The following is a 71,376-nucleotide window of genomic DNA, read 5'->3' on the forward strand; positions in this document are numbered from 1 at the left end:
TAATGGAAAAGTCTAATCTTTTTTCAGTATTGGTATGTGTTTGATCTAATAGTGACACATGAAATCTCATTAGAATTTAAATATATATCTTAACTTTCATTGAATTGTAAGCTCTGTAAATTTATAATGCGTAGCACTGCAATTACTGATACTATATGTGGGAACTCTCCCACACTATATCAGATTCTCTCATGTCTTCTGAAAGGAATGAAAGATATCAAACTCTTATTACTCATAATTTATATAGGCATTTGGATATAACATTGCTAAATGTCGCAACACTGTGAATTAAATGATTAGCAAGAAATCTTTGCACTGTATTTGCTATTATTTTTTATTATTAAAAAAATATACTTAAATGTCAGGTCCATGAGGTGCCTGTGTAAGTAAACACTTCTCTGATTCAAAAGCCTGACAGAGAAATGGAATGACCAAGCTCTGAGCCACACAAGCACAGGACAGCTCTGAGCCTGCCTTGTAGAGCACTACATGATCCCTCCCACTGAACATTCATCCCAGGGTTCCAAGAACAGTAAATGTTTAACTTCCCTGGAAACAGAAAGTCACCTGCTGTCCTTCCCATTAGCTCTATGACCCTGTCAGCTCCACAGTTAATAGCAATAGATGTTGATCAACCAACAAATCCTGAAGTCAGGCTCCTGGGCTCCCCAGAAGGGCTTTTTACATACAGAGGGTCCAGTGACCAGAATCATGGAACTATAGAATAAACTCAGTTGGAAGACATCCATCAAGGATCATCAAGTCGAACTCCTGGCCCAGGACAGGACACCCCAAGAGTCACACAATGTGCCTGAGAATATTGTCCAAACACTTCTTGAGCTCTTTCAGGTTTAGTGCTGTGACCACTGCCCTGGGAAGCCTGTTACAGCGCCCAGCTGTAGCAGAGTTTCTCAGAGAGCGAGGGCATGATTTGTATTTGGATTGAGGTTTGGGACTGTGAAGCCTGTGGCACAGTTAGAAATTATGTTAAGGTATTAGCATAGGACAGTGATTTTTCTAGGTATTAATAGGTATAGTTGGTAGTGTGAACACTTTAGCCACCTTAAGAATGAAATAAACAATGTCTGTTTGCATTTTTCCTTATGCTGTATACCAATGAGAATACGTTTGTAATTGTAAACTATATTGAAGTGTATATAACCTGCCATTTTAGACAGAATAAACAGAGAATGTATGTTAAATATATTGGTTGGATCTGTGTTGCTCTGTCCAGCTTCCCATGTTTTTAAGGGGTTCCCTGCTTTGCCTAATCACTCTCTGGGGGAAGAACCTTTTTCTAACACCCAGCCTTAACCTCCTCTGACACAACTTCAGGCAATTTCCTTAAGTCCTGTCATTGGTCTTGGGAGAGAAGAGATCTGTACCTCCATTTCCTCTTCCCCTCACAGAGAAGTTCTAACTGCAGTGAGGCCATCCTTCAATCTCCTCCAGGCTGGACAGACCAAATGCCCTCAGCTTCCCCTCAAGGCCCTTCTCCATCCTCACATCACACAGTGGGGCACACACTGCACACAGCAGGAGCTGGTCAAGCTGATCCAGACACTGGCTGCAATGCTGGGCCATCACCCCCATCCCCTGTGTCCCTACCACATCCTCTTCCAGGGAATCCCCTGCTTCTGCTAAGGCTCTAAGGCCCTGTCCATGCTCCATGACAAGATGAGCCAGGTAGAGCTGGTCATCAAGACAGATGCTTTACTGCGAGGGTGTGAAGCCCTGGCATAGGATGACCAGAGAAGCTGTGGATGCTCCATGCCTGGAAGCCTTCAAAACCAGGCTGGATGGAGTTCTGAGCAACCTGCTCTAGTGAAAACTGTCCCTGCCCATGGTAGGGGCATTGGAACAAGATGATCTTTAAGGTCCCTTCCAACCCAAGCCATTCTATGATTGTGTGTATGGCCAGCCCAGCCTGCACATCAGGTCCCTCGGCTGGACAGAGCCCCAGTGTCACACTGAGTGTCTGTGTGAGGGACTGCCTGTCTGCAGGAAAGCTTCAGGTCAGAGCCAATGCTTGCCTGAGACTTACCAGGCCTCTTCTCTTCCCATTGCTATGAGAAAATTTGTCACCAGGTTTAAATGGCAGGAGTTGAAACCTGTTGAATGAAGAGTATAAACACAAATTAAAATGCAGTAGCCTTTGCAAGGAGCCCTCTCTACCCTAGAAGAGGTAGAGAGGTACCTCATTCCAGCAACCCCCTGGCCCACCTTTCTCCCTCATGTACTTTTGCTTTTGCCACCCCAACAGATTTCTGGAACCTACTTCCAGTTCCTTCAAGCTGAGGTTTTGAATTTAGGCACAATGCTCATCCTTCCTAGAAGTACTTATGTCAAATAGCACTGCCAACCTCAGGAAGGCAAAAGGAAGCAGGAAATTTAACATTTAAACTTAAACATTTCTTTTTCACGACTATTATGTAGGCCAGTCAATTGGTTCTAAACTCCTAAAGCTCTTCTCCATCAGGTAAAACAACTGATCTTGCCAAGTGTCCTGACAACACCATTGCTGTGGGTGCAAAACCATAAGCTTTGAGCTCCTGAAATTTCTCTGTAGCTGCTCCTCCTTTATTTGAAAACAGTATCAAGAGCCATGTGAGAGGAGAGCTCAGTACAACCTGTGCCAGAGCACTGATCAACTTCTCTCCAAGAGGAGAGGAGCTGTAGGAACATTCGTGGACGGCAGGGAGAAGGAACTCTGCAGAGCTGAGATATTCTAGAAACATGTGGTTTTATTACAAGGGTTGTCAGTAAAAGGGCTTTGCCTTCAGCCACCAGCCTGGGAAGCCCCAAAGAGAGAGGGAGAGAGAGAGTATGAGGTAAGGGAGGTAGCAGGGATAAGGGAGGTAAGGGAGCTAAGAGAGCTGGGGCAGGTAAGAGGGCAGGGGTCAGAGAGGTAAGAGAGAGAGCGAGGACCTTGTTACAATACATTATATCTCCTTTTGTGATGAATATTCTAATTTACAGTGACCAACTGGTGCAAGATACAAAACCTACAAACTTTGCATGCAGCCTATGAGAACTACTATATTACCATATCATCCTATATTCTAAAGACTACTTTTCTTATCTACCTTTTCCCTGATGCTTTGGCAGGGTGGAGAGGGGCTACACCCTTGGGTCCTTTTGTTTTCTGTCCTTCAACCCATCTCCAGCTAATCACCGTCTTCCTGCCTGCCATGATCACATCTCAAAGCTAGCCTTCATTTCTATTTCACTTACAGGTTTTACATCTCCAGTATTTCTTACCAGGCAATCATATCCATAAGCCCTTCCTGTCCCATCTTTCCCAACAAGGAGCAAGGTAGACAAGGCTGAGGATATCCAGCCCTCCAACCAATGCTGAAAAATTCACCAAGACCAGAGCTTTTCTGAGGAAGAATTTTAACAGTGATGAAGTTAAACTGCATCAGAATTTCCTACCTGCTTTTTCATCAACAAAGTCTGAGCTTGTGTCTGAAATCAATGGGAACTTTATTGGAGACTAAATTGAAAGAGATGGGAAGAAGGGGAAAAACCAATTAAAATCCTGTATTTCTAAGTTATAGTTCTTATAAAATGCCTAATCAGATTCCTGTGCATGTAACTCAGTATTTTCTTCATTAGTGCAGCTAGTTGGCCATAAAATGATACATTGCATTTATTCATGCATCTAGAGTGAAAAAAAAATAATCATACATTTAGAAAAAAAGTCTTTGAAATGGGCAGACAAGAATTTAAAATACTTTAAGCCAATAACTTATATCACAATACGATCCAGAGGTATTTATCATTCTATCCTTTATAGATCCTTTACAGATTAATTTATGTAAACAGAACAAATAGATCTTCCATCTGTATTGAAAACAACCCTCTCAACTAATCTAAAAAAAAAACAAAAAAAAAAAAAAAAAAAAAAAAAAAAAAAACAAAAAAAAAAAAACCACCAAAAGTTGGGTATAAACACATTTTAGTGATTTTAGGAGTAAAAAATTCCCAGCCAACAATCATCATCCACCCCCAGCTCAAAGGTTCATTTTTCTGTGACTGAAGCAGCCCACAAACCTGGCATGGCTCACAGCTGCAGCAATACTGCCCTTCCTACCTGTGTGGGTTATTGTATTGTTATTATTATTAAACTGATTACACACTTCTCAGGTTGAAAAATGTTTCCTTTAATATTTAACTTTCCTGGAAAGATATGTGTAAGAGGAGAGGCTTTTTTAAAGTCTGCACTTCATACAAAACAAATGGGACCTCTCCTTCTTTTTATTAAACTTGGAGGAGTTGGGGTATTTATTGTGTTTATTTCAGGGATTTCTTTGTAATCATAAGGCAAGAATTTATGATTTAACACTCGACTGAATCATGACACAAACCACGCAGGATTTATAGTTGCCTTACACAGCCTCCTTTGGTAACCAGTACACAACACATCAATCTTCAGCTGTTTACAGACCTCCCCTCTCCCTCCCTTCAGAAGTGCCACTTGATCTGTAAGACAGAAATATGAAAAAATTCCCAATGTTTTGTGTATAGTTTTGAATGCTGCTGGATGCTCTGCTGCTCATGACTCCCTTTTCTCTATTTAACAATGACCTCAAAGGATGATGTCCCACTAGTGCTTCTCATCTGGATACCCCTCACAAATGTCCTGCATTTCCTGAGTCATTAGGAAGGGACTGGACAGCCTGGTGTCCAACAGAGCCCCCGTTCCTTGACAAGAGCTGCATCAAAGGTACATTTGAGGCGCCCAGTCCATAATGTGGTTCTCCATCACCCCGGATTTCAGTAACACGAGCAGATATGGAGACAGGGAGGGGATCCTGCCCCTCTGCTCAGCCCTGGTGAGGATCACCTGCAGTGCTGTGTCCAGTTCTGGGCTCCTCAGGACAGGAGAGACATGGAGCTCCTGGAGCAGGTCCAGTGGAGGGTGACCAAGATGATGGAGGGGCTGGAGCATCTCCGTGAGGAAAGGCTGAGGGAGCTGGGCCTGTTCAGCCTGGAGAAGATGAGGCTGAGAGGGGCCTCATCCCTGTGTGTCAGTGTCTGCAGGGAGGGCTCAGGGCATGGACCGGGCTCTGCTCTATGGGACAATGGGACAAGAGGCAACACATAGATTGAACACAGAAGTTCCACCTGAACATGAGGGAAAATTTATTTTCTGTGCAGTGACCGAGCACTGGGACAGACTGCCCAGAGAGGGTGTGGAGTCTCCCTCACTGGAGATATTCCAGAACTGTCTGGACACAATCCTTTTGCCATGTGCTTTGGGATGACCCCGCTTGAGCAGGGAGGTGGGACCAGATGGTGCACCGTGGTCCCATCCCGAGATCCAGCGGTCGCGTGGCACAATGGCAGCGCCATCCCCTTGTCTCGTGTGTGTCCCTATGCCCCGCTTGTCCCGGTGTCCCGTGTGTGTCCATGTCCCGCGTGTGTCCCTGTGTTCCGTATGTGTCCCTGTGTCCCGTGTGTGTCCCTGTGTCCCGCCTGGGCCCCGGCGTGTCCCCGTGTCCGGCCTGTTCCCATGTCCCCGTGTCCCGCCCGTGTCCCCAGCCCCGCCGCCCCCGCCCCGCCCGCGCTTCCCGGAAGGTTCCCCGTTCGCTTCCGGTTCCGTGCCCCATCATGGCGGCGGCCCCTGCGCCCGGCGGGCTCTGAGCGCTGCGGAGCCGCCCCGCTCCCGCCGCCCCTTCCCCGCTCCGTCCGTGCGGGGCGAGCCGGGCGCGGTGCCGGCGCCGCCGGGAGCCGTTCCCGGGCTGCCGCGCGGCTCCTGCCCGGGGCCGAGGCGCCGCCGCCGCCATGGCGCCGGTGCAGCTGGAGAGCGCCCAGCTGGTGCCGGCCGGCCCCGCGTCAGCCCCGGCCCCGCCGGCCCCCGGCGCCGTGACAGCCGCCGCCAGCCCCGGCTACCGCCTCAGCACCCTCATCGAGTTCCTCCTGCACCGCACCTACGCCGAGCTCACCGTGCTGGCCGACCTGTGAGTGCTGCGGGTCTCCCCGTGCCCGGCCGGCGGTGCCGCCTCGCAGCATCCCCGGGGGGGATGCGGAGGCCTCGCCGGGGATCTGTCCCGGAGCTCCCCCGGGGATGGAGTGGGGGGAGGTGGTCGCGCTTTCCCATTCATAAAATGGTTCGGGTTGGAAGGGATCATAAGGATCTCCCATTTCCAACCCCCTGCCGTGGGCAGGGACGCCTTCCCCTAGACCAGGTTGCTCAGAGTCCCATCCAACCTGGCCTTAAACACTTCCAGGGATGGGGCATCCACAAATTCCCTGGGCAGCCTGTGCCAGGGCCTCACCAGCCGTGCGGGGAAGAATTTTTTATGTTGATATCTAACCTAAACTTAGTCATTTTTCATTTGAACCCATTCCCTCTTGTCCTGATCTTGTAAATAGCCTTGTCCATCCTCCCACCCGGGGAGATGTTATGCAGGCGGGTTGGTCTCTGCATCAGGCTGTGTCCAGGGGCACAGCGAAAGATGGTGACTGCTCTGTCATAAACAGAGAAAATTACTGTGAGAACTTGAGAGCAGCTGCAGATTGGCTGCTTAAATGCTTAAGTTTGCCCCCAAGTTACTGCCGAACAACCCCAACTGTAGTGCTGGTTACTGATACCAAAATACGTGAAACTCAGATGTCTGAAACGGAGATATTCTCAGATGCTACAACTCCTTGACTTACCTCTGTAGTTTTTAAAATACCATTTGATTATTTTTGGTATATAAGTTATTTACATTTACTTAATGAACTGGTGTGCTGATGTTCTTGGCGTTTGAAGTGGCAAAACAAAGGGATGCTTTTGGGCCAAGAAAAACTTTCCTGAAAGCATTTGGACTCTGAATAAACCTGTTTCCCTCTTTGTTTAACCGTAGAGGTTCTTGTGGGGAAGCTGTGTGTTTCACAAAGTGACACACAGAACAAATGAGAAGAGATAGGTACAGCTCTTGTACAGCCCCATGTCTGGTAAAGGTGCAAACACAAGTTTGCCTGACGTGAGTTAAAGAATGCTCAAACTCTGGAAAGGACAAGGAATTTTAGAGTTTTAGTTTGCTTTGAAAAAACTCCCAAAATGTCACTCAAGAAGTCCTTCCTGTATGTTTACAGCATGTGTAGAGTAATTGATCTCAGCAGCCTTCATCAAACTTTTCAGTTAATTTGACCAGTTCAGTTTGTCTGGTACAGAGTAGTGACAGGTGACCCGTGGTACTATTTTTTATATACTTTGTAGTTGTGTAAGAAGTTCCTGTAACTGAAGGTGGCTAACAAAGTTTCTAGTTGTCTGCAATGTAATAGAATGATATATAATACACCTTTTTTCCCCCTCTCTTTTTTCGTATAGATTACCGAGAAAGACTGATATGGAAAGGTGAGTTATGATAAGAGAATCTGCAATACATGTTAAAATACAGAACTTGTTTGGGATGTTAATATTAATACACTGTTGTTTAAATAAATTCTTTTTCATGTGATTTTGATTTTATGCAAGAAAATAAGCTTTGTCTGTCTTGCTGTCCCTACATAGTTTAAAGATTTTTCTCAGCATTAGGGACAATATTGGGTTTTGTTGGTGTTTGGGTTTATAGTTTTTGGGGCTTTTTTTTGTTGCTGTTGTAGTAGATGACCTCTGTTAAGGGGTTTTTTCTCTTCATGAATCCTAAAGCAATGAATTGACAGTAAAGGTGACGTGAAAGGGAACTGGAGAATTTAAATAGATTCTAGTTAGTGTGACAAAAAATGTTTTGTTCAGAAGAAACAGTTCAATAAGGTAAAAACCTCATTTCTGCATTTTTCCATGTTACCACGTTATCTTTCTTATCATGAACAGTTTTCTGCTCCTGCTCTATGTGGTTTTGAAATGTGAAAATTATTAGGGAGCAAATGTAAGAGATCAGAACAGCACTCTGCTGAGATGAAAAAAAATCCATTTACTTTTCTGTTTCTCTTAATAAATGTTATGAAACTTATCAGAATATTGTTCCCTTTATTTGCGTTGACATATTAATTGACTTAAATTTCTTTGAGAGATGTAGAAGCTATGATATTCCTAAGAATCTTAATAAAGAATTCTATATACCAGGGTGATCATTAATTGTTATCTCAAACCTTCCAAAACTCATAGCATGTGGAATTAATCCCATTTTCATGGAATGATAACCTGGAATGATTACTTGTACCCCTTTTCCTTCTGCATACTGTTTTATTAAGAGAAACAATGTGGGTTTTGATTTGGTTTACTTTGGGTTTTTGATTATCACGGTATTTACTGAAGAAATTACTTCTGACTTGGGTGCAGAGCTCCATTGTACTCGTGGGCAGGCTTTTCCCATCCAGATATTTAGCATTTCTAAATAAAGTTGGATTCTACTTTGTTGGGCACATTGGTGTTGGGCAACAATTTAAATCCTAATGGATTAGAGACAAGAAAATAAGACAGCCTTCAATGTACAAAGAATGTCCTACAACTGAAATTGTCTTGAAATTAAGTGTTCACATCCTTGTTAGCTTTCACTTAAAACTCCTGTTGATGAAATGGATTTCCAGCTCTTGGAGGAGCTCATCTGTAGGAATGAGGCTTAATTATGCCCATTTTCTCTAGCATTGATTTTAATGGATTCAGCAGTTGAACTTCAAGCTCTCAGAGCCTGGTGACATGGCACATATACTTTGTGAAGATGTGATAGTGTTATCCTGTAATAAAGTTCACATAAAATATACGTTCTGTACTACAATGCTTATTTGAAAGATGCTGAGATAAGAAAAACTGATGAAAAATTATGCATCATAGTATAATATAGCACTTTTTTTCAGGGTCATTTATTAGTTATCAACTATAAGAATAAATAACTCTTACAACAAAGTGGTTGGATTAAAAAAAAAAATTGTACTATGGTGGAAGATTAATAGTGCTGAGTTGCAGGGGAAATCTAGAGGCTTTCTTCTTGGTGATGGAGACTCCATTTTGCACAGTACAATTATCTTTTTCTGGGTGACCTGCTTGAGTCTTTGACCCCATCACTGTGTTTCTTTGTTTTCCTCATGTCTAACTAGTTTTTCACTGGTTTAGTTTGTAGTTGTAGTACCTTGGCCTCCTGTACTTCTGAAAAGTGTCTGGTTCCATCTTCCCTACAATACCCATTTAGATCCTTGAAGATGTCAGTGGGCTCTTGCCACAGCCTTTTCTTCTTAAGTGGGAGCAAATTCAGCTTCCTCAGCCCATCCTTGTATTTCACATGTTTCCTGCAAATTTAAATCCATCTTCTGATCTCCCCTTGATCACAGAGCAGTTAATCCTGCAGAAGGATATTTGTTGATTGGGGTGGTTTGCCCTTGGCAAATTTCTGATGGTTGTTTCCAGGCTAATTTCATGCTCAGTATTTATCAGGACAAAGCTTAGAGAAAGATTTGTCCTATGGATTTTTTTTTTTAACTGAACTTAATGGGATCTATAGATCCCAAGATCCTTCTTTTGCTTACTTGAAGAAGGACATGGTGTTTGCCTTTTTGCTGTCATCAAGACTTTAGATCACTGTGGGTTTTGAAAATGATAGAGAGCAACTTTACAGTGGCATGGATCAGCTCCCTCACAATCCTTGGATGCAACCCATCTACTCCAATGGACTTTTGTATGTTAAGCTTGCTTAAATGGTCCTTAACTTGATTTAATTCTACTGTAGCTAATGCTTTACTCCCCAGACTCAGACTAATGTCTGAAGGATCTTAAACCTGAGATCCAAACTTAGCAGTGAAGACCAAGGGTCGAAAACTCACTGATCAACATGGCTGTTAGAAAGGTCTTTAAAATTTGTTTCTTGTTTTGTATAAATAAACTCTTTCCTGAAGTTTCATCTTCCTTGAATATATATTTTTGTGTAGTCCGGTATGAGGTCATGTTCCTATAATGAGAGACAATGCAGCAAATTTGAAGGTTTTTATGTTTAGAGAAGTAGATTCCCAGTGCAGTTGTCATTCAAGGGTGATGGTGGTAGTTCTTGAAGCAAGGTTCTGTCAAATCAAAGTAACAACTCTTCTCTAACTTCATTTAAGTGGTATTAATGGAACAGTTACCAGAATACTCTGTCTAGATTTGTCAATCATTTTCATTATTAAATTGTTGTGCTTTTTGAGGGCTGGTTTTTTAAATTTATTTTCAGTCACAGAACATCAATTTGAATTTTTCCTGCTATCATGCTGCTTTCACCATAGATGTTTGAAATAACTACTGGGTTTTAGCAACTCCTGTGTGGAGTTTGCCTGAGAGATTGCTGGCTTTCTAAAGTCTCACTGTAGTCATCTTTCAAATCTCATAAAGTTTTCCTGAATCTTTCAAGATTCTCAACATCTTGTTTTCATAGTGTGGCTACTCTTAGAGTAGTGTGTACATATTGCAGCTTAAAATCTTAATATCAGGCTAAATGCCATTCCAAAACATGCTCTAGAACACAGAGAAATTACTGGCTTAATGCCCAAGTTCTTGGATGAGGTTCACGGTATGTAATGGAAGAAACAGGACCAGATGGTATTAGTTGTGCTTCTGGCCTTACATGTTCATCTGCTACAAGCAGATTATGCTTTACTTGCACAAAAGAGTGAACCTCATTACACCAGCGCTCTCAGCAGAATCAGGTTCTTTTTGTGTTATGGGTTTGTGTTTTATAGATAGGGATCAGAAGGAGATGCAGCTTCCGTTTGGTAGAGGCCAATATCTTATGCACTAATTAATGTTATTTTTGTCCAAATGCTTCTGTTACTTTAGAAAACTGTATCAGGAAAACAGCTTAAGTTTGGGTTTTTTTCCAAACTAAGTAGAAAGCCATGGTGAAATTAGTAAATTGAACACATAGAAAGGGAGGAAAACCTCTATAAACTGTCGATGAAGTGTATTTCAGAATGTATGGTATTACAGATCTACACTGTAGATCTTTGTGTCTCATCTGATACATCTGCAGTGTAGATCTGTAATAACGCATGAAAATCGGCCTGTGCCCTTTATGCATCCTCTTTTACAAAAACTAGCTATGAAGACATGCAGACATGCACTCCTTCATTTTGACTATCTTGTACAAAAATGGTGGAAGGGATATTGAGAGTAAGTTCTTACCTCAATTTCTTTGCAAGGGCATGAAAGCAAAGTTAAAGGATCGGGGTTTTTTTGTCTTCCCCACCATTCCACTATTTCTATATTGTAACATACTGTGTAAAGATATTTTAAAATATTGTAAAAATACTATGATATTTTGTTTAGTATTTTATTATTTATTTATTTATTTATTTAGAGTGACTATAAGTGTAATGTTACTGTCAGGTTCTGTAATCCTTGGGTATGTTGCCTACTTTAAACTTAATCTTAAGCCTTGGAGAAATCCTATAAAAGGTATAAAGATAATTTAGTTAATCTCAGTATGGAATTGTTTCTCTTACAGTCAGTGATTAATTCCTATGAGTATGCTTTTTGTTTCCCCAGACAGTCATGATTTGTTAGAATCCATGTATGTTGTTAGGTATCCACACCCTTTTTCTCCCCATGCTCTTAATCAAGCAAACCGCATATTACTGACACCTGCATTAACACAAGTAGAAGTTATCATTACAGCTCTTTTTTTTTTTTTTTTTTTTTTTTTTTTTTTTTTTTTTTTTTTTTATTTGACACACGGTTAAATTACAGCTTTATTCTATATCTGAGCACTGGCTTAATGTACTTTTTTTTTTTTTTTTTTTTTTTTTTTTTTTTTTTTTTTTTTTTCAGAAAAATTGAGATAGTGCAGTTTGCAAGTCGCACTCGTCAGCTGTTTGTTCGTTTGTTAGCCTTGGTCAAGTGGGCAAATAATGCGGGGAAGGTGGAAAAGTGTGCGGTAAGTTAGAGACAGAGTCTGGCATGAAACAGTCTCTGAGGGATGGGGGATATTGCTACACCCTGACTTCTTTTTATTACAGAAATAATTTTTAAAAATCCTGTTTAGAAATTGTATAATCTTGGTTTTATAACAGTTCATGCTCCCAAAAACTCATCAGTGGCATAAAATGAAAGGCTTGTCTGCACATAGTTTCAGGAACGATTTGGGGTAAGATAACAGGACAGGGAAGACGGTGATCTGAGTGTGTTAGTTCTTATTATCACTTTCATCCTGATCTTGGATAAATAAGAATACAGTCCAGAATGTTGCAGAAAAACAAGCCTCTACTGATTGCAAACAAGTATGGTTGCATTCCAGTATCAATCAGCAGATAATGAGCTGTGAGGCTGTACAGATCCCCCACAGCAGCAGGAGTGGCATGTGGATTTTAAGTGTCCTTGCATGTGAACGTGAGAAGTGGCCAGAATATTCATTCTTTGTTTTGTAAATGCAGTTACTTGAACTGGAAGCAGATAAACTGAATATAAAGGACCATTGATTTGTGCGGGGTTTTTTTGATTTGTCTTTTGTTTTTAACTCCTTGTCCTCTACAGATGATATCGAGTTTCTTAGATCAGCAAGCCATCCTGTTTGTGGACACTGCTGATCGTCTGGCATCGCTGGCTCGAGATGCTTTGGTTCATGCTCGGCTGCCCAGCTTTGCCATCCCTTATGCAATCGATGTTCTGACAACTGGATCCTACCCTCGGCTGCCCACCTGCATCAGGGTAAACAACTCTGCTGTGTTTGGGGGGGTGGGAATCCCCTGTACAGGCATCAGATACACGGTAATCAAACTAATTGTCTGTGTGCAGATGGAACTGTAGCTCAATACAGGCCCGGTGCCAAGTCTCTGCAGTGTCAGTTTCTCGTGCAGAACACTTCTGTTTGAACAAGTTACACTTTCCCAGTAAAGCATTCTCTCCGTTTGTTTAGTTCCGCCAAATTTAGTGATTTTATTCAGTGGTCAGTCTCGGGTGAAATGTAATCAGCTAGAAAGCAAATCTGAGTCTAAGATAGAAAACTTCACTGGACAATGGCCTGTAGAATTTATATTTTCAGACTTCTGGTCTGGTTGGTTTTCACAATTGCTGCTATCAATCCATTATATGTGTTTGAGATATGCAGACTTGCTTGTGTTTATTGTAACAGGATAAAATAATCCCTCCTGACCCAATAACAAAGAGTGAGAAGCAAACCACACTTCATCAGCTAAACCAGATCCTTCGCCATCGACTCGTGACTACAGATCTCCCCCCACAGCTGGCAAATCTTACAGTTGGTAAGAACTGGAATTACTTTTTGAAGGATACATTATTGCAGGCTGATATAAAATAGTTGTTTTAAAGCTAAAGCAAAGATAGCTTAATTGAGACCATTAAGGATGCTTCATCTATTAAGACTGGGATCCTGTAACTGTATAACATCAAAATATATGTTTTTTTCTCTGTTTGAAAAATGAGAGCACTGATAAAATTGCTGAAATACTATTTATTTTCAATAAGAAATCCTGTGCAGTTAATGCCAAAAAGTTTTAGACGTTGCCTTACTCTTTCAGCAAATGTTTTGTGAAACAGCCTTTGGACTACTTCATCTTAATTTAATTTTAAAATTAGTGAAACTGTTAGGTCTTCCTGCAGAAACTCTTTGAACTTGAGTTTAACCAAGTCACTCAGTGTTGACTTTTTAAGCTGTTTTGATATTCATGTTCAGGCACAGAATTTATGCATGCCTTTTGTTCAGTGGCTCACCACAGTGCCACATCTCTTAAACTGTTTTGAGATCTCTGTTTTCATTTAGCCCAAGTAGTGGTAAACATTAAGACAACCTTTTATACAGGAAGGATGGCTATAAACTGGACTAGGTTATTGCAGATTCACGGAGAATAGGATGGGAATGGACCTAGTCCATGCCTTTAAGTAAGACAAGGTTAGCCATCTGTAAACCATTGCCCACAGACCTAGGTCAAAGATATTTTTGAAAAATCTTAGTGCTAGTTTTCTCTAGTCCCTGTGTGGGTGCTTGCAGTATCAATATTAGAGATATTTTTGTCTAACAGGAGCATATATGAATGATATATGAATAATATGTCAGAGCTCTTAAGAGTTTTCAGTTACCTAACTTTTCAATGACTATTATTTTCTGGTTTGGAGTGAGGTTTGTTTTAAGAGCTTGTCTGGGGTGCTCTTGAAAATGAAACTTCCTGAGTTAAATGGTTAAAATTTTCGCAGGAATATTTCCAAATGTCTTTAATTGTAAATGTATATGACATAGTCTGTTAAATGATTGAGAAGGTTGACCTGCATGTCAGAGTAAGGACTTGTACTTACTTGTTTGCTCTGCCTCTCATTCTTTTTATGACCTTGCTTGCATAGTTTTAAAGTTCTTGCTCCCAATTCTTTAAACAGATAGCAGTGTTCACAGAGGTGTGAGGATGTACGTGTCAATTAGATAAATAATGTGCCTAAGCTTTGCTTGTTGTGTGTATATAAATTCTGCAAAGATTATCTTCCTCACATGAAAATGGCTTTCTAACATTCTAATATTAAATAAATGCTTTGTAGTGAGATGTGTTTTCAGGGCTAGATTTCAGCCTGGGCTCAGGTCCATGTTCTGAATGTCATTTGAATATTGCTGAAAGCATTCATTGTTGATAGTAGCAAAGAATAGGAATATTTCAGCCAGATGTTTTGCTTGTCAGGCTGGTAGTCAGCTCAGTGTTACTCTGTATTACAGAAGCACAAATGTTAACAAGTTATCAGATTTCACAAGTTAACTTCAGGACAGTTTGCACATCTTTCTATGCTGCTTATTGACATTGGGTCTGTTGGAAACTGTAAAATGTTCACAGTTGCATGGAAACATAAGCAACAGAGCAGAAGTGATAGGGAAGTAATCCATTACAAGTGCCAGGAGCTACCTCACTGTTATTTTTTAGGCATCTTAGGAGAGTGAGTGAAATAAAACATTCTTGTCTTCCTTAGCCAATGGCCGTGTGAAGTTCCGAGTTGAGGGTGAGTTTGAGGCCACCTTGACAGTGATGGGTGATGACCCTGACATCCCCTGGCGCCTTCTCAAGCTGGAAATTTTGGTTGAAGACAAGGAAACTGGTGGTAAATAAAAAATCAAACCTTTACACTTGTTTTTTAGCATGATATTCGTCTCTGACACTGTATAAGTCTTGTTTATGCTGGGTTTTCTGCATATCACCACTTAAGAGAATGAAGTTATATGTACTTGTCCTGTTTTGACCTTGCTTTATAGGCTTTTAATACCTTAACAAAGCTATACAGTGACAGAGTAGTAAAATGACTGACATTTCCAGAGTAAACCAAGAATTTTGTTGTTTTGTTATAAAACCCGGTATGGAAATTGCTCGGTACAGTTGTGTCTTTTTTATTTTTAATTTATCAATTTACTGAATTACTTTAAATACCTACTTTCCTGATGGCTAATGTGACTTTTTAATTTTTCATTTTTCATTTGCTAAAGATGGTCGAGCCTTGGTTCACAGCATGCAGATCAACTTCATCCATCAGTTGGTCCAGTCCCGGCTATTTGCTGATGAAAAGCCCCTTCAGGACATGTACAACTGCTTGCGTATCCTTCTGGAAGGGGCTTCTCAATTAGGTGTTTAATGTAGCCTTGCTCTTGGTAGCTGGAAGTCAGGAGAGATGCATTCCCTGCTAAGCTTGGGGGAAATGTCTCAATGTGAAGTTATGGTGGCCTTGAAGTAAATTATGGCCTTGGAAGCAGTAATTCTCAGGTGTCTGCATGTCAAATTTAATTCTACACACTAAATCAGCAAAGGTGAAGGTGAGGTATTCAAGGCAGCAGGTTGTGTGGTAAGTCAGTGCAGCAGCAGCAGCCAATTTTGGAGATGAAATACAGAGCTGACTTGGAAGTTCTGGGAGCTGGCAGTTCTTACTACCAAGAACTGCAGTAAAGTGCAGTTGATGAGGGTGTGTTAACTCTGTTGTATCTGTGTGAATAATGAGGGGAGATACAGGGTGTGCAATGATTTTCCACTTGCAAAGGGCAGATTGCTTGACAATGTGAAGTGGATTTCAGTGAAACTCTTTCTGCAAAAAGAGTCATGTTTTTTTTAGGGTGACCATGAGAGATGGGGTTAGTGGTAACTATAGGGTGAGTAGAATTTCTTTCTTAGTAATCATCTTTTCAGTAAAAGATGATGACAACTAGAAATTTGTAAAACAGGGCTCTGACTCTCTTGTCTAACAACCTGTCCTAGTTTAGAGTTTAGAAAGCTACAAAAAAAAATTTTTTTGAGAACAAAAAAACTTTGAGAAATATTTGGTGCTGTTTATATGTCTTTATCTCTGGATTAGTACATTAGTGTGTTTTCAGACAGCATCTTGTGTGACTTAGATGACAAAAAGATTGATGTAGTATACAGAAACAGGTTTTATGTAGTGTACAGACTTCCTGGACACCTTATACTTCCTTAGCTCCATGGATTAGACTCCTTCTGCCTGGCTCTTCAGCTGGAAGTCTTGCATTCACAAACACTAATGCTGATCCGAGAGCGCTGGGGCGACCTCGTGCAAGTGGAGCGGTACCATGCAGGGAAATGTCTCTCACTCTCTGTTTGGAAGTAAGTTCATTTCAAAAGAACTGTTAACAAACAATAAATGAAATAACAGGAGGGATTATATTTACCAAGTTTGAGCCATAATTTTCAGACTTTTACTTTCTTTTTTATATGAGACTCCAAAATTCTTGTAATTAAGTACGTATATGTGTTGTGTAATTTGCAAAGAAGTAAGGAGTGCACATTAATGTACAGAAGAGCTGTGGGTGCAGTTATAAATGAGTTTGTATTTACACAGATGTCTAAAAATTGATTAGATCTCTGTCAGACTTCTATTGTATTTATTGCTTGACTTGCACTAGACAAAATTTTAAAAAGCAATCCGAGTACAATTCTGATTGTGTTAAATTTGCAGTCATCTAAAATTCTTCATGTAGTTACAGTTTACCAATGATTCCACTTTAAAAATGTCATCCAAAACAAATGCCTTTTTCAGTTTAGCTGACACAATGTTGTTTTCAACCAGAACACACAGAATCGAAGTTTAGCTACTGAAAAACATATTTTCTGATCTTCCAGGTTTAATTATTCTATTCTATTTATTTTAAGTCAACAGGTACTTGGCAGGAAAACAGGGACTGCCTCTGTCCATAAGGTCACTATAAAAATTGATGAAACTGATGTCTCAAAACCCTTACAAATATCTCATGAGCCTCCACTGCCAGCCTGTGATTCCAAACTGATGGAAAGAGCCATGAAGGTAAATGTTTGCTTTGCAGGAGGCATCTAATTTAGTGAATCAAACACTCAACTGCTTTACACTGTCAGTTTGTTCCACTTTGATTCTATTTAAAGAGCTGTTTCTAAGATTTCTAGTAATTAGTTACTGTAGGTTGTGTAGTGTTTATGTGAGGACCTCAAATTGTTGTTACAAATGATTGTCCTTGACTTAATCTTAAAAATTGCACCTAGTTCACAGTGCATTATGCCAGTTGTGAGAGAGAATGCTGAGGCTGGGGGGAAACAACAGCAACATACCAGTCATTATTAGGGTTTGGCTTGAAATGCTTTATAGAGAGACAGTTCTTCCCTTTCCTGTTTCGGAGCTCCTCTGAAAATCAGCTTTCCCTTGTCACTGGAGCTGGCTACCCAGCAGTGCTATCCACTTTAGAAAATCTTACATTATGATTTGGAAATCTTGTGCTGAACAGCTGATGTGGTTTGTTTGTTGCAAGCGTTAAGTGAAACTTAGTTTTACATTACCACTAACTAGATTTTATCATGTGTTCTATTTGAATGTTCAAATTCCCGTATTTTAAAGGTAGGATTGTTGCAATGATCCAAAATGAATAAGTGCAGTCAACTGCCTCCTTGGATTGTGCTTCACTAGGGATAATTCTAAATCTTGGTTAAAGATATTTAAGAAAAACTGCATTCTGAGTATTGTAATAAATCCTCTAAGTCCCTCAGCAAATGTGGCTGTGATATATCAGGATGTCTGTCTGTCATTATCTCTTTCAGTGTTTGGGTTTAGGAGAGTTAATAAACTGGAGTGAGTTGTGTAGCCTTCACACTTTCAGCACAGTTTTTCCACAGGGAAAAGCTTCTCAGCTCAGATCTTTCACCTGTCTCACAGCTGCTGATGGTAGCCTCCACCTCCTGAACATACTTTGTATTTCAGCCTCTTGGTCCATCATGTTACCCGTGCTGACAGACAAGTCTGTCTGGGGAATGTCAACAACTACCAAGGTTTCAGCTACAGAGGGATATGGGAAACATAGTGAAGCATGGGAGCCTCCAACTCTACTTCTAGAGTAGGAATTCTACTGTTACTACAGTAAATATATACCACACTTACTTATTTAACAGCTTAAATTAGCATATTTAGGCTACTAAATATAAAGTTAATTTAGCGAAGGTGCTGTATTTTTGTGTAAATCCAAGAAAATGCTCTTTATCTACAGCATCTGCTGAAGATGCACTGGAGCTGACACAGTCTAAGCTCACTGAATCAAGTCTGCACCCTGTGGATTAAGATACTGTAAATTTGAGATGTATCAAAGTTAATGTTGTCCCCCTTTATGAGGACTTGCTCTGAGCTTAAAAAAATTATCAGCTGTGGAAAATACAGTGCTTTTGTAGTGTTTGAATAATGATCTCAGCTGTAATGACGTAGATGGCACACTGGGTTTCTGTTTGTTTAAGATACTGTATAAAACTGGCACAAACAAACATGTTTGTCTGAGCAGGTTGTTCTGCATTAACCTGCTGAAAATTGATGAAGTATAGAACATGTAGTCACTTCTTAGAGAGGCAGATTTAACTCATTGCAGTTGCTGAGGTGAAATGCTGTAGTGGATGGATAAAGACTTGATTTTTAAGGCCTTATCTTGGAAAGCTTTTCTTTAGGGGAAGGTCATTCATGTATGCAAAAGCTTGCACTGAATATAGTATAATTCTGTGGTGTATGAACCTCTTCTGCCTTTATCTCTTACGCTAGAATAAAATTTGAGTTTAATTCAGCTTGAACAGTTTTCAAAGCAATGTGAAGTTACCTATATAAAAGGTTTTGCTGTAATCTGGAGCTTTGCGTATGCAAAATATGTAAATAATGTGACTGGAATGTGAATGCAAATGCTTTAATTTAGATTGTACAAGTAAGTTACAGTAAATATAAGTGGTGGCCTGAGCTTCTGCACTGGCAGTGCAGCAAGGATGTAGATGCAAGCCCCTTGATGCTTCTGGGTTCAGTAGGGTTGGCCATGCTCAGTGTCTGTCACTGCATTGTTACCCTTTTAGCAGAATTTAAACTTGTTGGATTTCATTTACAGCTGCATGTGTGTTTGTGTAGAGGCAAGCATATCCTAATGAAGTGTTGCTTTGGGGTGTTTTGTGTGTGGGGTCTTTTTTCTTTAGCTTAAGCTAGTTACCAATGGCTGAGAAAAGAAAGCTCAGCTGAAAATGGACCAACCTTGATCCAGAACAAGTAGGTCTGCACAGGGAGTGATAACAGCATAATTTGTGAAGTGTCTTTTACACCTTCTTCTAATCTTAGCTCAAAACTCCTCCCACTGCCTGCTGCACAGACAGAATCTCATGGTAGCTTGTTACATTTTGTAGTGCTCCAAATACTCAAGTTAGTAGTCAATGTGGCTCACCACAGTTCTAAGCAAATTATTTCTGAAGTGATTATTTCATTAAGGACTTTTGTTCCAGAATGCTAATGCAGCAAGTCCACACATCAAATACGAGCTTACTCAAGTATTTTTCTTTTTTTACAGATTGACCACCTATCAATAGAAAAACTCCTAATAGACAGTGTCCATGCAAGATCTCATCAAAAACTCCAGGAGCTGAAAGCCATTCTTAAGAGCTACAATGTTAATGACAATTGTATGTGCTTTCTGCTGAAGTTTTTCTAGCTCATTTCCATTTTGTATCTAGGGATGGTTTCCTTTTCTCTTGATGTTTCTTGTTTTCATTAATTTAAATTTAAAAAAAAAAGGAAACATGTTCAAAATTAACAAAACTTAGCTTTGAATTATTCTGCATTGATAATTGTAAAATACCCATACATCTAAATGCAGTGTAGTCAATGAAGCTGGTAGAACATTTTAGTCTGGCTTGAAGGGTTAAAATTTGCCTACCGTAAAACTTGGTTGTGTTCAGAATTGAAAGCAAATCTTTCACTGTTTTGAGCTAAGTTTTGGATGAGACTTTCCTTAAACTGCTGTTGAAAATTTTTGGATTTACACTAATAATTGTGAAGCAGTGAGTTAAAAGATACTCAGTTATTAATAATCTGCAGATTTGGTCTGCCTTTTCTCATTGGTTTGTCACTATTTTCTCGGAGAAATTCTTACATTCAGATTCCTCTCTATGTCAACACCATAATAATGTGCAAGTGGAATTTGTTTCTTTAAAAACATACAGGTTTTTTGATTGTAATTGGCTAGGTTTTAATATAAGCTTGAATTTGGAGTGAAATGATTAACACTGTTTTTTTGTTTAGCATTCATTGAGACGGCTCTCCCAACTCTTGTAATTCCAATTTTGGAGCCCTGTGGTCGATCAGAGTGCTTGCATGTATTTGTTGATCTCCACTCTGGAATGTTCCAGCTGATGCTCTATGGTGTTGGTAAGTAGGCACAAAATCAGGAGATATTTCATATCTTGCAGGAATCCTGCACTGTGAGATAATTTAGTGGGAACAATTCTGTCAGATCTGCAAAGTTTTGTGAGCAAACGAACCCCACAGTTGGGTCATCATCTAGGTATTGGAGTTTGAGGAATAGAAAAGAGGATCTTAGTGCTTAAGTGTTACAGTTCAGTTAAGATTATTTTAAGAGGACAACAGAGGGGCCAATGCAGTGCATATTCTTTATGATTCATGATTCCTGGCTTGTGCTGTTAATGGATGGGGTCATTTCACATAGACTTGAGTGAGAATTGAATTGACCTTATACATCTTGAGTTACTTCTGTTCAAGTCTTAACTTCAGGTTTCACATTGCTTAAAAGAAAGGAAGTTCTTTTAGTTTTATTTGGTTAATAGCATCCTGCTGTGGTCTTACAAGCATTATGGATCATCTGTTGGTACAAGGGACAATAGTTACAAGTTGCATCAAAAGTTTCATCTCAATATGAGAAAGCAGTTCTTTACAGAGATATCAAACCATCATTAGAACAATCCCCTGAGAGTTTTGGTGGAGTCTGCATCACTGGGAGATGTTTAAGATGCAGTTAGATTATGTCGTCTGTGTTCCCTTTCCTACAAAAGGTTGGAGCAGATGATATTTCAAGGTCCCCTTTGAAGCCCAAACCTGGGCTGTTATATGATTATGAGATTAATTAGATGAGACACTTTCAATGAAAGTTGGAAGTTTTGTTTGAAGGAGGGGTGCTAAGACCGTTCACCCACCTGATGTTCTTGCAGATCAACTGACACTTGATGACATAGAGAAGTCTGTTAATGATGATATGAAGCGAATCATTCCTTGGCTTCAGCAGCTCAAGTAAGTGACTTGAACAATTCACTTAGTTTGCGTGGAATGAATCACCGTATTTGTATTCTGGATGAGGACACTGGCATGGCTTTGTGTTTTACCACAGTAGGGGTTATACTTTCTCACTGTTGGAAGCAGCCTTGAGTATTTGCCATGTCCTTTAAGCAGTGAAGGAAAGTGTGGTTTTATTTGGAATTGATTCCATAGTCTTGCTTTAATTTTTCCCCTTCTATGTAGCCTCATGCATCGCTATATGCACACTTTGCATTAAATCTTTTCACTTTTAAGTAGCAGAGCACTTGCTTCCTGAGAGTCTCTTTTTCTGTTCATGTTCATCTTCTGTGTCCTTTATTCCACTCTGTTTCTACAGCTGAACTCTGCTTGTTTCTCAACAAGAATGATCTCACTTCTCACAATACAGAGGAAAAACCAGGAAGTGGCCTAGGATGATTTGAATAATACCTGTTTATCTTCTAGCACTTCAGCCCTTGCTGGTTTAAGCCTCTAATCTTCCTTCCATAAAGCCCTGAGATTTAAGCACAAGATACATTTGGCTCCCATAAGAGGTTGTAGCAAATAATGCAAACGCAGTTTTCATCTCCATGAGAACTGAGTTCCACCTGCTCTGTAGTTTTGGAAATTCCCAGTGCTCTGAGTTAATTGCTGGGTGAAATCTCTATTTGAGGAATTCTGCTTCTAAAAGAAGCTTGATGATGCATGAAGCACTGGCACCCTGGAGAAATTAATCAACCTCCCTTTGTTATGAATAATGTTCTTGAGATAATGGCTTGGGTAGTGCTGCAGTTTCTGAGGAAGCTCAGCAGTCCACAGAATGTCTTTTAGGACAGCTGTATCTGACATGTATTGGTGAGAATAAATGTGGTGTGTTGTGATGGAGAGGTGCTGAGCACCCACACTTTCCACTGCTGTTGTCAGTGGAAGTTTGACTGAATTCCCAAGCCATGTATTTCTGAGCTCCTTTCAAGCCTAGCTAGACTCCCTGGCCTTGCCACTATAGCCAAAATCCATTGGAGTAGGACAAAGTTTAGTTCCAAACATGAGAGTAGATTTGGTGTCCTGCATGTAGCTCTTCATCTCCATACTTACTGAGGTAAATGGGTTTGTTTATAACATAACTCAGAGTGACATCCAGCTTCAGTGACTTTTTTTACTGTATTGCTTAACAGCATACAGGAGCAAAGATTTTCCTTTCTATACCAAAACATAATTGAAGATTCCAGATTGTCAAATAACTGTAATCTGCATGTTTTTCTTAATGTTTTCCTTCTATGTTTTATATTGTAATTTCATATCGTAGTATATAAAAATTTATTCAGCAAGTAATTTCAGGGCTTTTCTTCTTGAACTAACAGCTGTCTGTTAAGCTGAAGACAAGATGTAAAGATAGTGATAAGAAAATATAAAGTAATGAAATTTTCTATGTGATTTTTCTTTATTTAACTTGTACTGCAGTGATAGATGTTGGTTTATAATATGACTGACTCTTAATTTGACACTAATGCTCTACACAGCAGTGTGTTAGAATCATGAAACCAGTCTCAGGGTACTAATACCTTTATCTCCATGTAAGGTTCTGGCTTGGACAGCAGCGCTGCAAACAGTCTATAAAACATCTGCCTACAGTGAGCAGTGAAACTCTTCAGCTAGCTAATTATGCCAGCCATCCAGTGGGAAACCTTTCCAAACACAAACTGTTCATCAAACTCACTCGCCTTCCTCAGTACTACATTGTGAGTAACTGAAAAATGATTCTGTTTTTCGCTCCCTGTCAGGGATGTCCCAGGCAGTTTGTTGTACTGTTAACTCTTAACATTAGCAATCAAGTGATTGATGTAATGCTTGATTCTCTCCTCTCCCTCCTTTCTCCTTTGGGTTTGTTAAGAATTAAGGCTCATACAGAAGGAGGCACATGCAGACTTATTACTCAGCAACCTTCCTATTCTCTCTGTTTCCTGAAAGGTTTGGTCTTTCTCCTCTTCTTGGATACCTTTCCTAGCCACAGTATTAATACATTGAAAAAAACTGCTGTCTTTTCTTTGAAAAGGAATAGATAAGAACTGAATTAGACTTACTCTTAGCTTAAGAACCTTCTCAATTTGTTTTGTTTAAATACAGGTTGTAGAAATGTTTGATGTTCCTGGCAACCCCACAGAACTAGAGTACAAGTACCATTTTCTGTCTGTGAGCTATGCTGAAGGAGATGACAGCCCTGCCACTGCACTTTTACTACAGCAGTTCAAACCAAACATTGAAGAGTTGGTACTGGACACAAAAAGTGGCAAACAAATGAAAAGTGGTGTCAAGCGCAAGGTACGTGCTCCAAAAGCCATTGGGGTGGTTACAGTGCATGAAAGCTCAGCACAGTTTCTGAGCATCAGTTCCAGCTTTAGTAGCCATGTTTCCAGTGTTTGTATGGCTGACATCTTACTTGTAGTGCTTCTCTGGATTCCTTCCCTAGGGAGATGCTGGGAAACTGTTTTGTAACAGTTGTCCTTCAATTCATGCCAGGCCTTCTCTGCTGCTTTCCGAGCCAAGGCAGATCTCTGTGCAGAGGAGTGTGTATATATTGTACAGGCAGAGTGCTGGTATCTGTGTCATACACTTTGGGCCATGTGTAGATTTTGAAGGACTTGCAAGGGCTGATAAGAGTTACTTCTTGGGGCCAGGCTGACATGGCTTAGTGATCTACAAGTACTGTTTTTTAAGGACAGACTTTGTGAGTTGCTTCAGACCTGAAGTAGATCCTTCCAGGAGTTTTTGCCCAGGGCATGAGTCATTTAACACTTAGATGAATGAGGTTATTCTCTGACATCTCTTCCAAGTGTTTACTCCAAATATGCAAGTACATTTGTCTTTGTTTTAATTCTAGTTATCTGGAGATCCGTGTTCCATAGAACCCAAGAAACCAAAACGGTCGGGAGAAATGTGTGCCTTCAATAAAGTGCTAGCTCATATTGTAGCCATGTGTGATACAAATATGCCGTTTATAGGGCTTCGGATAGAGGTGGGTATTAAAAAATATTTTGTTTCCTTCTTCCCCTCTCCTGCTCCTGATTCTGGTGTCTAGATGTGACTATTTGGCAAATCTGTGGTCATGTGCTCACTCTGGAGTTCCCCTGCCAGCTGAGCCTGGGTGACTCACTCTTCTGCACTGTGTTGCTCTAGTCTTGTTAGAGCTGCTTCTCTGAGTACAAAGCACTGCAAAAAGCATGAAAAGTTGAGGAAAAAGGGAAAATGAGGATGAAAGATGCACTTGTGGGAAGGATTGGGAGACAACTTTATGCCAGATTTGCACAGACCATTTTTTGGCTTTGCAGTGCTTGAGGATGTGAAACATCTGTCACCCTCAGGGGGAAATTAAAAAATCTTTGAAAATGTTACAGGTTTTTTGCTTGGAATAACATTTTTCTTGTTCACTCCTAGTTATCCAATATGGACATTCCTCACCAGGGAGTACAAGTAGAAGGAGATGGCTTCAGCCATGCAATACGTTTATTAAAGTAAGAGGATATTCTCTGTGTTTCATTTTATAACTATACGTGCACTTGAGAGAAAAAAAAGGCTTGTTTGGAGAGTAACAATAAGAATATCAAGACAGGGGCAGGATTTTGCTTTGGGGGGTTATTTTTCCTTTTTTTTTTTTTTTTTTCGGAAGGGTATTAATACTGTGTCTTGCAATAGCGTGTGAAGCAGTGCTAGGGAAAGGGGAAAATTAGACTAGACTAAGAGCCAACTACAATTTTTTGCCTTCATTAGCCTAAACTGAGGGGCTCTGAAAACAGTTTGACAGTCCTCAATCCTTAAATCCAGGCAGTGCTAAGGAAGATGTGGTGATGATTCATGAACATGCAATTCTAGATAGATCAGAGGCCTACATACTCCATATGTCATTTGACAATTATGTGAAGCTGCAGAGAAAAATGCCAGGAATCCCAGAAAAGACAGTTGCATGGTAAAGAGACTGTAGAGGAAATATCTGAGAATCATAAAGTAGTTTAATAGGTTATTTAGGTCCCAGTGCAGGACTTTGCCTTTGTTTTCATGGAACTTCATGAGGTTCCTGTTAACTTGTTCCTCCAGCCATCTACAATCTCTTTGAAGGGCAGCCCTGACCTCCAGCATGTTAAGATGTTAAGTGCTCCGTTCAGTTTGTTGTCATCTGCAAATTTGCTATTCTTCTGTATCATATAGGCTACTGAAATAGGTATATTAAAATTCTTAATAGGAGGCCAATAGTATCTGCCTCTGTGTTAACCCTGAGGAATGCCAGCCACAATCAGCCACTAACTGTACCTGCAACAAATAAAGTTTAGAGCAAAAACCTACAAATCCCAAAGACACCTCCTAGAGTAAAATCTTTGTAACTCCTTTTCTGCTGCAGAAATATACAGTGACATAAAGGCACCAGTCTCTAAATGCATCAGGCTCTACCTTTTTAACTTTGCATATGAGCAGAGAACTTGTGAGCTGAAGTTAAGGGTGGAACATGAGATTTCTGGCTAGATCCTCAAGGAAATGAAGGTTTGATGATGAAAAAGAAATGATGAAAAAGAATTTGGCATGTTTTACTTAAGCTTTATTTAGTCTGTCCCTTGAGCTCAATTCACACATTGGGATACGAATAAATTAGTGAGTACTAAGGGAACTGCCAGGTTGTTCATTGCATATAGAACAAGCTTGTTCTAGAAGGCAAATGAATTCAGATTCCTACAGAACTTAGTTATTTTCATCTTTTTTGGCTTATTTCTCTGTATAAGAGCTTTATATTGGTGAGCTCTTAAGTTCACCAGGAGATAAGGACAATTCAGCAGATCCTTTAACAGTCTGTAATTTGCAGATGTTGAATCCATATAAAAAGTGGTCTTGGCTCAGAGTGCTTTTGTGACACAGTTATTACAGTCCTTGAAGAGGAAGAGGTTACCTCACTGAGCAGTCCAGCTGCCTCTGCTGTTGTTCATTCTTTCATGTCCAGACTTGGGTGTCCTTCAGGAAATATTAGAAGGCACCATTGTTACTTGTGGAACCGTACTGTGTCTAATGGAGATTTTGTTTTTGTCATGTATAGAATTCCTCCCTGTAAAGGTGTAAATGAGGAAACACAGAAGGCTCTGGACCGATCTCTTCTTGATTGCACTTTCCGACTACAAGGTAGAAATAATCGCACGTGGGTGGCCGAGCTGGTGTTTGCAAACTGCCCGCTGAACAGCACTTCATCCAGGGAGCAAGGCAAGTTTCATTGAGGAAAACTGGTAAATTTTATTTCTTTGTAGTTTACATTGCCTGTTCCAGTAGTTTTAATGTCTTGGTGTAACTGGACAGCTATCTGCTCCTAAGATTTCTAATAAGCCGCAATGTACTTTAATTAAAATTCTGACTGCTGAGTTGATGCATTTTTGTTCTTTCAATGTGCTTCCTGGTCACTTGCCACAGTTCACTCACAGTCTGTAAGCCACAGCTCAGGAACCACTGGGTTGATCAGTATTTCCCATCTCCTCACCCTGCAGGACCAACCCGTCACGTTTACCTGACGTATGAAAACCAGTTGTCTGAACCAGTTGGAGGTCGCAAAGTGGTCGAGATGTTCCTTAATGACTGGAACAGCATTGCTCGGCTGTACGAATGTGTCCTGGAGTTTGCACGATCCTTACCAGGTACAGAAATCACCCCTCCTTTTTGCCAAAATGGTAGGCTTACAGATGACTGATTTTCTCACTCTCTCTTCCTTCCTCTCTTCACAGACATCCCCAACCACTTAAACATTTTTTCAGAAGTTCGGATCTACAACTACCGAAAACTTATCCTTTGTTATGGAACTACCAAGGGGAGCTCAGTGAGTAACTCCTAAATGGACTTTAAATGTATGGTTGAAAACAAAATGGGCAGACTTAGACTTCTCAGAATCTTGCTGCACAGTTTTTCTCTGTAGTGGAATTAATATAGATGAACATAGAAAAGACAGAGTCCTGCATTGGTGGTTTTCTGGCTTGCTAGAAGTTCAGGATTTTTGAGAATTTCTGTTAGATGCTTTGTATTGAGTGAAGGACAGTGGTGTGCTTCTGATTGATTGCTGGTGTGCTTCTGATTGTGCTTCTGATTGAAAGCTGGTGTGGCAGCCTTTTTCTGAAAAACTTGTGTAAGTGTTGTTACTGATGACTGCTGTACTGGGGTATATGGATGGGTATGTGTAAGCTGAATGCCTAATTCTGCCTTAAATTAGGAGTGTAACAAAATTTTAAATGTAGTGCTGTGCTTTCAATGAGGTGTTCATTCATTATTTTGTAGCAGTGCTGTTCTCTTCTTCAGAACTCTAGCTTCCTCTCTAGTATTTGAATTTACAACTTACTAATTATTTACGTAACTGAGTACTTGTTCACACCTTTGCATTAAGTGCAAAGTAGAGGAGGAAGTAAGTGCATGTTTATTTCAGATTAAATTTGTGTGCAACTGATGCAAAGTAGCTTGATATACTTGAAATTTGCTTGCTGTGACTTTTTCGTGTTCATTTTCTAAGTTGAATTTTTAAGAGTATTTAATGTGCATTTTATTGGGAATTGTATGTAAATATGTATTTGTATGTATACATATATACATATGTGTGTTATGTATATGTAAGTAGCCAGAGCAGCAGTATGGACTTTGCATTTAACTTCCTCACATATTATCCAGTACTCATTTTTGTGTAATGTAACTTAAGAAAACCAGTCCACCTCCAGCAACTCACTAATCAGTTTTCCACATCATATATCTCTTGAGTTTAATTTTCTCTGTCTCACCTTTGGCAGAAAAGATTCTTTTGCATTTTGGTTGAGTTGCTAATGTAAGTGCCTTGTTCTGTGGTTGCCAGCAATCCAAGCAGCTAATTGGGTGTTAAAGCTGAGAATGCTTTTTTTTTTTCTTAACAACCTCAGCAGCTTTTGAAGAAGATGAATTAGCAATCTGTTGAGGTTTGATGAAAAACGGGGGAAAAAATTAAATCTGACCAACTTTCTTGTTATAATCTTTTATTATAACCTCGTTATTACAGCCTATTTGTTCTAGCTTCCGAGATCATTTTATGTTTGTGACATTGCAGATCAGCATTCAGTGGAACTCCATCCTCCAGAAGTTCCACATTTCACTGGGAACAGTTGGCCCAAACTCAGGTTGCAGTAACTGTCACAACACAATTCTGCACCAGCTCCAGGAGATGTTTAATAAAACACCAAATGTGGTGCAGTTGTTACAGGTAATGTTCTAAAAAATTTCTCTCAAGAAAATTGCAAGACACTAAGGAGCTGAATTATGATTGAACGATGCTCCTCATGGGTGTTATGATTGTTTATGGATCTCATTGCCAAAAAGCATCTAATTTTCCCTGCCATACCCCATTTTCCCTGACCTTTCCTTTTGGATAACCTGCCTTACCTCTCAATCTCCGCTCCCTCCCAGGTTTTGTTTGACACTCAGGCTCCACTAAACGCCATCAACAAACTGCCCACCGTGCCCATGCTGGGGCTGACCCAACGCACCAACACTGCCTACCAATGCTTCTCCATCCTGCCCCAGTCCCCCACGCACATCAGGCTGGCCTTCAGGAACATGTACTGCATCGACATCTACTGCCGCAGCCGCGGCGTGGTGGCCATCCGCGACGGCGCCTACAGCCTCTTCGACAACAGCAAGATTGTGGAGGGCTTCTACCCAGCTCCTGGGTTAAAGGTGACCACCCCTGTGTTTTCTGGCAGGTTGTGAATAAATGAGCTTCTGGACTTGGAAGGGTGAATCCGAAGTGGAGAGCTTGGTGAAGGTTTTCTTTGTGGAGAGCTGCGGTCCTTCCGCAAGAAACTCCTTCAAAATTCTGAGCGTAGAAGGAAGTTTTTGATTTATTGGTCCATCTGTTAATTAGCTTGAATTAACACATTTCCTTTAAAAAAAAAAAACATTAAGTGCTAGGGTTGGATTTTTTCCTTATCTGTGTATTCAGGCATCCTTTTGCTGAAACTTGCTGAAGCTTTGTGACTAGGATGTGTGCTCCAGGATTAGCAGCAACTGCTCCTCACAGACTGTGTTGTGTGGCAGTACAGTGCTCATAAGTTGCAGATGGGACAATACTCCATGTCTGCTCTAGAGGATTCTAGACAGAAACTTCTCTTTTAAAACAGTTTCCATCAGTGTGTAGCAGGAGCCTTTGGCTTTGTTTCTAAATACGGTGCTGGTTCACTCTTCCTGAAAAATTAATCTGTGCACACTGACAGAATACCTAAGGGCAGCTTGTACCAGTGCTAGTTATACTGAAATACTGGAAAATGGCACCCTTTGAGAAACAGGTTAATTTACTAATTTTTTTTTCTGACAGTTGCAACTGAGTATTGATTCTCTGGTATTGCACTTAATTGATCCTGAACATCTGCCTCTTTAACAAATGCCTAATGAAAGGCTAATGGAAAGGAGATTGTTAGACACCAGTGTAAAGTGGTAGAAGAGAATGAAAATGGGAAGGTAGAGGAGGAATTAATTCAAATTGGCAGGTTCCTCTGGGTACAGGAGAATGCTGTGGAGCAGGTGACCTAGATGTTCTTAACCAAACAGGGCAGTTGTAGGTGGGATTCAGCAGCCTTGTACGTTCTGGATACTGATGAGTTGTTCTGGAACAGGTATTTCCAGGTGTAGACTTTTCCTTTTCTTTAAGGAGAGAAGAAAAATGTTGGTATTTCAATATGCTGGAGATATTTCTTGTTATAGAGCCAGGTGTCTCTGTTTATGAACTGATATATTTTGCAGACTAATTATACTGCAGTTAATGAATGCCCACTAGTATTTAGTTCCAGAGGCCTGCCTGTCTCCTATGTGCTGTAGCTAATAAAGGTAGTTTTAAAGCTTAGCAAATACTGCCTTCATTTGTATAGTAAAATTTAAATGTGCAAATTGGTAACAAAACTGCTTTTTCCACAGACATTCCTGAATATGTTTGTTGACAGCAACCAGGATGCACGGAGACGATCTGTAAATGAAGATGACAACCCACCTTCCCCTATTGGAGGAGACATGATGGATTCTTTGATATCACAGCTCCAACCCCAGCAGCCACCACAGCAACCACAACAACAGGTACCCTTCAGGCAAAATTAATGTTTATTGTCTTCCACAACAGTGGATTTCTAAGAATTTCATGTTCTAAAGGGATTAGCAGTAACAAAATGGAAAGGGAGACTATAAACCCACTCTGCTGCAGAATTTCCCTTCGGGCAAAACGTATTAATTTATTTTGCCATTTCTCATTCCAGTGTAAACAACCCATAGCATATGAGCAGCAGCTTTGGAAGGTCACATGAGACTTGCTGCCTAGAAGCAAAGGACTGAGGGAGGGAAAACAACTGTTGAAGATAAAAGATGGGAGGGAGAGTCAGGAGGCTTTGCTGTTACAGGGTGGCAGATAAAAGGAGAGAGGTACAGAGGTATTATGTCTTTAGAACAAACTGATAAAAACAGTGAGCACTGAACAAGATAGTATAAAAAATCAAACAACTGTGTGGATGAACCTGTAAGACCAAACCCTCATTAGTATTCTCCTACACATACTTAGCTTTTGTTTTGGTACAAAATGATCAAAAGTTTTCACTGTCCTGTGTTGACAATTTCAGCCATTTGCAAAGCAGGCAGGAGCCTCGGGAGCGTATCCTCTCACCTCACCACCCACCTCCTACCACAACACAGTGACACCCTCCCCATCCATGATGCACACACAGTCACCAGGTAGGATGGCTGGGAGCTGATCCTGTACTAGAAAAATAGGTCTTTGAGCATGCATGTTTTTTCTATGTTTTGAGCTGTTTTAGCCCCAGATTAGCCCCTTACACTTTGGGGAAAAAAAGCAGAGTCCTGCCATGCATGTTTTGGAAAGTACATTTTGAAGCTAAAAACCCCATTAAGTAAAACTGTCATCTTTAGCGGTGTAATATTTGGGACTGTTTCATTATTACAGTTTATAACTTGATAAAACAAAAACTGGTTCATTTTCAATGCCTGCTTCTTCAGAAAAGCTTTTCATCACCAAAGCTCTGCTTTCTGCTCCCAGCTGTTGTAGAACAACAGCTGAAAATATTTAAATTTGGGGAAGGGCTGGGCAGGGGGGAAATGCCATTCTTCAAGCCAGATATCATTGGGAGTTTCCTTTGTGTGGTAAATCAACCTGAAAAATATAACAGTCATACATGTAAAAAATAAAGCCATTGACTGCAAAAACAAATCTTCTTTAATCTTGTTTGCTGTCTCCCTAAAAAAGAGGGAGCAGCTGATAGAAAAAAAATTAGAACAGAAAGATGGGAAATGTGTCTTTCAAGTGATGTGATGTCTTTGATCAGGAAATTTGCATGCTGCAAGCTCACCTAGCGGGGCTTTAAGGGCACCATCACCAGCATCCTTTGGTCCAACTCCTTCACCTTCTTCTCTTGGAATCACAATGGGACAAACAGCTAACTTTGCCAGCCCACATGGTGAGTTCTTTACTGGCAGGTGTATATGTAGTGACAGGGAGGGCAGATTTGCTTTTTGAAATTAAGTCTTCTAGAGCAGACCAAAGTTAATTGAGAAAAACTCACAGTTTTTAATTGGTTCAAGTAGCTGTTTTCATATATGTGAGTGTTAACAGTAGTCAAAAGTAGCTGCATGGCATGTTGAGGCATTCCTAACATGTTAAAAATTGACTCTCAGTTACTCCTTTCTGCTTACTAATGTGGGGAAGTTCAATGTTGCCTTGTAGCAGAGCAGTGGCTGCAGCTTTTAATGAGCATTTTCTTTTGTTGGATTAGTTAGTGGATTTTCACTGCTTACATTTCCTGGGAAAATAACTCAAACAGGTTAGAAGTTCAAATACTTGCAATTTGAAAATGTTGTAAAAGTCTGGCTGGTTTGACATGTGTATGTGAACAATGTGCCTTTTGGTTGTTTTCTTTATTAATTTGGTTGGCTTTTTTGTTGGAAAGCTGCCAAAACAATCCTTTGTGTAATCACAGTGCATTGGAGACTGTTCTATAGATCACAGCAAATGAACAGTTCAGATGGTAATTTTCATGTATCAGTTTGATTGTTGAGATCAACAAAGTGAGAGAAATGTACCACAGAGTAGGTTTAAGGTTCTGATCACTCTGTATAGCAGAGAAACCTTTGCAGCAGTAACTGTAAGATACTGAATAAATAAGGAATTGTCTGGCTGAGGCTTCCATTTGCTGAGGAGCAGAAGTCCGAGTCTGTAGGCAAGAGCACCTTTTGGTTAAGAACCTATTACTTGTTGAACATGAAAATTTTCCTTAACATTCAGTTCTACTTTTTTAAAAATATGACCTGGAAACCCTTTAAATCTGTATCTTGATTTTTACTCTCTGCCCCCACTCATGTGTTTTGTATGGCAGTAAAATGTAGCCTAAAAGCTTGCAGACACTTTCATGCTTTACAGATTTTGGGTAAGCCTCTTCTAGATTTCTCTATTAGAAAGCCTTTTACTTTTTAAAGAAATAATAATGATCTTGTAACATCTGTAGGTACCATAGACCCAAGCTCACCCTACACCATGATGTCACCCAGTCAGCGTGCAGGGAATTGGCCGGGATCTCCCCAGGTCTCTGGTCCATCACCAGCAGCACGGATGCCTGGAATGTCACCAGCCAACCCTTCCCTTCATTCACCTGTCCCTGATGCCTCTCATTCCCCACGAGCTGGAACAAGTAGGCTTCTTTATCAGTGTTGTAACTGTGAAACGCTCATGTTTAACGTTTCTAGTTGTGTTCCTTTTGGTAGTTCTTGTGTCAGTCTAATAGTCCTTACTGTGCTTGTGCAGTAAAATGTCTAAGGAAATTAAGCCTTTATTCTGTCCTAGTTCAAATCTTCAATAACAAAATTAGAAAAGTGAGCTAAAGCATACAGCATAAATGTCAGCAGGATTGATGATAGCTCTTGTTGCAGTGCAGAAATCAGTCTGGAACTATTGAACTCCGTGACTAAAAGTCTTCAGAGTGAAAGCAATGATAGGCACATTTGCCAACCCAAATACTAACTTTTCACATAATAGATTTGTAATGCTGCTTTTGCACGACTGATTTAGCCATCTTTACATCCCATTGAGTTTGTGCAAACCTGCTGTCCGCTGGCATGCTGCAGAAAGAGGAAGAGGGAGGAGGATTTTAATGAGACTCTTTGCATGGATTCAGGGTCAAAACTAATTCCTTGTCTGTCTGATGCCTATCACTAGGCAGGCAAATTCTTAAATAAGAAGGATTGAGCTTCAGCATAGAGGGCATATTGATGAATAGTGACAATTAAAGTGAACACATCTTATGTTTCAGCTTACATCCTCCCTTACTGCAAGTCCTTGTGTCCCCACAGGTTCCCAAGTCATGCCGACAAGCATGCCTCCACCTCGGAAACTACCTCAGCGCTCTTGGGCTGCATCCATTCCTACAATCCTCACCCACAGTGCCTTGAATATTCTGCTCTTGCCCTCTCCTACCCCTGGGCTTGTGCCAGGACTAGCTGGCAGCTATCTGTGCTCCCCTCTTGAGCGATTCCTTGGGTCAGTGATTATGAGGAGGCATCTTCAGAGGATCATACAACAGGAAACGGTACGGTTTTGGTTTGAATGGACCTGTGGGTATGTGACTGCTCCATGTCTTTCAAGTCAAGCACAAACTGAAATGCTTGAAATAAAGTAACTGCTTGCTGTTAGACTTGTGCTGTACTTCTGATTTTTGCCTTCTGAAGAAATTATTTAGAGAAATCATTTAGTTCCACTTCTTTTCCACAAAAATTAGATGTGGAAAACCTGCTTGGTCAGGTGAAATTTGGTAACTGTTGAGACAGCAAGTCTATGACCATAGTTTCAGATTCTATGGATTCCTTGGGTTTAGCATGTCCATTGGGAGTTCACTAGAACAGCCACAGGGTTACTGTGGACACCACTCAGGATTGCCAGAGAAGTGAGTTACTGGTTAATGTTAACTATTCAGTCAGGAATGTTACTTTAGGGTTTAGGATGGACAAATGTGCCTCTTCACTTCTGTGGCATGGATTCAGTGGCAGAGAAAGAAGCCAAATCTGCCATAAGCTTAATTCTCAAGGCAATTTTACCAGTATTAAAATGTCATGTGTTTCTTTCTGGAAAGAGAGGTCGATCACCTTCGGGAAGGAGTGAGAGAGAGAGTGTGTGTGTGTGTGAGTTCATGCCATTTAATGAATGACTAATTGACTGTGAATCTCCTTTTTTTGCAGCTACAGTTAATAAACTCCAATGAACCAGGTGTAATTATGTTTAAGACAGAGGCACTGAAATGCAGGGTTGCTCTCAATCCTAAAACCAACCAGACCTTGCAGCTGAAAGTAACACCTGAAAATACAGGACAGTGGAAATCAGAGGAGTTACAAGTTTTGGAGAAGTTCTTTGAAACAAGGGTATGTACTGAAATTGAGAATGTTGACGTTTTTGTGCATTTCTTTTAATCTCTGGTTTTGAGTGGTCCTGCTGACTTTCACTGGCATGTGTAAGAGCTGCAAAATATAAAATTGACAGCTGTGCATGCTGGTTGCATATTAAATGATATATTTATTATCTAAATAGGCACTACTAAATAGTGTCTTTCTTCAGGTTGCAGGACCACCTTTTAAAGCAAACACCCTGATAGCCTTCACAAAGTTACTAGGGGCTCCCACACACATCCTCAGGGACTGCGTACACATCATGAAACTGGAGCTGGTGAGTCAACTGTTCTATTTATTTAGTTCAGACAATTTTGGTTATTATATTTTTGAAAAAAAGCTGTTGTATCTTTATCTACAAACACAGGAATTACTCTCAATTTATATGTAAGTTATTTAATGTTATTGGAGGAGTTTTCATTTTACTACTAGCTTTCCTGGAAACACTCAAAATTTCTCATTTCAACTGATCACTTTAAAGAACTGCAGACATGCCTGCACAACAGGCACATGCATAGGCTGACTGGAATCTTCTGATTGTGTTACTCTGCTCAGTTCTTTCAGAGTTACTCTGATTTCTCTAAACCTGGGAACATCTGCAGGTTTAGCTAAAGAGGCACACTCTACTTTGTGGTAGAATGTTTCATAGCTGTGTATGTCACTGACATGAGACCTTTGCTGTTCTTTCTCTGTGCTGCTCTGTCTGAACAGTTCCCTGACCAGGCAAGTCAGCTGAAATGGAACGTGCAGTTTTGTTTAACAATCCCTCCCAGTGCTCCACCAATTGCTCCTCCTGGAACACCTGCTGTTGTGCTGAAATCCAAAATGTTGTTTTTTGTAAGTAGAGCTATCTCTTTTAAAATTCTAACCCTGCATGTCTCTGGGATCATCATTAATTTGCAGCAAAACATAAGCCCACTGTACCTGGCAGCTGTAATAGCTAAGAGTGTTGTGCTATTTGGAATCCTGGATTTGCTTGGATCTCTTTTGTAATGAGTTTGGTTCGTATTCCTACTCTCCTTCCTACTAAAGCACAGCATCTTCTCGTGTTTTGTGTTCTTGGAGAGATGTTGACAATATATAAAGTTCAGCTCCCTCTGGGCTGCATCTTCGAGTGCTCAGCTTGTGGGTGTTGAGTTCTTCTTTGAGGCACTAAACACCTAGATTGGGTGACGGGCACATTAGTGATGCTGGGAGAGGAGAGCAGCGATGAGATGTTCAGAACAAATCTACATTAGTGTTGTGCCCCAGGCAATGCTCACTGTGGGGTGCTTTTGAGGAGACAACAATCTCCACCTGATTGATAATTTCCCTGTTACAGAGTGGATGTCTGAAAACAGGGGGGTTGAAGTACCTGCTGTCTGTAGGCCTGGAGTGTTTAACTATATCAGAAGTTGCACTGAAGTACATGGTCATTGAATTTAACACACTTTTTGGGTTGTTTCCCCACAGCTTCAGCTAACACAGAAAACAACAGTCCCACAGGAAGCTGTTAGCATTATTGTCCCAATTATTTATGATATGGCTTCGGGTACAACGCAACAGGCTGACATTCCCAGGCAGCAGAACTCTTCTGTTGCTGCTCCAATGATGGTTAGCAATATTCTAAAGAGGTTTGCTGAACTGAATTCACCACGACCAGGTACTGTACATGTCCAGTAGATATATTCTCTTCACCCAGACATCTGACAAATCTCCAGTGTAAAACTAAACTCTCTTAAGTCTGAATTCTTCTTGATTTCTATCTTACTTCTTTAGTAAGAAAGAAGTTTACAAACTCCTGATGTGACAGGCAATACATAACTTAATAGGAAGTACTGGCAACACAGCAGAAGGTTGCACTGATGATTCAGGCTGAGTTTAGTTGTTCTGCCCAAATGATAGAATACACCCACCTCTTTTTGGCCCAACTCTTGCTGCTCAGTAAGAGTCACACTTTTTGATAAATGGGCCTAGAATGAGTCACAAGAAATATGCCATGGCCAAGTGTCAGTTTTCATGGTTAATTATGAAGTTACTCAGCTTAACAGTAGAATATAAAGGGATGTTAAAATAGTTATCAGAACTTGTCCACGTACTGTGAATGATTTAAAAGTAATTGCAGTGGTTGTATACTCCTTTGTCAGTGTGTCCACTAGCAGGGGTGCATACAGTTCTGTCCACCAGATGTGCTGTGGAGTGTTTGAGCTAGGTTGTTCTGAGTGTTCATTGGCCTCTAGGTAGTGCACTGTGAGCAGCATTGTGCTTTGCTTTCCCTCTTGTTTGTCATGCCTTCTAGTTTTTTTAGTATCTAAAATATGGAAGAACAGTAGCAGGTTCTTGTCAGGACAGCATGGTGTCTGTAAGCAGTGGTTTGGGGTCCTAATACACAATAAGAACAATAACTTTCAGTTCTGATGAAGAACAAATTTTTTCCAATAACCCAATAGATGGAAGTTGTGAATCCAGAGGTTGACTCTTATTTCTCCTTTGTGTAATTATTCATCTCGTTGTTATGCAGTAATTTTAACTATGCTTGATGGATTATTTCAATTGGTAGAACATGAGCAATGTTTACCATAAATTGGTGTGGATATGCATACATTTCTGAAACTTGTGATGAGATTTAAATTAATATGCACTTTCTGTTTAACATGTAGTAATAGTTTAGGTAAATAGAAGAGAAAATAGCCTTGAGGGCATGTGGAGTTCCCTGTAGGAGTTCTGTATTTGGGAAAGAGCTGTTGTTTGTATAGCATTTTTATTTCAAAATACATTAACTAAACTTCAGGTGTTGCTTTTGGAAGGTGCTTCCCCACAGAGTTCCCCTGGCATGGGGAAGGGTAGATTCTTGCTTTGCTGTTTGTTATTGTCCTGAGTTGTGTTTTAAAGTAAACCCTCCACAAAATACCACAGGCAGAGCAAGTAACTGTCAAAGCTGTTCTGGAGATGTGAGGTGAGATGTTTTCTGATGGTCACTAGGTAGATCAGAATGGACAATTTTTGTTTGTCATGCAAGTTTTGAAGCAGTTTTGGAATCCAGTACAGGGAGCAAAGTATAGACAGGGGGGAAAAAAGCAAAGGGAAAACATTGGAGCCACAAGCAGAATGTTGTCCAGGCAAAGGAGAATGTAGCTGGCTGAGCACAGGAAATTTGTAGTAGTCCTTCCTCTGTTTCCGAAAAGAAAGAATGAGTCTGTATGATTTTATTTCCACCATAACCCAGCAAAAGTAGAATCTTCCCTGAGGACACTTGAAATGCAATTTCCTCTGTTCTTATTGTCAAAATATACATCATTATATCTGATCAAAGAGAAGAAGAATACCTTCTTTTCTTTACCATTGAAAGGTGATAGGAGAGCCAACAGATGAAAGTAGATAGCTGGGAGACTTCTCTTAAAACAGCAGTACATGGGAGATCCCAGATGTGTGTCCTTTCTCGTCTGATGCTCCTTTCTCTTCTGCTGCTCCTGTGCTGTACCCAGGATTTTCCTGACTTTCCTACCTGTTAGCTCTCTGCTGCACTAATTGCAATCTGCTTGGTTAAGGGATTTTTTCACTGTTTGAGTCAGGAAGGAGCAGGGCCTCCCATCGTGCACAGATGATGTTACTGGCACTGTCGTTGTAACTGGAATCAGTGTTGCCTTGTTCTGGCTGTATCTTTTTTACCTTTCTCTCTTTGTGAGAAAGCATTTTGTATTCAGCTTAATTTTCCTTTTAATAAAATGGTAGTGCCTGAAAAGTAAGTTCTTTTGAAAGAGTTTTCTTTTCAGATCTGTGGGCAAACACATTCTGCTGTGTTTAACAGTAAAATGTTGACTCATTGTGAGTACACATTGTTCTAATACCACTTTACCTATGCCTCCGTGGGAGAAAATACTTTACTTTGGGGAAATATTTGTATGAGCTGAGAGGAAATCAATGCCCTGGAATAATAAGTTAAAACTTGAGCTGTAAGTCCAAAACCTACAAGTATGTAGTGGGCATCACTCTGGTAAAGGAAATTAAAGTCCCTGTGGATGCTGGAGGTGACCCTTAGAGAGGAGCTCAAGGGACTCGTGATGATTCTTAAAGCACTTCACGACTAAACATTTTTCAGTGTCTGATTTTCACTGATGCAGTGGATGGTATTTAGCCCAGATTTGTAGCTTTGATATAATAACAACTTGCCCAAAATAATCTTGGGAATCCCTAGTCTGGCAGCTAAGATTAATGCATCCCAACAGGCTCTGCTCTTATCTCCTTTGCTCACACTGTTGCTCCTTCAGCAGCAAAATTCAACGTCTTCTAATTGATATTTCTTGAAATATGCAGGAAAAATTCAGCCCACAGTGACCAGAGTACAACAGTGGCTATTAATTGTATTCTCTTAGCAGGAAACAGTAGATGAAAATCACAGCTGCCTGTTACTTCATCTTTTGCTGTTCTTATTTAACCCTTTCACTTCTGTTGGTTTTAACTTCTTTAAACTATTTGTTTTTGTTAACAAGTGCTGGTATTTAAAACTTGAGGTAGCTGTGGCTGGTTTTTCCTCTTAGTATTGAATCTCAGCTGTTGGAAACAGAAGTCCACCTGCTCTGTATTTTATTTCACAGTTTAGATGTCAAGGATAGAGCCAGAGCAATTTGGTTGAAAGAAACAGATTCCTGACTGTTGCCCAGTCTTGGAATTGGAAATATTTCCAAGACTAAGCTTAGGACAGAAAACATCTTCCAGCTGTTTCAGACTTGAGTCTTTCAAAATGTTTAGTTTCTGCTTGTAATCAATAGAAATATAACTTGAAAAAGTTGGGTTATTCTCTTTGTAAGATGTGGTGCTCGGAATTAATAACATACAGAAAAATTGGACCACAGTCCATGTGCAATCAATTCTAGCACAGATTCAATCTGACATTCAAAAGCAATTAAAAGTTAAGGGCTACTTGCAATTCCATCACCAACAAGAGCAGTCCTGCTGGGAAAGCTGGAGCTACTTCAGCTGGTAACTCTCGCAAATCCCGACTTCCCTGGAGGTCGCTGGGGTTTGGGGGTCGTGTGTCTGCACCCAGGCTCTGCCCTGGGGGCTCAGGGGGCTCAGTGAGGAAGGGTTGTGGGGTGTGGGGCTAACCTGTCTGTTCTCCCTGCTCCAGAGTGAGGAAGGGCTGTCCGGGGCGCGGTGCTAACCTGTCTTTTTTCCCTGTTCCAGGTGAATGCACAATATTTGCAGCCGTTCGTGATTTGATGGTTAATCTTACGCTGCCCCCTGGGGGGCGTCCCTAGACACTTTTAAAAGAAGGCTGAAAGTGAGACAAAACAGCAAAAAAAAATTAAAAAAAAAAATAAAGCCTTCAGTTAAAAGAGGACGTTTTAATTTTACCTTTTTTTCTAAGAGCTAACTATAAACTGGCAAACTTTCAGGGATGCACTTTCATCACATGAGTATCACCACGACTTTTGTATAGTGCTGTTGTATAGTGTGTTTTAATGGGAGACACTTCAGACTAGGTAATAGATTGAAGTATCAGCTTGCTGGTAATAGATTTAATATTCTGTTTTATACTATAAAGATTATGAAAATGCCAAACTTGTTTGTTTTTCTGTTTTTTCTTATGTTTTGGTGTAATAGTCTTTTTTTAAGGCAGGTCTGTCATTTTTGAATACTGTAAAACTGTGACAAACTTTATATTGAAGCTGTATTTTAATATGACTGCTTTGAATCCTTAAACAATTTATTTGGGCTTGTTGTAAACATGTCCCCAAAAAGCAATATTTAATAAACTGGATTAAAAAATCTTAAACTGGATGTTGTATCATCTTAAACTTTATTCCTCTCCCCTGTAGCCATTGCCCGGATCTCTTATGCTCACACTTCCTGCACTATCTCTTTATGTGATCTTGGTTATACACACACATGCTGCTAACTTAAAAATCCAAACAAATCTTTATTTATTTTTCCTCTCAGTTCAATTTGTTCCAAATCAGAGTAAAACTGAGTTTGTTCATTTTCCTGGTTGTAAAAATAACTAGTAACTACTTAAAATGGTTCTTCATTTCTTATACCAGGAGCTACATTTTTTCTGTCCCAAAAGCAAAGCTTAGTGGAAGAAAGAACCCTCTGTCATCTGTTATGGAGTCTGCAATAACAGACTCTCTTCTTACTGTAGAGGCAGGTAAGGTAGAACTGGCTGGACCTCCACCCCACAAAATTGGAGAGGCTGATCCCAAAAAGAAACAACCTCACACTTCCTGAATTGGATGTTTGTCAGTAATGACTGTAGGCTCTTGTAATTGAATAAAATGTCCCTCTTTAGGAGTTACTCTGTCATTTAGCCATTTGTCCTCCTCGATCAATATTCTCAAATTTTTATGGAGTTGAAGTTGGTTTCCTGACTTCTATGAGAGTGACTTTCAGCTGTGCTGCCTCCCTGCCTTTACAGAGCTCTGGAGGCTCCCTGCTCAGCTGAAGGATGCTTTAAATTGATTTTAAATATCTTTTAATGAATGTATTCCAGCCTGCCTTGCTGTCTTCAAGGCTGCCCATTGCCCCTACCACTGTCACAGTGTTTCTTTCTCTGAGTCTCTTGCCACTAGAAATCACCTTTTGCTTGGTGGCCATCTCAGATTTCAGCCTTGGACTCGTGATTTGAGAGTGGGTTCTGTGTCACTGCTGTTCTCACCTGTGTGTATCTAACAGATGGTTATACAGCTTCTGCTTCTGACAAACAAACCCCATCCCCTGCAGTGAAAACCTGCAGTTTTTAAATGCTGCTGCTGCTCAGTTGGAAGGAGCCCATATTTCTGCCTTTTTACATCAACAATGATGTTTTAAAATGGAGAGGTGACACAAGGATGTCTGAAAAAGACTGGCTGTTGTGCTGGTCACTGGTCTGGTTTTGAGCTGGGAGCATTCCCATGCCTCAAATCAGCCTCCTGATATGTGACCAGTACCTGTTGTGGGAAGGGGCAGGGGATGTCGAGTGTGGTGGTGGCAGAGCTTCAGCACTTGGAAATAAAAGGGAAGGGAGAGACTTCCCCACAGGGCAGAGAAGACAAAACCTGTAACTACTGACAGATGGTTATGGACTGACACTCCAAATCCCAGATGATGGAAGGTTGAATTTGGTTTTAGATTATACACAGCACTCATAACATATGCCACATTTTAAACATTTCTCCTAAATAATTAAATTCTTAAGGAAAACACTACTAGTAAAAGGAAGCATTTCCCACTCATCAGAGACATTTGTTCCTTTCAAAGCAATGACTGTGTATTTACAACTGCAGTTTTGTTTTTCATGTGTATTTACAACTTCAGTTTTAAGTTTCATTTTCCATGTGTTCAAGTCCCTTTTTCTGGCAGCCAGATGATGTGACCACCTGCTGCATTGGGACTATTTGTAGATTTCTTCCTTATGGCAGATTCCTTTGTCCATTTATTTCACTGAAAGTGCTGCAGTGACTCCACATCCTTCAGTATTTCTGAGGTTTCTAAGTTTCTGATCAACTGTCTTAGTTTGAAAAGACAGGAGTCTGTAAAGGAAGGCAAAAGCCTCCTGTGAAGTGGGAAAGGTAAACCCCCTCCCTCCCTCCGAATTACCACAATTTCAAAATAAAAAAAACAGCTCTCAGGCAAAGGTATGGGAATAATAGTTATTTACTAGAAAAAACTAAAATAGAAAAAAAAAGAACAACAAATGTAATTAGTACAAACAAAACTACTGATACAGTCAGAAAACCTGACACCCTGAGGAGTCAGGGTGTTGGTAAAAGTCCAGTTGGATGGTGGCTGTGCCTCCTGCAGTGGCAGATGAAATGCTGCTGAAGCAGAGATCCTGTAGAAGGGTATAGTTCTCTGTGAAGGTCTGGTGATAGAGTAGATGGGCCTGGTCCTCCTCTGGGAATCCAGCAGGGAAGAAGCTGCTTCTCTGGGAATCCAGCGAAGATGGCTGCTCCTCTGGGAATCCAGTGAAGAAAAAACTGGGGCCGATGGCTTAGACCAAGCTTATTTTATGCAGGTAGGAATGCTTGGTTCCTCCTTCTGGGTGGAGCATCTCACAATGGGATGATGTACCTTATCAGTCATGCAGTGAGTCACTTAATGGCCCATTAGCAGGAGACATCTCCCCGGAGGGAGACATTGTTCTTGGAAGAGATAAGATAACTGCCCCCCACCTCCAACAGATGGCAAATAGAATACATTCTTATCTCACAAATCCAGGACATTATCCACCCCTTATTCTATTTCCATCTGCATCACAATGAAATCTTACACCCATTTCTCACTTAAGACTAGGTTTCCTTGTGGTACACAACGGGTTTCTCCATCTTTCTGCATTACTCACCAAGTATAACCAGGTCCTTGAGCAAAAACAATCCCACGGATGGGTTTGTCTTTGCCTGAGGTGGGATTAATCCAAACAGTTTTTCCTAAAATACTTTTCATATGTACCACAGGGACTTTATCTCCATCTACTGTGTGCACGGGTTCAGACTGGGCAGGACCAGCTCAATTGATGGACCCTCGGGTGTTGACCATCCAGGTTGCTTTTGCCAGGTTCATTTCCCAGTTTCTAAAAGTTCCACCACCAAGTGCCTTCAGGGTGGTCTTAAGGAGTCCGTTGCACCGTTCAACTTTGCCGGCAGCTGGAGCATGATAGGGAATATGATATATCCATTCGATACCATGTTCTCTGGCCCAGGTGTTGATAAGGCCGTTCTTGAAATGGGTTCCGTTGTCCGACTCTATTCTCTCAGGGGTGCCATGTCTCCACAGGACTTGCTTTTCCAGGCCTAAGATGGTGTTCCGGGCGGTGGCATGAGGCACAGGGTAGGTCTCCAGCCATCCAGTGGTGGCTTCCACCATGGTCAGCACGTAGCGCTTGCCTTGGCGTGTCTGGGGCAGTGTGATGTAGTCTATCTGCCAGGCCTCCCCATACTTGTACTTGGACCACCGTCCACCATACCATAGGGGCTTCACCCGCTTGGCCTGTTTGATGGCAGCACACGTCTCACAGTCATGGATAACCTGAGAAATGCTGTCCATGGTTAGGTCCACCCCTCGGTCTCGTGCCCACTTGTAGGTGGCATCTCTGCCCTGATGACCTGACGCATCATGGGCCCATCGAGCCAGGAACAACTCCCCCTTATGGTGCCAATCTAGGTCTATCTTTGACACCTCTATTCTTGCTGCCTGATCTACTTGCTCGTTGTTTCGGTGCTCCTCATCAGCCCGACTTTTGGGGACATGGGCATCTACATGACGGACTTTCACTGTTAGTTTCTCCACCCGAGAGGCAATGTCTTTCCATATATCAGCAGCCCAGATAGGTTTTCCTCTGCGCTGCCAGTTGGCCTTTCTCCACCTTCCCAGCCACCCCCACAGAGCATTGGCTACCATCCACGAATCGGTGTAAAGGTAGAGCCTTGGCCACTTCTCCCTTTCAGCAATGTCCAGGGCCAGCTGAACAGCCTTGAGCTCAGCGAGTTGGCTCGATCCACCTTCTCCTTCGGTAGCCTGTGCAACCTGTCGTGTGGGGCTCCATACGGCTGCTTTCCACTTTCGGTTTATCCCTACGATGCGACAAGAACCGTCAGTGAAAAGAGCGTAGCATGTTTCCTCTGCTGGTAGTTGGTTATATGGTGGCGCTTCTTCAGCCCTTGTCACTTGTTCCTGTTCCTCATCATCAGTGAGACCGAAGTTTTCACCTTCCGGCCAGTTCGTAATTATCTCCAAAATCCCAGGGCGATTCGGATTTCCAATACGGGCACGCTGGGTGATAAGGGCAATCCATTTGCTCCATGTAGCATCAGTGGCATGGTGGGTAGTGGGAACCTTTCCTTTGAACATCCAGCCCAGCACCGGGAGTCGGGGTGCCAGGAGGAGTTGTGCTTCCGTGCCAATCACCTCCGAGGCGGCTTGAACTCCTTCATAGGCAGCCAAGATTTCTTTCTCTGTTGGGGTGTAGTTGGCTTCGGACCCTCTGTAACCTCGGCTCCAGAATCCCAAGGGTCGGCCTCGAGTCTCACCAGGCACCTTCTGCCAAAGGCTCCAGGACAAGCCATTGTTCCCGGCTGCAGAGTAGAGCACGTTCTTCACCTCTGGTCCCGTCCTGACTGGGCCAAGGGCTACCGCATGAGCAATCTCCTGCTTGATCTGGGTGAAGGCTTGCTGCTGTTCAGGGCCCCAGTGGAAATCGTTCTTCTTGCGGGTAACCAGGTAGAGAGGGCTCACAATCTGGCTATACTCGGGAATGTGCATTCTCCAAAATCCTATGGCACCCAGGAAAGCTTGTGTTTCCTTTTTGCTGGTCGGTGGAGACATCGCCGTGATCTTGTTGATGACCTCAGTGGGAATCTGGCGGCGTCCATCTTGCCATTTCACTCCAAGGAACTGGATCTCTCGGGCAGGTCCTTTGACTTTGCTCTTCTTAATGGCGAAACCGGCTTTCAGGAGAATCTGGATGATTTTTTCTCCTTTCTCAAACACCTCTGCCACTGTGCTCCCCCACACAATGATGTCATCGATGTATTGCAGGTGTTCTGGAGCCTCACCCTTTTCCAGTGCAGTCTGGATCAGTCCATGGCAGATGGTGGGGCTGTGTTTCCACCCCTGGGGCAGTCGGTTCCAGGTGTACTGCACACCTCTCCACGTGAAAGCAAACTGAGGCCTGCATTCTGCTGCCAGAGGAATGGAGAAAAACGCGTTAGCAATGTCAATAGTGGCATACCACTTTGCTGCTTTGGACTCCAGCTCGTACTGGAGTTCCAGCATGTCCGGCACGGCAGCGCTCAGCGGTGGAGTCACTTCATTCAAGCCACGGTAGTCCACAGTCAATCTCCATTCTCTGTCGGATTTGCGCACAGGCCAGATGGGGCTGTTGAAGGGTGAGTGAGTTTTGCTGACCACCCCTTGGCTCTCCAGCTCACGAATCATCCGGTGGATGGGGATCACAGCATCTCGATCTGTCCGATATTGCCGGCGGTGCACTGTCGAGGTCGCAATTGGCACACGTTGCTCTTCCACCCTCAGGAGTCCTACTGCAGACGGGTTCTCTGATAATCCAGGCAAGGTGTTCAACTGCTTAATGTTCTCTGCCTCTACAGCAGCTATTCCAAAAGCCCACCTGAGTCCCTTTGGGTCTTTGTAATAGCCGTTCCGGAGAAAGTCTATGCCTAGAATACATGGAGCGTCTGGGCCGGTCACAATAGAATGTTTCTTCCACTCCTTCCCGGTCAGGCTCACCTCGGCCTCCACCAGGGTCAGTTGCTGAGATCCCCCTGTCACACCAGCAATGGAAACAGCCTCTGCCCCCACCTGTCCCGATGGTATTAAAGTACACTGCGCACCAGTATCAACTAAAGCATCATATTTTTGTGGCTCTGATGTGCCAGGCCATCGGATCCACACTGTCCAGAAGATCCGGTTTTCCCGTGCCTCTCCCTGGCTAGAGACAGGGCACCTCTAACACTGGTTATTATTCCCTTCCTGGGCATACATACTAGAGGTTCCTTCAAGGGGATCTGACACATCATACCCGGCAGCTCGGTCATGGGAGGTCGAGGCTACCTTCACCTTGGTGGAAGTTCCTCGGTTAGAGTTTCCCTCTTTGAGCTGACGCACCCGTGCTGCCAGGACAGAAGTGGGTTTCCCATCCCACCTACCCATGTCTTCCCCATGGTCACGCAGGAAGAACCACAAATTGGCCCTTGGGGTGTACCCTCTATCTCTAGCTGGGGAATGTTGGGCACTGAATTTGGGGCCTGTAACTCGCACAGGGGCTGCATTAACTTTCTTCATCTCCTCCCTCATCTCCCTCATCTCCTCTTTGAACTCCTTAATCACAGCTGAGATATGAGCCTGCATTGGGCCATTGATCATGCTCTCATAATTCCTCAGCTTGTTGGCAACAGAACCCACGGTCTCTCGGTTAGTATCTGCATCAATTGTTGCAATAAAAGTGGTGTATTGAGATGGCCCAAGGTTTGCTAGGCTCCACAGCATTTGCCCTGTGCACCTGACTTTGTCGGGGTCATTGTCATGCTGTCCATCCCTCCCGAAGAGTACCTCCAATATTGCTACTTCCCTCAGCTGTTGGATCCCTTCCTCAAGGGTCTTCCAGCGCATCCTATGGTGGTGCTCCTGCATTCTTTCCCTGTGGACAAACCTCTCTCTGACACTCATTAAAAGCCGCTCCCAGAGAGAAAGAGACCCTGGCTCCCTTACAAAAATCTGATTCATACCTGAGTCCTGGGTCAAGGGTCCCAAGTTCCTTGCCTCACCACCATCCAGCTGCACGCCTGTACCCATAAGATCCCAGACCCGGAGTAACCAGGTAGTATAAGCCTCACGTCCCCGTCGCACAATGTCTTTGTGCAGGTTACGGAGACTTTCGTACCTCAGGGACTCGGTGATGATTGCAACCTCTGGCTCCCCTGTGGGTTGTGAGGTTCCTCCATTCCTATCCTTATCTGGGTGCTCAGCTTTCATCTTAGACCTCCTTGTTTCTACCGGGGCAACTGCTGCTGGCTGTGACTGCCTTTGTGGTTCGGCTGGACCCTGGACAGTTGTAACACCTGTGGGTTCCACTGCTGTACTATTTGGCTGTCCCTCTTGAAGGCAAAGTGAGGGTTTCTCAATAGCTGGGGAAATGAATTCCTTCAGCATCTGACTCATCTCACGTATCTCCTTAACCAGAACCCCCACCCAATCTGGGTGGTTCATTTCTGAGACAGACTGTGGGGCAGGGTCAGGCTCTGGAACAGCAGCATCTCTAGTCTCTGAGGCAGGTGTCAGGGTAGTTCTCCATGTTAATCTTCCCTTATCTCTGAGTGCTAAATATAACAGGCATATCAACAACACCACCCATTGTATGACATCATTAGCATTCAGAGTGGATCTTAACCCTTCAAAAACTGGTGGAGCAGACCCAAAAAGATGGTTAAAAGGTTGGGAGAAAATCTCCCCTGGTGTCATTTCTTCACAATAGGTACCATTATTAAGGTAACCCCAAAAACACACAGTTAGTGTATGATAGCTCTGAATCCATGTACCTGCCTTCCAGAGGAAGTTAAAGATCCATGAATTCCTCACCTTATTAACCCATAAGCCAAACTGGATAACAGCCACAGTAGCCTTAGTTATAGGACCCATATCTAGATAAGGGCCTGCAAATGGGAGAAATACAGCCACGATCACGTGCCACCCAAACCAAGGTAAGCTAGACCACATGGTGACACTCAAAGATGTTTCTATATCAGTACACACAATTAGATTACTTAAGAACTATTATTCCCTTTTTCCTTTCAATGCCCTCGAGCCCCACTTTGGGCGCCAAGATCTGTCTTAGTTTGAAAAGACAGGAGTCTGTAAAGGAAGGCAAAAGCCTCCTGTGAAGTGGGAAAGGTAAACCCCCTCCCTCCCTCCGAATTACCACAATTTCAAAATAAAAAAAAACAGCTCTCAGGCAAAGGTATGGGAATAATAGTTATTTACTAGAAAAAACTAAAATAGAAAAAAAAGAACAACAAATGTAATTAGTACAAACAAAACTACTGATACAGTCAGAAAACCTGACACCCTGAGGAGTCAGGGTGTTGGTAAAAGTCCAGTTGGATGGTGGCTGTGCCTCCTGCAGTGGCAGATGAAATGCTGCTGAAGCAGAGATCCTGTAGAAGGGTATAGTTCTCTGTGAAGGTCTGGTGATAGAGTAGATGGGCCTGGTCCTCCTCTGGGAATCCAGCAGGGAAGAAGCTGCTTCTCTGGGAATCCAGCGAAGATGGCTGCTCCTCTGGGAATCCAGTGAAGAAAAAACTGGGGCCGATGGCTTAGACCAAGCTTATTTTATGCAGGTAGGAATGCTTGGTTCCTCCTTCTGGGTGGAGCATCTCACAATGGGATGATGTACCTTATCAGTCATGCAGTGAGTCACTTAATGGCCCATTAGCAGGAGACATCTCCCCGGAGGGAGACATTGTTCTTGGAAGAGATAAGATAACTGCCCCCCACCTCCAACAGATGGCAAATAGAATACATTCTTATCTCACAAATCCAGGACATCAACCTACTTGTGGGACAAGGATGAGGGCATTGAATTATAGAGAGGAAAAATAGTTGTTCTGAGCTGATCCACAGCTCTGGCTTAGAAATGTTAGCCAGTGTCAGATGGGAACATGTTTTAGATGTCCAAAAAGCCATTCCCAATAGCAGCCACAGATCTTGTGGTTTTCCAGGTAACAAATAGTGATCCTGTTAAAGGTTTCCTCAAGATAGAAAATAGGGAAAGAGGCTTTTTTGAGCCCTGCAAATACTCAGACAAGGAGCAGGATCAAGGTGAGGTTTTGGGGGGCTTTGGTTTGAAACTAAGTTTTAATTCTTTGTTATTTTTCCAGGTTTGAGTGTTCCGCAGGTTGCCTTTGAGTCTGCAGATGTTTTTGTTTTTTTAACTGAGTTTAGAAAGGCTGCAGGGAAACAAGCTCTGATGATAAACTGCTGAGACAAAACAAAGCTCCATAAAACCAGAAGCTGTTTTTCTTTACGAGCTGCAGTTTGTCTTAAGGCATGTGCTCAGTTTCATCTGTCGGTTGAAAGTTACTCTGGTTCACAAGCATTTTAAAGCAAAATCTTCCATATGAGAAATAGACTACTAGGAGAATATTTGGGTCGTTTTGATCAGGTCTGTGATTAGTCTGTTGAACGTGTCACTTCAGAAATTGTGCTACCCTGCCCATTTCAGCTCAAGTGGTTATAGTTGTTCCCCTGGCCCAAATTTTCCATCTCCCACAGAATTTCAGAGGTTTTTAAGGTAAGAATGCATTTCAATAAATTAACGCGTAATTGAAATGTATTAACCATATGTAGCATCGAGGTTGTAATTACCGAGCTGTGACTGCGTGTAACCCCATAATAGCGATGTAATTGAGACTTTCACATATAGATTAAATCATGCTGACTTCAAATAGGCGACGCTTTTCCGGAGGTGCTCCAGCAGCCGCCGGGGGGTTTTGCTGCTCAGCGGGTGGATCATTATTTTGGGGAATATTTTTAAGGCTGAACTTTGGCTCCGGGAGCATCGCACGCCCGGGAAGCAGGTGCTGAGCTGCCCCCTCCCCGCGTACTCCCAGCTCCTCACGTTCCTGCAGAGCGGTAATTAATTCTTTGGGAAATGACCCCGAGTGGAGGGTCCAGCAGGAAGCGAGCGGCCGCTGCTCGAGGAGATAAGGGATGCTGAGCGGGGAAGGGTGTGCACGGCAGCACGGATACAGCAGCTTCAGCCTGGGCAGCTTCAATCCCTGCCCTAGAAAAGGATTCCGGAGGCGCAGCCCCTGGAGCAGTTGGCTGCAGAGCTCCTGCTCACAGCCAGTGCTGCGAGAGAACGTGTCCCTGCTGTGCGGGATGGGGCTCCCATCGTGGGCAGCCTGTCGTGGGCTGGTTTTACTCCTGCTGTGATTCCCCAGCTCCACACGTGCCTTTGGAAGGCGTCACTGAGGCTCCAACTCTCAGAGACTCTTGGAGAGCAGCGGCTGGAGCTTGTCAGAAATTAGGAAATAGGGGGTGTGAATGCTGCAGGTGGGAAGGGGGTTGCTGACATCCCTGCCCTGTGCTGGGGCAGGCAGTTCCCCGGGCTCAGGGGAGCCAGGCAAGAAAGGGTCTGAAAACTCCCGATGGGTCCAAACCCGGACATTCAGATCCCTTTGAGTTTCCTTGGGACTCAGCCCTGTGGTGACTTAATGGAGAGAGAGGCAGCCTCGATCCAGTTGTCTGAAAAGCAACTTTAATTATATGAAAACAACAAAGAAGAAGGCATCCACTGTAGGAGAGTGAACTGGACCAAGGCAGTAACAAGAGGCAAAAAGCACCGTCCTGGGTCAGACAGAGGCATTTCTGCACCCAGTGTGGGTGGGGAGTTAAGGTGGGGTCTGAGAGAAGGGTCCAGTAGGGGAGAACGATTAAAAATATTAAAAGTCCTGCACCAAAAATTAACCTATGATGACACAGAGAATAAGGAACCACATTCTAGTAACATTTGCATACTTGAACATGTGAATAAGCTTCTTGCTTATTGCATTTTGAACAGTTTCCCAAGGCATTTTTCCAGAGTTCTCTTCTTCCCCGGGGAAACCACCTCTTACAGGCATCCCCTCCCTCCCCTCTGCCATTCCTGGGGATGTGCCTCCCTACGGATGTCCAACCCCTCTCAGGTTCGCTGCAGATCAGAAACAGACGAGGAGTCCTACTCACCCTGGGGAAACCTGCCCATGGCTGTGAAGCCCTCAAACCTCCACATTGTCACTACCTGGTGTGTGTGGGCAGGGGACCCCCGGGCCAGGACCAGCTCCCAGCCTGCCCAGGGCCCTCCTGGTGCTCCCTCAGCAGCACAAGGCTCCTTCCTGCATCTTTATTTTTGGGGCTTCCTCCGTGAGGAGTATGCTGTTGAAAGCAGCTGGCAAGCTGGCAAAGCAGCATTTAAAAGAGACAGAGAAAAGCACTCCTGTCCTTTGGAGCTGGTTTTGCAGCAGAAGGAGGGAGGGGGTGGCTGGGGGGCTGCAGGCCAGGCTGGGCCTTGCTGTGCTTTCAGCAGATCTCTGCAATGTTGGTCCCAAAAAGCAGGGAAGAGGCAGCCTGGCACAGGGCTGGGAGCTCTGCTGGTGCCTCTGGTGCTGCTCTGTGCATGAGCTGCCACCTTGCTGCTTGAGGTTACAGAGGAGAGGATAGGACTGTTTTAGTTGGAGAGGACCTACAAGGATCTTTTAGTCCAACTGCCTGACCAATTTAGGGCTGAGCAAAATTTAAATCACATTGTTAAGAGCATAATCCAAATGCCTCTGGAACACTGGCAGGCTTGGGGTATCGACCACCTCTTCAGGAAGCCTGTTCCAGTGTTTGACCATCCTCTCAGTAAAGAAATGCCTCCTGATGTCCAGTCTAAATATCTCCTGACAGTACAGGTTTGAACCATTCCCACGCATCCTGACCCTGGATCCCAGGGAGAAGAGCTCAACACCTCCCTGTCCATTTCCCCTCCTCAGGAAACTGCAGGGAGCAAGGAGGTCACCTCTCAGCCTCCTCTTCTCCAAAGGAGACATGCCCAGAGTCCCCAACCACTCCTCCCAGGACATTCCTTCCACCCTTTTCACCAGCTTTGTTGCCCTCCTCTGGACACATTCAAACAGATGGGCCCAGCAGAGTGCAGTGGGAAAAATCACTGCTGGCACCTCACAGTGCCATGTCTGGTGCACCCTGGGATGGGCTCTGCTCTCCTGGCTGCTGGAGCAGCACTGACCCCTGCCCTGATCCCTTTCTGCAGGGCTGCCCCCAGCCACTCCTCTCCCCTTTGTACTTGTGAGGCCTCTGCTTGTGACGTGCTGAGATGTTGTAGGAACTCGTCGTGGTTTCCACACCCAGCTGGGAACCCACACTGTTCACTGTGCATGTGCCCCCACAGAAGCTACTCCACAACCTGACACTGGGATTATCACACACTCCTGCTGTAGAGTAAGAGCCAACACTTTGACTTGCTGATCTGTGTAAACATCAGCCAGCAGGACAGACACATCTTGTTTGTTTACATCTGTGCTTTGTCCTCCCATCAAAGGGTGGACAAGGACAAGGCAAAGAGAAGAGGTGTTTGTGTACATGTGCCATCAACGATCCTGAAAAAACCAAAAGAAAAAATGGACGTATGCTTTAACTACTTGGACAGCCTGTAAAGCTGGCTGATACCTAGGGATTTAGCCATGTGAAAAAGCTGTTTTGATAACTGCTCTGTGAGAACTGAAGTGCAACTTCAAATACTATTGAGACATCCTCCCCTCACACTGAAGCAGCTGGCTGAGCCTAGCTCAGTCCTGCTTGGCTGTCACCTCAGTGCCCAGAGGAGAGCTGCCAGTTCCAAGCTGAGACTTAACCTGTGTTTGAACCCAGCTCTACCCTTTCCACCTGCTCTACACTCAGAGTTCAAGTTTTCCAGCTCAGCTCTCCTCTCAGTTAAGGTGTCAGGACACCACACCAGAAGCTGCTGAGTGGCTCTCCCAGCAGCACCATCCCAGCAGCTGCTGCTGTGGAGAAACACCCCTTGTTTCTTGTGTTCTCCACCATCACAGAGCTCCAGCAGCCAGGCAGGAGTCGGCTGGGAACTCAAACTCAGACCTTGGCTTTTGCCAGGCGACTCGTGGCACCCACAGTGGTCCCACTGTTTAGTTTTCTGCTTGGCAGGATACTCCAAAGGGTGGTTTGTGTTTGGGTGTGTTTTCCTGTGTGTGCTAGATGAAGTGGGCCAGGTATGGGGACTTGGGCTTCTGTGCAGAAGCTGCAGGACAGCAAGATCCCTGACTCCGTGTGGGACTGCTCCAGTGAGATCTCTGCAAGCTGAATCTTCTCAGGGTGGTTGTGGAAGTGTTTGGGTGTGAGTCAGTCAGGGGGCCACACTGGGTCCTGTCCCTCTGACTTTGCAGTTTAGGCACAGTCCCTCCCTTTCACAAAGCTCCACAATGAATGTACAGGTGTAATATGCACATTCAGGGTAGCTCTGGATGCTTGGAAACAATAAATTCCTTATGATTTCTGTGGCCTGGAATGAATTTATCTTGGGAGAAACTTTTGGCCTGGGTAGTGCCTTCCCTTTCATAGTATCTCACAGATAGGAACCAGGGCAATCTTTGGAAATAAATTAATTCTTTTCTATGCTCTAGGTGCCCAGATCCATCCATAGTTGGTCATAGCCAACTTGAATTCATTTTAGATTTGAAAACACACTTGGTAGCTGTGGAATCAGGTTTGTGAGTTGCTTTTCTTGACACACTTTTGCATTTGTTTTTCTGCTTTGTTTTTGTTGCAGATGGGTGCCTTAAAAAAACCCAGAGTTTGCCTACACACCTCCTGCCTCTTGCTCGCTGCACAGCTTGGCACAGCGTGGTACCATCCATGTGCAACTCTTACCCAAGAGTCAGCTGCTCAAACAGGGAAAGATTTCTGAAGATTTTCAGGGATAATGTTGAAGGAATCAACCTTTTATTCAAACACACTGTTGCTTGCAGCATGCAAATAGCACATCCTGGGCGTCCTGGAAGAGGATTATTCCAGGTTGTTTCGTTTATTTCAAACCCCAGTGGCACTCATGGTGGTGTAGTGACTGCAGACAGAGTTTGCTGAGGCCCAGGTGACCCATCAGCCATGTGGGTTTTGTTGTGCAGATTTACTTGGCTTGTGGGCAGATGAAAGTTTTTGGGCCAGTTTGGTGGAGCGCAGCAGCTCTCCTCTATCCTTTTAACTTTTAGGGCTACAGACATCAGCAGAAAGTCACAGAGGTGACCCTGACCAGAGTATTTCCCAAGAGTCTTTCCTTTCACAACACACAGCTCTGTACAGCCCCACACTGTGCAGGGTGTCTGTGGGCAGCGGTGCCAGAGCTGAGCTCAGCACAGTCTTGGCCCTGCAGGGGCACTGCTGCAGCCCTTCCTTCTCTCTGGGGGACTGGAGACCTCAGTGAACTGCAGTGTTCCTCAGAAATGAGAGTTTCTTCTTCCTTATGGCCAGAGGGATTTGGGAGGGAGACATGAGATTCACTGTGTGCAGTACAGAAGGTGCCACTGCTTGAACAGCTATTAAAAAAAAAAAAATACAACAAGGGGTTCTGCTTTGCATTCCATAAGAAACGTAGGACTGGCAGTGCCCTCCTGTGTCTCCAAACCCAGATCCAGTACAAATCTGCTGTAAACTGCTGTTTATAAAATTGGCAGGCTCTGTCTTAATTACAAGCTTTTGCCTAAACTCCCAAGTCCTCCCTGTATCCCCAGGGAGGGAGGCTGGTGGAGATTCTCACTGCTCTGAGCTTTGTGGTGCACTACAGAGATTAAGTCAGCCACAGAAAGCTGTGAGTATGAGGTGATATTTGTAAGAATCCAAGCCAAAACCTGCCCTTTTCAAATCTCTTTTCAGTCCCTTTGGGCAGAGTTAGGATCAGAGGCAGCTGCTCTTAAGTTCTGATTTTTAGAAGCATCTTGCTTCTTTCTTTGTCACAAAGAGCAACAACAAAATCCACAGAGCCACAGCTCTTCCAAAGACTGATCTTAAAGTTAACGAGGAATGGAGGGAGCAGAGGGAGGAGAGCAGCAGGGACTGGCCCAGAGTCCTGCAGAGGGCCTGAGAGAGGGACAGCCCCTGGTTGCTTCTTCCCTCCTTACCTGTGGCCTCTCTCCCAGCCCTGGTGCTGGGACATCCTCCCTGCAACTGAGAGGGAGCCAGAAAATCCTTCCTGCATCGTTTTCCTTTGGTGTTTTCCATACCTTCATTTTTAAGGAGAGAGATCAAAGTTTTACTCTGGTTTCTCTTTGCTTTTCCAAATTTTCATCTCCATCTGAATTGCACAGGCATTCAAATAAATAAATAAAAGTAACCTCCTCTATCTCATCCCAAACCTTTGCCAGGGTGTCCCATGTTGTGAATGCTGGGTCAGCCTAGTTCAGTGGCAGAGGGCAGATTAAAGCTGATGAAATGAAGATCACCTGAGCTGTGCAAGAACAGGCCAGCCCTGGATAATTCATTCACGTATCCTCCTGAGTGAGGGATGTCCTGAGGAACAATGTCCTATGTAATGGTCTCATCCATTTGTGCTACTCCAACGCTTGCAAGAGATGCAGTTTATAAAGGACTTTTTGAAGGATTGGAGTGCAGAGGCTACAATGCTTTGAAAAACAGAAACATGACCAAAGCCAAATTTTAAGAGACCAGAGAGGAAGAGCTTGAGGAGAAAAAAAATTGGAGTTAAAGATGCAAATGTGTTTATTTTCCAGCTAAGATTAAGCTGCATGTTACAGGGAAATTCGTAACGGAATTTGTCAGTATTTAAAGACTTCCACTTTTTAGATTTTTTTCCCCCTCTGCCAAATAGTTAATTTAGGCTACAGTAACCAATTACTCCTACACAGTGCTGGAAATGATGGCAAGTAGGACTTGTTTCACCACTTCCAACAATCTGAATATTTCAGCAGCAGCAGAATTTTTAACGAATCAAGTCTGTGGCATGAAATTGGCCAAACACAGGGTGGAAAGAAGAAATAAAGGTGATGCATGTGCTGATGAATTCTTGGGGACCTCTGAGTTAACAGAAAAAAAAATCAGAAAAAAAAAAAAATCAAACAAAGAAACAAAACCAAAACAAGAATAATAAAAAATAAAACCAAACCAAAAAAAAAAAAAAAAAAAAAAAAAAAAAAAAAAAAAAAAAAAAGGCAGAGGAGGAAGTAAACTGCAGACTGGTTGAGACTGGTTGTTGTGCTTTTTCAGTCTGGACAGTCTGTCCCAGACAGGAAGCTGGTCTCATGACAGGATCATAACTCCAACTGTGACATGTCAGAGCTGCTTTCCAGAGCGATGTTCCCGAGATGGAGTGGTTTGTCTGGCCATTTTAGTTTGTTTGTCACCAGGAGCACAGGAGACTCCAGCTCTGCCCTGGGATTGCTGTGGGGACAGACTTGGAGGGAGCACTGCCCTGAAATCACTTTCTAAAATTTCAGGCTTTGCACTGCTGGGTGGAAGTTTTCTGAGTCCCAGGGAGGTGTGAGGAGTCAGCCTCTCTGACTCCCTCTGTCTCCCCTTTAGTGCTGATTTTTCCATTCCCTTGGATAAAACATGGTAGTTAAGGGACAAAGGTGAAATTAAAGTGACCCTTGTACTGCAGGTTGGCTCTGAGGCTGTTACACTCCAAGAGTACTCTTTGTGTTCTGCTTATTTTCCTAATTCACTTGTGCTTGTTTTTGATGGATTATTTTGTTTTCCTCCAGAAGTAACACACATCAAAGACAGCTTCTGGTCAGCATCACCTTTGGGATGATAGTGGTATAGGGAGAGTTTTCCTGCAGATGTTTTTCCAGGACATCTTTTTTTAGGTGGACGCATTCCTATTTATCTTCTGAGTTTATAAATCCTCATTTTTACAAAATATTGAGCATAGTGGTTTTGTGGGGTTTTTTAAAAATCTCCTTTAAAATATGGAAAGAGCTTAAAAATATTTTCACTTTTTATTAAAAGTACTGTTTTTAATGGGGAGAGGAAGCTTCTCCCAAGGTTTCATCTGTAAAGAACAATGCAACACTGTGTGTGTGCATGCGAACATGCAGGAAGGAGATCAAAACTATTTCAAATACAGAGAAAACTTATCTTAGTTTGTACTTTTTCCAGTTAAGCCTCCTCACCCCATCTGCTTCTCTGCATAACTGACAGCTGATTGCACTTCCTATTTCTAGCCTGTTTTCCTGTCAGGTTATCCAGAGCTGCTACTGTTCGGGTGCCACCAGGCTTCCCAGGGGAACACGACCCCATTCAGCCATGGAGCAGAGCCTCCCTGCCCCCAAGGCATCCACCACAGCCTAGGACACAGCTCCCAGGAGATTTCCAGAGGGGAGAACTGCACATTCACCAGTGATGCAGACGTGGTTCAGACTCATCTTTTTCCAAAGGAGTCAGAGGTGCTCTGGAGTTGGCAGCTCTGGCTGCCTCTTGGCTCTGCAGCCTGCAGAAAAGTTGGGATGGGCCCATGTAAAATAATTGGTACAGCTGTTTTTATGTCGTGTTTCCTTTTTTTTTCTTTTTTTTTTTTTTTTTTTTTTTTTTTTTTTTTTTAATTTTCTACAGCAGAGACTGAAAGTGACAGAAATAGTTAAGAGCTGTTTTTTTCTTTCCAAGCAGATGCTGTACCACAGTCAAGATTTTGATGGATCACCTGCTGTAGGGTGTGGTTGGAGCTCCCATTTAGCTCTCTCGTCTCCAAATGCTCTGACTGATCACTCAGGTATTGCAGCAGACTTTTTTTTTTTTTAATATCAATTGGTTGGGCACTTGGGCCATGCCATTGTAAAGAAGTATTTAAAATACAGGGGTTGATCAAGTGAGTAGATTGGCAGCACTGAAGTCTGTGACTTTACAGTGCTGGCCATCAGCTACCAGCTAAAATACTCAGAATTTATTTATCTTAGCCACTGCTTCTATGTCCTTAATGAAAAGCATATGCTCACTAGATTAAGGACATGTAAATTTGTTGTCACAAATTCATGCTCTGGAGCATAATTAAGTGGAATTTGACTGCCTTTGTAATTTTGTGCAACCATCAATTTTGTTCCCCTTATGAAACATTTTAAACATTTTATGATGTGTATTCTTGCCAAGAACTGAGCTATGTATTTTTGTTGATGTTGGGTGACATCAACAACAATACTAAATTTGATTGCCAGAGTCCTTTAGAGTGAATCCATCCTTCAGCAACAGAGGAACCACTGTAAGCTCTGAAGGCACACTAGCAAGGCAAGTCCCTATTTAGGGATGGGATTTATATTCCAGGTGCTGTCCTCAACCTCTGTAGAGTACAGATACAGTACATGCCTTTTTGACCTATTCTAGAAAATAATTCCTGAGAGTTGTTACAGAGATCCAGGAGAATCTCTACACTTGCAGAGCACTGGAAGTCCCATGCAATTCCTGGTTTTAGACAGCCCCAACTCCTGCCTGCCACACACAGACACCATCTGTAGCAGCTGCTTTTCCAGAGTTCAGGTAGGAGAGGGCACTGGAGCATACTGTGGATGTTTGGCTTTGTGCCACCCATCAGTTTCTGCTCTGTTTATTTGAGAGGAATGTGGCCACCTAGGCTTTCTGTCCCCTGTCCCTCAGCCTGGGCAGGCAGGACACATTGCACAAGTCTGGGCAGAAACATCAGGGTGGTGATTTCACACCATGAGTGGCAAGAGCCCTTTGGAGTTCAGTTCCTCCACAGCAATGCTCTGCACTAGTGGCACAACAGGACAGGAAATAAAACTTCTGGGTTCTCCTTTTTTTTCAAGTTTCTTTTGTTCTGGCAGATTTGGAATCTGATAGTTGCACTTTTGTCTTCCTTGATCTGGCTCCTTTTTTGTCCTGCAATACTTGTGTGGAAATGTTCTCCCTGCTTCTACAAAGATGAAAATTCCCAAGAATATGGTTCAGGGCCTGCAGAGGGGAAAATAAAATATGCAGGAGAGTCCCAAAGCCCCATATTTTTTTAGAGAACATTTGTGACTTTTAGCTCAAAGCACCCATTTCACCATAGCCAAAAAATGTTTCAGTATAGGATTCAGAATGTCATTGTTTTGGAGAGTTTTTGTTTTGAGAGATGCTTATCTCCTTAACTAGACCCTGGCAGTTTGCTTCTTAGATCCACGAAGGGTGACCTATAAATCTCAGCAATCACTTGCCAGGTTGCTCAACATTTGCATTTCAACGTTATTTCTTCATTTCCACTTCCTTTTTTTAGATGTAACATTGACACATTTCAGATCTGCTTTAGGCTTCCCTTGGCTGTGTGTTGCTACAGCTGCAAGAACTCCGAAAGTCACTGTTCCTGCCACAGAGAAGTCTGAAAGTCTATGCAGGCACAAAGGTTGATTATACCTTCCTCTGCCAGGTTTAGGCTTCGTGGCATTATCTAGAAAAAGCAACATACTGACTGTTCAAAGAACCCTTTATTTTATGGCTTAGTTTCTCTTTTTAACCTAAGTATCAAAAGCAACACTCAGTCTTCAGTTCTGACTCAGGATTCTCCCCTTCAGAGATTTCAGCACTTCTTGAGAACAGCTTAGGTACACCCCAAGCCAAATAGTGAACAACACAAGACCAAGGTCTGAAGAAGACCCAATCAAATAAACATCACCCTTTGTGCCAGAGGCCAAACCGCCCAAAGAAAAGCTCTTTTTTCAGATCACATCACTACTCCTGCAGTAGTTGCATCTCAAATCCCACTGACAGCACTCTGTGGAGCCTGTCCCAGCCTGCTGAAAGCTGCCAAATACTGCAAAACAGCCCTCCTGCCCTTCTCACTTTGTGCACACAGGATCCCAATACCAGCTGTTATTTTCCTTGCATCCCCCTCCTGCCTTGGCTTCTCCCTGTTGTCTTCCTTCACAGAACTTCACCTGACAGTTTCACTGCTCTGTGCATAAAACCTATGATTTCTGCCATATCACATAAATCCCTTTACAATTTATATTCTTGGGGTGATTTAAATAGAACAGTCAAGAGCAGGTCTATAAGTGTTGATGGCACTTTCATTCTAATTAACTTAATTCCAAGTATGAAAAGGCTATTCCTGGCTCAGTGATCAGAATTGTAATTGCCTGTTTGACTAGCAGTTATGGACCAATATTGTTGCATAATAAAGTGTGTCTGGCTTTCCTAATCCAAACTAAAGTACAAGGGCTGTGGAGTGGTTCAAAATGCAGCCTGTGCTGCACAAAGCATTTGGTATTTAAGACACAGCACACATGACAGTGCTCAAAAGCACCTTTAGTAGCAGCTGTAGGCCTACAGCCCAAGAGAAGGAACAAATGTGGTACTAACAGAAGTGGGAATTGCAATTTGCCCTTCAAAGTAGTCTAAGACCAGCTTTAAAATTAGAGCCTACACCAGCAGCTGGAAGAGAGCTGACAGGCAGAGAGCATCCCAATGGCAGGTCCTGCATTTAAACAAACTCTACACTGCCAACTTCACACTGACTAAAATACAACTATTAAATACTTACCATTAATTACACAATCCCTTTAAACCAGTTCCTGTAAAATTCTGTACCAGTAGCTGAAGTGGACTGCTAATCTGATCAAACCTCTGCATCCACTGTTAGAGATGACAGAATTGTTATTTAGATACTGTGCTGGAAATACTTAGATACTGTATCAGCAGTAAATCTAATCATAATCATTGCCATAATGACTGTGTCCTACTTCTCACACCTGGTCGGGAACCTTCCCTTGACTATTCTGTCATGGTGTGTTACAGAATGTTCAATAATTACAGTCCTGTCAGAGAAACTGCCAGTGCAACTCTTCTTTTCTGGTATCAATCATCCAGATTAACTTTAAATGCCATTAAAAGTAATTTCTAGTGATTTTAACATACACTACACTGGATTTCTTGGACTCAGGCAAACCTGCCATTTGCTCATTTCAACCTGAATCACCGTCCAGGATCTCCAAGACATGAACAACTTCAATGCCATCAATTTAGACACTCCCAGTAAATGAGACTAATTCAGCGAGAACATCTTTTCTGGAAGTGGAATAATTATCTCCTAACAGCAGGGAAAGTTCAGCACATTAGAGGGCAGAATGATAAAAAAGTAGTTTCCATTCATGCTGCTCTAAGTCTGGAAGAGCTTCTTTTACAAGAGCAAATGAGTTTCTAAGAAGGAGGTAGTTCTAAAAGAGACCCAAGCCAGAGATCAACCACTTGTCTTAACTACACTCACCATCTGCTTTAGGAAAATCCACACAAGACCATTTTTATTTGGAAGCACAGTTTAAACTGCTGCAGGCTTAGGGCCACTGTCACACATCAGATGCTGCCACACCTGCCCCAGTCAGCTGAACAAATCCTAAACCGAAGTAGCCACATCTACAAAGCCAGAAGGAAAAAATGCATTCCAGAACAACTGTTCTTTGTTTTATTGAATGGTTGAAGCAGGACTATAATCCAGGTATACTTAAATCAAGGGTTGGTCCACTCTTATCATCCAAGAGAACTGATTTTTTTATAATAATAACATCAACACAAATGGAAGGAACATGAAGCATCATAACAGGAACTTTCAACTGTATGTGACATTAGACCATGACCAGACTGGTGCTACTTCAGGATTTACAGACTGCACTGTACAGACCAGCCACACCAGTGTTATTCACCATGACAGTTCTGGGGTGATCCTTCTGTGTATAGCTACACCCCTGAGCCATCAACATGAGATCAAAATGCCATTTGTGCTACTAAACTCTTAGAAATACTTCTGTATTTAGTATTTTACTGAAGAATATTTACTTTCCTCTCTCAAGTTACATACAGCCATTATAAATATTTACATTAAACATTTACAGCTGGTTCATAATATACAACATAACGATTTAGCTATTTAATTTTTAAACCTTCTAGTGTAAAAGTTTCAAACAACATGTTGCTATCGTGATTTCAATTTATCTGGTTTGCACAGGCAGTACAGGGCATTTCAAAAACTCATGTTACATGATAAAAAAAATGGAATGATGTCACTTTAATAACAATTACTCCAAGGAGTGTTGTTTTGGTTTTTTTAAACAAGAAGATTTCAACTTCTAAATCCCATCTGGAGCTACTACTAACATTTAAAATAGTCTTGAAAGGGGAAAAAAATACTTAGAAATAAATACACCTTTAAAAAACTTCCACAATTAACCATGTCATAATATTTCTCTTCCACAGAGGCTCAAGGAGACCTTGCTTTTCATCATCTTCCTGTGCTGAAACACGGTGCAGCTCAATCCATTCTTATCTTCTGATTTGTCATCCTATAAATAATGCTGTCATAGCCAGGATCCATGTTCCAGAGGTTGTAGGAGATAACTATCACAGCTAAAGCAAGACCTATCATCATCCACAGAACAATGTTGAAGATTACAGAGTAGTCGGAGTTATATGGATAGGCAAGGTTATATGGGTTTTCTTTTGTACTCTGCAATAAAGAAAATATTTATTACTTTAAAATGAGCTTGCACACCAAATATCTTGACTCCATCCAAAGTCTGAGCAACCTAAATAAAAGGGATGCACATTTTTCTAGACAAATCTGATGCAAAGGCACAGAATGCAAAAAAGTGATTAAGTGAGTGGCATCAGAGGAATCCAAAAGAAGGTGGTGACAGGAAAATGAAATCCAAAGTGCAGAACAACCCAGGTGACAGCACAGGCTGGGGACTGAGCAGCTGGGGAGCTGCAGAGAGGGACTGGAGCTCCTGGTGGACACGGGGAACAGGAGCCAGGAGTGTCAGCTAGCTCCAACAGAAGCATTCCAGTGTCCCTGGAAGGACACAGGACAACTGCAACCTGGACTGTGTCTGCACTCCTGCCAAGGAAATCCTGTTCTCCCACAGCTGAGAGGCAAGACTTACACGCACTGGGGAGACAACACAGAAAGGCAAATTCTAACAAGGCATAAGTGAAAAAGTTTTCTCCATTAAAGTGGTTAATGCTTTGGAGTAAGAGAGGCTGTGGGACTTCCAGGGATGGACTTTTCAAGAACTTGGCTGGACAAGAACCCGAGCAACTTGATCTAGCTCCTAAATTAGTCCTGTTTTGAGCAGTAGTTTGGACTGGATGACCTCCAGAGCCCTCCTCAAGTGAAGTTACTGAATGACAAAGTGAAGACCAAGACAAGTAAGTAACCTGCACCCACACCTGACAGTACATAGTCAGTAATTTAGTTCTTAAAAAAAAGTTACACTCAGGTGAACTGATACACTTTGGATCACTTTTAATAAATGAGCTGTAGAAAAATGTGGCTCTACTACCTGTGAAGACTGGAGAATGGAGCGAGTCTTCCTTGAGAGGGGAGAGTTAAACTCCTTCACAGCCACCACCTCCACTACTGCATTCCCACCATACAGATTAAACATCTCGTCTGCAAACTGGAAAAGAAAAGGTGGTTTAATTAAAAGCCTAGACTGTAGCCAGGAATTAAACAGAGTTTTGTTAGCAAGAGGTAGTCAAAGCAAAAGATGTCAGCTTCAGGAGTAATTATGGAAAGCTGTAAAAGTTTACAGTATTTTAGAATTTCACTAAGTGCCAACCTTCCCGGGGTTTACAAGGCCTCTTTCAAACCCCCAGTCACTGCTCAGCAGAGTGTGGCTTATGCTGCTTTCTGGGCTGAAACTTACTCTTGTATCCCTCTTACAAAAGGCCCATCCCCACATCATTTCCTAATTGTGTGTCAGGTCCTAAATATAAAAATATTTAGGTTCTCAAACTCCCACTGGGTAAACCATGAACCTGAATATTTTAATCTGGTCCAAGTGCTAATATGTCTAATATTTAAATATATTGGTATAAGATCAAAGAACAATGCTTAGAGAAAACAAGTATTTGGCCTAACAAAGTGATGTTTTTGAATTTTTTCACCACGCTTTGGAAACTCTCAAAGGTGACTGATCTTAATAAAAATTTAACTAATGATTACATAAGACCTGCTGAAGAATTACTTTCTTGAGGACACTGATGAATGAACAGCAGTTCTTTTAAAGACTTAGTAATTTACATAGCTTTATGGGCAAGGGTAAACTAACCACTGCACCTTGGGATAAAGATATTTCCACATTTTCAAGAGCCTCTTTTTGTGAGACATTCTGGTACTTTCAAATGCAAAGCGTTTGTTTAAGAAAAACAAACATATCAAGTCATGTTGATACAAGGTTTCAATACACCCCTACTCCTTTATTCAAAATAACTAAACACATTGTAGAATCATGCCAACACTTTCCAGAGAGGCAATTTGCAACATTCAATTTTATAACTAAACAACAGCATTTAAAAACCAAACAACAAACACAAGCATAAGGCAAGCCAGCACTACTGAAGTTACATCTCACTTCTTTGTAGTTAAAATAAAAATTATTTTCTTAGTACTAATGAGTTTTGTTCATTAGGTAGACAATATACCTTCTGCAAAGAGTCCACAAGAATTTGAGAAGCATCCTTGAACTGCTGAGAGTCTTCCCCATATCGTTTTCCAACCTCTTCCAAACCAGACAGTTCCAGGGAATAAAGGTCTGGAGAGTGATCTTTGGCTAAGTGCTTGTGTCGAGACAGCTTTGGGACAACATTAAGGGCAGAAAGAAATTAATTCATACACAGGTTACTTTAAAAACATGTTGCACAAAATCAATTTACTTGGACTAATCCAGCCTCACTTTTTACAGTCATATTTCATAATTACGAAATTGAATTCTTGCCAACAACTAGAAGACGTCCGTAATTGTTTCTTTTTTTTAATTCTACAGAAGAAAGCAGATGATCATTATGTAGCATCTGTTTCTACCATGAGGTTACACACACATAATGGAGAGTGTACTAAAAAGAAATAGAACACTTATTGACATCAGAATATTTGTTCTGTAATTGCCATGAAAATAAAACTCAGAGAAAACAAAAACATGTAACTACAAGACTTAGATACTATCAACTCCTTGCCTGAAGCTGGACCTTGCAAAGCTCACTAGGTTGCAACTTCTACCTTGTGTTGTCCATGTACAAAAGCAGTTTATTTGAGAAATATCATCCAATGGTCAGAAAATCTAACCAATACAATCCAAATTATCTCAAAGGAGAGTAGTGATATTCTTGCATTTCTGCAGGTGAGAAGATGCAGCACTGATATTTGCCTGCACAAGACAACAGTCTCTGAAAACAAGGAATTTAATCCCATCTTCCCAACTATTAAACTGCAGCACTTCTAGCCTGCAAAACAAAACCAAGTTGTTCTACTTCATTTTCTCAAGAGCTTCATTTCTCTCCACTAGCCCTCTACCTAATGTGAATTTTTGAGATTTTCCATTACTCTTTCATTCACTTCAGTAGTTCAGGGCTGCAGCTTAAAGGGCACCCAGGAAAAGCCAAACCAAAATGAAACAGAAGGACCCACACACCACTGACCTACTAAAAACAAACCCTAAACCACAGCAACAAGACAGCAGCTTCTTAGTAAAAAGATCCTCAGAATTAAAAGCTCATCCCTCCATTGGAGCATTTCTACCACCATCACTATTCATGGCACAAAAGTCACTCCAGTCTTCTCAGATAAAGTGCTATTTTGAAGTAAAATGGTGGGCAGGGCAAAGAACATGTTCTTTACTACCATTATATTTCTCAAGTCACACACCAAAGAAAGCCCCAGCAAATTCTTCACTGAGCATTTCAGAATTCCCCCTGTTCTGACCAAACACAACAGAAAAGAAAACTACAGATGATTAAGGTTCTCATTCACAATTGCAGTGATGGAGCTGATACAAATAGAATGCATTATTTAAACTGAAGGAACCAGCTGATGACACTAGAATATATATCACTGGTTGCCAAGTACCCTTGCTATGGTTTCTCAACTTTAAAGATCTCTGAAGTTTGTGACACAATGCAGGGGGAAATGTTTCAAAACACCTTACCAGGCTTGTAATATCATGTAGGACTTGAAGTTCTGACAGAAAAAGCAAGTCAACCTGAGGGAAGAGGCAGAGACAGATATGAAAACCCGAGTTAAGGAAGTCTTGTTTTGTTGCAAGTATTTTGTAACAGTTGTCTGCCACAACATCAGAACATCCTAGAAGGAAGTAACTCTTTCAGTAAAGTTACTTAGAAAAAAAATGTTTGAACTTAATTAATTCAGTTAGAAAAAAATCAGGAATGGACTCTTAGGTAAAGAAAGAGGGAAGAAAAAGCAGGAAAGGAGAAAAGCACTAAAAAAGAAAAGCTAAATAAGACTATTAGGAGAAAAACCCATGGAAATTCCCAGAGAATAATGTATTTTTACCTCGTTGTTCCTGCTGAGGGAGCTGAGGGGGAGGGAGGTGAGGACGGAGCTGTCCTGGAAGAGGCGGTTCCGCAGCTGGCGCAGGGTGACCGAGAGATCCTCGAAGACGGCGTTGGCCTTGCCCACCATGTACACCCTCTGCAGGGACAGCAGCCTCTGGTGACTGACAGCACAGCCTCCTGCCCCCCTTGCCAGACACACACCAACAACCAACCCTGCTTCCAATCTCCAGCCCACAATTTCATGTCATCAACTGTCGCCCTGATTTTTCAGCCTTCTGGCATTTACATTCGGTACTGGAGTTCTCTCATGCATTGTAACATAAACAAAGAGTGATGTTTTGTAAATCATGCATTCCTTCCTGGGGGAGGGACAAATTGATGGACTTCTGGTTTGACCAGTGGAGTCAGAGAGGTGTCAAGCTTATCCCTCAATCGCTGGTCAAAGTCCAAACCCTATTTAAACCCAAAATAAACTTTCTTCTTTCTCGTCTCACAAGTGAGTGAGTGTCCTTCTTTCGTGTCTGTCTGGAGACAATCAGTTGGGTTTGCTCCGCCCACACAAAGTGGAAAGAGGTTTCCCTATCTGGGATATGTGGAACCAGGAGTGAAGCAATACTCACCTCCTCACTGGGGGCCAGCTGCAACACCACGGGCGTCTCCTCAGAAAACAGAGTGTGGATGGCATTGGCAACACTGTCCAGACTGAAAGGAACGGCCTGGAAAACAAAGTCTGGTCAGATTTTGGGTTAAACAGGGGCTATTGATCTTAACTACAAAAGAAAAGTAAAGGGTGTGCACATTTCCAAAGTGATAAGAAATAGGAACCTATTGTGCAAAACAAAACATCATCTGTGTATCTATGAACATATTTCATTCATTAATTATCAATTTTATTTATGCAGCACACACAATATATTCTGAAGAACTCCAAGGGACCATGAGTGTGAATTAAGAGGATCATTTAGGCTTAGACTATAGCCTTGTTTATCAGTAAAACAAGACCAACAAATATAGAAGCAGTGCAAAAGGGAAACGATCTCACTGCAAATGGAAAGTTATGAACCACAAAAAACTGATGGGTGAAAATATACCAGCAGAAAGACCAACTGCTGAAACAAAAAAAAGACACATATTTTAAAAATCTACTAAAAATAGAAGAAATGCTAGCACAGTATAGTGCCATTACTGGCAAGCTAATAGAACTGTTAGGCTTTTTAAACACTTACTTGTGGGTTTTATTAAAAAAAAAGACAAAGAATGGCACATTTCCATTCACTATTTAAAGTGTCCTATGACAGAAGAGGCAATGGCATAGATTTGGACCCAGGAAATTTTAACTTAAAACAAGAACGAAGTTTTTTTACTGTAAGGGTGGTCAAATACTGGCAGAGGTTGCCCAGAGGTCATGGAATATCCACTTGTAGAGATGCTCATATCCTGACTGAACACAGTGCTGGTCAGCCTGCTCTGGCTGATCCTGCTTGATCAGTGCTTTGGATGAGACCATTTCCAGAGTTCCCTTCCAACCTAAAGGATTTTCTGTTGCTGTAACAAGCCTGAGAAGCCTTAGCAAAGACAGACAACGGTAGGTAAATGTAATGTGTGTTGATTTCTTCTTGATATAATATTATGCAATGGTGTCTCTAAGTGCTGTATTTTACAGTCAAGTACTAGAGGAAAACTCAAAAGACCACTTAGAGGGTGATACAGTACAAAAAAATCAATCCATATAAAATGTTATCACACACTCGGCTGAAGCAAAAAACAGTTCTGATTTTGAAATATTAAGTTACTGTGGGAAGAAGGGGACTGGTACAAACATTAAAATCAGCTGTCTCTCAAGAAGAACATGTTTTGGTCAAAAAAAACATGTTGAACTGACCTGATCTCAAGGGCCTCCTGCCTTGTACAGAATCCTGACCAGATTACTGACCCACCAGTTCAGGGGATATGCAAACTTCAAGGGAAGCAGGAAGCAAGTGAACATCAGGGACTACAGCAGAGCAGAATCGTGCACTTGTCATTAGACCACAGGAGTCCCAGGAATCCCATGTGACAGTTCCAAATGCGGATACTCACATTCTCAATGGGGTAAGACAACCCTTTCACAGGCAGTTTGTCCACGCCCTTCACTGTCACCAGCACCGTGGCTTGAGGCCGGTGAAACAGATCCCCCACGGCCAGTCCAGGCCAGGGGAGGTCCTAGGACAAAACAGCGAAATAGAGTTGTAATTTCACAGGCAAACAGAAGTGTTCTTCCCACTATTAAAGCAAAACAACTTATTATCCTGTTAATGCCTCTCTGCAGGACAGCCTATTGGAAGTTTCATGGAGAAGTAAGTTAATACTTTCATCCTGAGTAATGCCAGTCAACCATGAAGTAACTGTTAGTTTGAAAGCTGCCAGTAACTTCATAGCAAAGTCTACACTAAAAAAATATTATATATAATGGGTACATGAGGAGCTATTTCCCATAATTAAATTATAAATAGTCTGTTTTTAATAAGTGCGGGCTGAACCTTAAAAAACCACTAACATCTTGATATTTCCAGCACAAGAAAGAAACAGGGTGGAAAGGAAGGGGAAGAGAGGATTGTGTCAATCACAACAGGCAACTAAACTTAAATGTACAAATTTGCACAGAAATATAAAAAGATTTTTAGTAGTTTACTACAATTACAAATCAGTAAGAGCACAGTGGAGGCTGACTGGTTTATTCAGGCACAAAATACAAATTCGTGTACCAGGAATAAAGGCAAACAGATTTTCCCATTTGTGTAAATGACATAACTGCCCTTTTAATTGAAAGCAAATTTAACTGCATTTTAGAATTAAATGTCATTGACATTATGATTTGTATCACCTCACAGAAACAAAGAAAAAACCCTTTGAAGCATCATCAGGGACAAAAATGGGGTTTGGTTTTGTTTTCCTTTAACAAGGGAAGAATACTGAATGACTCCTTCTGAGAATTCCCAATGCAATGCATTAAGAATTCCAAATTCTCTACAGTGGCCTTGCTGCACTGTCAGTTGATGTTCCTGGACTACAGCTTTGATGTGAGCTGCAAAAGAAGTTTCTGGGCCTGCAGTACTCTCCTTACGAGGGCTGGAAGCTGCCCACACAGTGGTCTCTGCCCCAGGGACAGCTTTCAGGAACTCTCAGTTCCAGGCCTGAACTAATAATTATTCAAACACTTCCTTCCCTGCCTGCTTCTAGGATTTGAATTATCAGTAACAGAGAACTACTTCTAAAGGATGCTACAGAGCCACCACAACAAATGAATCCCAAGCTGTGGCAAAGGCACAGAGTGAGTCCTGAAACAGTTTTTTCCATGATACCCATGACATATCTCTGGATGACCAGGATGCCAAATGGATGGAACAAGCCAAACTACACTGTTCTTCTGGGTGTCTTTATATGCAACACACAAAATACCATTCAATATATTGTTTTTTCCTGATAAAATAATCGAAATTTACTCATACAAGTTTGTTACTAATTTGATGACAAAAAAGCAGAATTAATTGACAGCAAGGTATTTTCAAATTCCAGAACACAGGCTAAGCAGCCTTGCATTCACACCAGCCTTATCAGACCTCTTCCCCAGCTGATGTATGGAAGAAATGAGAACTGGCTGCCCTCACCAGCACTGTGAGAATGCCTCAGCCTGCAGATTTCAGTATCTGGCTGCACACAGACACTGCCAAAGATATCTGGCTATTACACTTTCATCTGCTGCTTCAACAGCCACTCATCCTTGCTGAAGCCTAGCAAAAAAAATTCAGTACTAGATGGAATCAATCCAAGGGCTCCTGCTCACGTGCCCCACTTTAAATATTGCTAAAGTTATATTCCAATACTTAATGTGGAGAAATATTACCACAAATCATGTTTCCAAGGTTTTGGATTATTTCCTAAGTAACCAACATACTTGTTCTAACTCTGCTCAGCAGACAGGCTTGCTGACCTGACAAAAAATGCCTGCCTTGCTGAGCCATTTCTCAATTTTCAAATTACTGTAGGGCTCTCTCAGTGGCTCCAGAGATTCTCAGTTTGTGAGCATGGATGGGGGGATACAGCACACAGCTGGGTCTCAGAGGAACTGAGGAACAGCTCTGGAAAGCCTCTACAGGCTTCCTTCTACAGCTGGTGACTCAAATTAGCCAGCAAGCACAGCTTCTGGCTGCTCATATGACCCACAGAGCTCTGTCCTGGAAACCACCTCTGTCAAGTCATGCACTCCTCAAGACAAACAGGGCAATATTTTATATATTCCAGCATATGACAGGAAGATTTGCATCTCGAGTGAGCAGGTCTGCAGCTTTAGAGGTGTTTCACCAGCAAGGCCTGGAACGTACTTCTTCCACAGAAAAGCCCATGGTGAGTGCAGCGACGTCGGGGATCCGCTCGCCCGGAATGGGCCAACTTCCATCCCGGAAAACAACCGACTGAGGGGACCGTAAGACACTGAATTCACCACCACACACTCCTGAAAAACAGACAGAAAAAAGCTCTCAGAGTTCCTGCAATCTTTTTCCTCACACAACAGGGAAAAGACTGTATTTGAGCTTCCATTTCTTCTTCTTAACTCCCATGCTTATCAGTTTATGGAAAGCCAGGAATGAGAACTGATCATTTTAATGCTCTGGAATACAAAATAAGGTTTCTATACAGCAATGACTAAGAATTAACAGATCCATATTAACAAAAGTAGGACAATTATTCAAACAACAGCACAGTTCTGTGCAACAAGCTACAAGTAGTCTTACCGTTCAGACCTGGTAAACTGAAGTTTCAATGAAGCCAGGCAGACTCCAAAATCCTGTTAAGCTCACAAAGCACCAACACAGCTCTGTTTGCTTCCAGGCCTGCTTGGCACACCACCTCTGTCCCTGCAGGCAGCAGCCAGAGCCACTGAGCCCAGAGTCCAGTGGAACTCGTCAGTGCTGGTTTAAACCAGGCACTGCCAGGACAACCTGGCTCCTGCAGAGCAGCTCAGGTGTCCCTGCTCTGCCTCCTCCACCTCATGACACCCTGAGATGTTTGTCTTCCTTGGGTGCAGCTCTGCACCTGAGCTGTGGAACCACAAAACTGGGGGTTTGTTCACTCATCTGGGATCCCCCTTCACTCCCTTCCCCATTACCCTGAATAGTAAAGTTGACTAAAGGCTATTTCTA

At 42.2% G+C, this 71,376-nt stretch overlaps 2 protein-coding genes across 2 annotated transcripts in view; one reads left to right on the forward strand and one right to left on the reverse strand.

Annotated features, from left to right (window-relative positions):
• Positions 1-5,708: 5,708 nt before the first annotated feature.
• On the forward strand, positions 5,709-40,652 carry MED14 (mediator complex subunit 14). Its single transcript, XM_083854606.1, has 31 exons — positions 5,709-5,966; positions 7,325-7,351; positions 11,729-11,834; positions 12,431-12,604; positions 13,029-13,158; positions 14,861-14,989; positions 15,369-15,476; positions 16,359-16,491; positions 17,038-17,188; positions 19,710-19,821; positions 20,441-20,566; positions 21,364-21,442; positions 23,025-23,184; positions 23,570-23,764; positions 24,324-24,458; positions 24,878-24,954; positions 26,520-26,680; positions 26,959-27,105; positions 27,193-27,284; positions 28,527-28,679; positions 28,883-29,152; positions 30,386-30,541; positions 31,075-31,186; positions 31,795-31,926; positions 32,971-33,153; positions 33,812-34,047; positions 34,694-34,873; positions 35,067-35,174; positions 35,609-35,734; positions 36,350-36,539; positions 40,061-40,652. The coding sequence occupies exons 1-31, from the start codon at positions 5,791-5,793 to the stop codon at positions 40,132-40,134; spliced, it is 4,338 nt and encodes a 1,445-aa protein (XP_083710732.1). The 5' UTR covers positions 5,709-5,790; the 3' UTR covers positions 40,135-40,652.
• Positions 40,653-61,958: 21,306 nt separating this feature from the next.
• ATP6AP2 (ATPase H+ transporting accessory protein 2) overlaps positions 61,959-71,376 on the reverse strand; it is an 11,402-nt gene continuing 1,984 nt past the window's right edge. Inside the window, exons 2-9 of the mRNA XM_083884865.1 lie at positions 70,558-70,688; positions 68,276-68,398; positions 66,817-66,912; positions 66,195-66,332; positions 65,830-65,883; positions 64,331-64,480; positions 63,187-63,303; positions 61,959-62,351 (exon numbers count right to left, since the gene is read on the reverse strand). Of these exons, the coding sequence (XP_083740991.1) occupies positions 62,157-62,351; positions 63,187-63,303; positions 64,331-64,480; positions 65,830-65,883; positions 66,195-66,332; positions 66,817-66,912; positions 68,276-68,398; positions 70,558-70,688 (1,004 nt within the window). The 3' untranslated portion in view covers positions 61,959-62,156. The remainder of the gene's footprint in view (positions 62,352-63,186; positions 63,304-64,330; positions 64,481-65,829; positions 65,884-66,194; positions 66,333-66,816; positions 66,913-68,275; positions 68,399-70,557; positions 70,689-71,376) is intronic.

Source organism: Zosterops lateralis, assembly GCF_965231275.1.
Source record: "Zosterops lateralis genome assembly, chromosome: 2".
Lineage (NCBI taxonomy): Eukaryota > Metazoa > Chordata > Aves > Passeriformes > Zosteropidae > Zosterops > Zosterops lateralis.

What these genes read in the sequence shown, in the direction of transcription:
- MED14 (XM_083854606.1), top strand. Translation starts at nt 5,791, where the DNA reads ATGGCGCCGGTGCAGCTGGAGAGCGCCCAGCTGGTGCCGGCCGGCCCC. An exon ending in GGACATGTACAACTGCTTGC is followed by an intron (nt 15,477 to 16,358) that starts GTATCCTTCTGG and finishes TCCATGGATTAG; the next exon opens with ACTCCTTCTGCCTGGCTCTT. An exon ending in ACTGAATTCACCACGACCAG is followed by an intron (nt 36,540 to 40,060) that starts GTACTGTACATG and finishes TCCCTGTTCCAG; the next exon opens with GTGAATGCACAATATTTGCA.